General features: G+C 44.7%; 2 protein-coding genes across 2 annotated transcripts in view; one reads left to right on the top strand and one right to left on the bottom strand.

Annotated features, from left to right (window-relative positions):
• The window catches only part of slc25a18 (solute carrier family 25 member 18), a 19,105-nt gene extending 16,861 nt beyond the window's left edge, over positions 1-2,244 (bottom strand). Inside the window, exon 1 of the mRNA XM_017721037.2 lies at positions 2,076-2,244. The gene's annotated coding sequence lies outside the window, so the exon portion shown is untranslated. The remainder of the gene's footprint in view (positions 1-2,075) is intronic.
• Positions 2,245-16,295: 14,051 nt separating this feature from the next.
• Positions 16,296-71,667, top strand: LOC108441487 (cat eye syndrome critical region protein 2). Its single transcript, XM_017721038.2, has 19 exons — positions 16,296-16,959; positions 45,271-45,365; positions 49,249-49,432; positions 51,450-51,577; positions 51,674-51,754; positions 52,077-52,129; positions 53,448-53,608; positions 57,132-57,218; positions 57,886-58,036; positions 58,726-58,855; positions 60,879-60,916; positions 61,022-61,113; positions 62,241-62,367; positions 62,809-63,188; positions 63,862-63,993; positions 64,173-64,872; positions 65,103-66,930; positions 67,759-67,819; positions 68,124-71,667. Exons 1-18 carry the CDS (start codon positions 16,840-16,842, stop codon positions 67,814-67,816), a joined length of 4,545 nt encoding a protein of 1,514 aa, XP_017576527.2. The 5' UTR covers positions 16,296-16,839; the 3' UTR covers positions 67,817-67,819; positions 68,124-71,667.
• The last annotated feature ends 422 nt before the right edge of the window (positions 71,668-72,089 follow it).

Genomic DNA, 72,089 nt, shown 5'->3' with positions numbered 1-72,089 from the left:
AAAGACATAGAGAGGAACCAAGACTCAAAAGGTAAAACTTTTTATGAAAGCATGAGGAAGAACTACTGAGAAGAGCCAAGACTCACAAGTAAAGACTCCTGAAGAGTAAGAGGAAACAACAAAGAGAAGAACCAATCTAAGAGCCTGATTGAGAGAGAAATCTAAGAGCCTGACATAGAAACACTAAGAGGAGCATGAGCAACCTCTGAGAGGAAGCAAGACTCGCAAAGAGTACGAGGAAACAACATAGAGACGAAACAAAACTCTACAAGGACTTGAGGAAGAAACATCGAGAGGAACCAAGACTCGAAAGGGGAACCCATCCTCCTCTGGGCAGAGCACGTGAGTGCGGTTAGTATATGAATAGGACGAAGTTCACAAGCAAGATTAAACACTGGGAGCACACAGAGTAAAATCTGTGAGATAAACCAGTTGATGGTTAAGTTCAAAAAACTTTCAGAAAAAAATGAAGATTGACTGATTCATTTTTTCTTTTTTGACATATACATCCCAACCATGGTTGGTTAGTGTAGTGGGTAACACCTCTGCCTTCTACGCTGTAGACTGGGGTTCAATCCGGGGGCAGTCGTGGGCTGGAGGTTAGGGATCCAGCCTCATGACCGGAAGGTCGCCTTGATCCCCAGAGCCGACAGCACATGACTGAGGTGGCCTTGAGCAAGACACCTGACCCCCAACTGCTCCCCGGGCGCTGCGGATTGGGCTGCCCACCGCTCCGGGCAAGTGTGCTCACTGCCCCCTAGTGTGTGTTTCACTTCACGGACGGGTTAAATGCGGAGTTGAAATTTCCCCATTGTGGGACTAATAAGGGTCTCTTAATCTTAATCCCCCACCAGGGTAAACACCCTACACTACACCAATAAGAGTCCTTGGGCAAGACTCCTAACACCACATTCGACTACCTGTGTAAAATGACCAAACTGTAAGTCGCTCTGGATAAGAGAGTCAGCCCAATGCTGTAAATGTAAATGCAACCAAAGGAGCGATCTGACTTACAAACTTGTTGACATTAGTTACAACTGCACTTTACCCAAGTATGCATCTGCTGACTGGACTGAATGAAATGCAAGGCATTATTTGACAAAGTTCAGTGGTTTATCTCTGTGTGAGGATATTAGATATGGGAACAGAAAAAAGAGCATCCATATGCGGATTATAGGAAGTATGTATCTGTCTTGAAGACACTTACAAATAACACCAAACCAGTGGACATCGCCTGTGATGCACATTACAGTGCTGGAACATTCATAAAAGCAGTATAAATTTTACCCTTGGTGAGCCGATCAAAGATAGAGAACATCCTCGCCTTGAAAGTCTCTCTAATCTTCCTGCTAAAGGGGTTATGACCTCCTGAATTAGCAGGGAGGGGGCAGCTCCAGACGAGGGGCTTACAGCTCCTGATTCCAGAGCTTCCACATAAACCATCAACAAAGACAGATCACGGCAATTGGAAAACAACACAGTGTCCGCCCTCTGTAACTGGTGGTCCACATCATATAACAAGACGGCTCCACGAAACTGACTGCTCTCTAAGTCAACAGTGCTGCTCCACGGCTTGTCATGACTAACTGAGCACTGAACATTCAGTTTTGTGTTGTTGGTTTTCTCCAGTTTTCTCTGCCATTCTAAACCTCCCTAATTAATCTCACTCACTTAATCTCTCCACCTTCATTCCTGCTGTGGTCTATTTTTACCACTGTAAAGCTCCAGTACATCGGTCCTTCCTCTTTCTCCTGTAAATTAAACACAAATCACAGTGTCATCTTTGGGATATCACTCTCTCTCCTCTCCTGCCACAACCACATCCTCCTCTCTTCCACTCTGTCTGTCTTTGTGGAGCCTGGGTGCATTCTGAGCATGCCTTTCACTGTTCAACTTTCCTTTCAGCTTCACTCCTTTCACACTCATCTGGTGCCAAATCACACACAAAAAACCTCCCTCCTGCCACCACCATCCGCACCCAGACTTCCCACAACTAGCCCCACCACTGACTCACACTCAAATCAGGTCCTTTTGCCATTGCTACAAGTTTAAAGGCTGCTTCAGAAGACGCTTACCTCTCTCCATATGTCCCCCAGACTGGATCAAGCTGTCCGCTTTACTTTTCTGCTCTCCGACAATGTGTGCAGCAGCCGTAACCAAGTGGAAGAGAGGGAGCTGAGAGGGCCGGCCGCCACGCAGGGGCTGTTACACAAACACCAGCATTGTATCCCCGCACCAAGTCCCTCCCTCTTCTGGTGACTCCCAGTGACACAGGCAGGAACATGGAGCTTTGCACTAACGCGACACGACACCACATATACACAGAGCACCTCACTGACTCACTGACTCAAACAGGTCTCAAGCTATACAGCAACAAAGTTTCAGCAATGGAAGCTGAGCATATGTAAGACACATAAACACACAATAGAATTAAAGGGGAATTCCACTGATCCTTCATCAGTTCTGCATTATTACATCATTAATATGTAAGCTTGGTCAATCAGAGTGGGCTGAGGCAAAAATGTTCCATTGCAGAGAAACTCACCAAGTCAGAAGTGTGCACACTGGTGGTGATAGGAACCAGATGTCTGAAGTGTTTAGTGCATATAAAAGCCACCTTTACAGGAAATGGTTACAAATGTACTGCCTGAGATATTTTTTTTATGATTAGATTTTGGCCTAAATCCAGTCACTGCAGAGAGGTATGTGCAAGCGATAAGAGGCAAAATAGAAAAAAAAACTTTTTTCTTTAGATTTACTGCTATTATGCAATTGTCAAACTCATGACAATTGGAAACACATGTAGGTTCACTAGTGGGATGGTAAATAACACGACTATAATAGTGTTTTAGACATTGTGACCCCTGCTTCCTTTCACTACCACTATAAAGAAATACAGTTTGTAAGTTTCTCTCCAAAGAACCATTCCACATGAAACCACTCAAAATGACTCATAAATAAAGAAATTCTAATTTGGTAGAAATTCTGAAATTTTCAAAAATTCAACTTTAATGCAAATTTATCAATGGGCTTTATATATACAAACTGAACTGTGCAAAATAACCCCTAAAATAATTCATTAAATTAATGATCAAAATCAGAAGAATTTATTTGTGCACATGTTAAGGGAAAAAAAATTACAAATCAATTTTGAAAGCTGTTTGTTGAAATTTAAAACTATATCTTTGACAGATCCATTTATCTTTTTTGAGACTGTCTTATATGCCATATTTTGAGGAAACTACATCCTGTATACACGATATTTCCAAAAGTTTTCACTCACCCATCCAAATCATTGAGTTCAGGTGTTCCAGTCTCTTCCGTGGCCACAGGTGTATGAAGCCGAGCCCCTAGGCCTGCAGACTGCTTCTACAGACATTAGTGAAAGAATGGGTCGCTCTCAGGAGCTCAGAGAATTCCAGCGTGGTGCCGTGATCGGACGCCACCTGTGCAGCAAGTCCAGTCGTGAAATTTCCTCACTACTAAATATTCCACAGTCCACTGTCAGTGGGATTTGTGGATGTTTACATCTTTAGTAGAATACTTTTGAGCATTAATGTTTGTAGTAGCATACTTTAAGCATTAATATCAGAAGGCATTAACTCGCGCTTAGCATTAAAGAGTTATGACATTCGCATGGCAGGGCAGGCGACAACAGGCAGTATGTGACAAACATGCAGAGATGTACGCAACAGGAAACTGGCCAAGGCCACAAACTGAAGTAGGTCTGCGCTTCACCGTTAGAACATGAGGTTTTCACATCCATATATGGTAAACTATATGTCCATTGCACCCACTAAACAGGAACATGTACACATTTAGGTTCAGCCTATACGCACACACACATTCAGCTTCAGGGTATAAAAGGAGTCGGAACACATTGGGAGGTCAGAGCTGACCTGGGAGACGCATGATGCATGTTCTCTGTTTGTAACCTCTCCAGAATTCTGTAATAAAACTTTGTTTGTTTCACTTTCTCATTTTTTTTTTGCATCAACGAACACGCAAGACTGGTTTCGTCCACAGATTATAACTAAGTAGAAGCGATTGGGAACGACAGCAACTCAGCCACGAAGTGGTCTGTCACGTAAAATGACAGAGCGGTCAGCGGGTGCTGAGGGGCATAGTGCGCAGAGGTCACCGACTTTCTGCAGAGTCCATCACTACAGACCTCCAAACTTCATGTGGCCTTCAGATCAGCTCAAGAACAGCGTAGAGAGCTTCATGGAATGGGTTTCCATGGCCGAGCAGCTGCACCCAAGCCTTACATCACCAAGCGCAATGCAAAGCATGGAATGCAGTGGAGTAAAGCGCCGCCACTGGACTCTAGAGCAGTGGAGACGAGTTCTCTGGAGTGACCAATCACGCTTCTCCATCTGGGTTTGGTGGTTGCCAGGAGACGGTACTTGTCTGACTGCATTGTGTCGAGTGTAAAGTTTGGTGGAGGGGGGATCATGGTGTGGGGGTTGATTTTCAGGAGTTGGGCTCGGCCCCTTAGTTCCAGTGAAAGGAGCTCTTAAAGCTCCAGCACCAAGAGATTTTGGACAATTTCACACTCCCAACTTTGTGGGAACAGTTTGGGGACGGCCCCTTCCTGTTCCAACATGACTGACCACCAGTGAACAAAGCAGGGCCATAAAGACGTGGATGAGCCAGTTTGGTGTGGAAGAACTTGACTGGCCTGCACAGAGTCCTGACCTCAACCCCATAGAACCCCTTTGGGCTGAATTAGAGTGGAGACTGTGAGCCAGACCTTCTCGTCCAACATCAGTGTCTGACCTCACAAATGTGCTTCTGGAAGAACGGCCAGAAATTCCCATAAACACTCCTAACCCTTGTGGAAAGCCTTCCCAGAAGAGCTGAAGCTGTTATAGCTGCAAAGAGTGGGTCGACATCATATTAAACCCTATGGATTAAGAATGGGATCTCACTCAAGTTCATATGCGTGTGAAGCCAGACGACCTGATGCTTTATGGAAATACAGATGTGCAGCTGTTGTCACATATATTCATAGTGTACGTATGAGTATCTGTGCTATGTGCTGTTGAACTCAGAAATTCAGTAATTAGACTAATTAGTGATAGATAACACACACACACACACACACACACACACACACACACACACACACACACACACACACACACACACACTTTGTAAGCCGCTTCTCCCTCTGACAGGACACACCCCGGACAGGCCACCAGTCCATCGCAGGGCAGACAGACATACACAATCGCACCTAGGGGCAATTTAGCGTGTCCAACAGGCCTGACTGCATGTCTTTGGACTATGGGAGGAAACCGATGCAGACACAGGGAGAACAGGCAGATTCCACACAGAGAGAACTCTGGTCACCTGGCCGGGGAATCGAACCCAGGCCCTTCTTGCTGTGAGGCGACAGCGCCACCCACAGCAGCCCCTCAAAAGAAAACCTTTAAATATAAATTATAAACAGTTTTTCTACATAAGACTCAATGTCAAAAACAGCAATGTCCACGAGGCTTTTACATCCTCTAGCCCAGAGGACGCAGCCCAAATGTGAAGAAGAGCCATTTCATCCTTTCCACAAAAACAACCTTGGGAGCCACAAGATCTCATGTCCATTTTGCCATCTTGGCTGTAAATACTGCATGTCTCAGTTTGTGCTTCTAGTGTAGGCTAAAAACACGCTAGAAACAAACATGCAGACTTGCTTTGATCTGCTTTAGGCTTTAGCTCAGCTACAGCCACTTTTCCTGCGTCGCCAGGAAAAAATGTCTATCTATCTATCAGCCTGTCTGTCTGTCTGTCTGTCTGTCTATCTGTTTGTCTGTCTGTCTGTCTGTCTGTCTGTCTATAGATATCTATGCAGTATGTGCTGTAGATGATTCTATACAGAACCGTTTTGCACCTAAAGGGGCTCTTCTATTGTTACGATGTGAACTCTGTAACATCAATCAAAAGAACAATGCTGTCCCACCTTACTGTTGCTACAACCATCAAACGTTCCGCTTATGCCAGCTGTTAGCACCTGCACACACTTCTAAAACATGGTTCTTCAGGAGCGCTTTAAAAAAACCAATGGCTCTATTTAGACCTACGAGTTCATGAGTCATTTCATGCTTAAATGGTTCTTAGCGTGGTGAAATGGTTCTTTAGGTTGATGCTGTAAGGGTCTTCTATTGTTACAAGTCTGACATTGTGGCAATAGCAGAACCCTTTTTGGGTACATAGAACAATTTTCAAAAAGTTTCTGTATAGAACCACATGACTTTTTAGTGTTTGAGAGCCTCTCGTTAAAGATTAAACGCATCAGGAAACCAGCAGGACTGATTTTAAATACCCGTCCATTCGTCTCGACATGATCGATGTTTGTCTTAAATCTCTCTCTTTGCCATTTTGTTAACCGCTAGCTAGGTGAGATTGTTGTTGCTATGGTGACCAGCAGTCTATGCGTCTAAAGGGTGGATTCTTCAAGGGTGACCTAGCAGTTATACATTAACTCTATTACATTACATTAAGTCTATTCATTACATTAACCAGCATTTAAGACCGTTTACCACTAAAACTGTGTTAGAAGGACCAGCAGAGCTTTATTTTACTGCAAAGGAGGATTATTTTATTTTGACCTAAAAAATCTAATTCTGCCGTTGAGCCGCAACAGGGCAGTGAAAGAGCCGCGTGTTGCTGACCCCTGCTCTAGGCCCTCTGATTCATGACTATTGATTCAGCCATATTGACTTATGGGCATCATGGAACTACACATCTAATTGATCATTTGTGTCAGTCCAGCAAGCTGAGGCTGGTGCCCTTCCAAACAAAGCGTGCAAGAACCTGGTGATTCTCTGTGAGCACATGTCATTACTTAATATCATGATTAGCATTTATTAATAACTACATACACACTCATAGAAGACCAGTATACTTACATTATGCACTCAGAGAACCAGCACATCTGAAAAGGCTGCATCAAGCTGGTTTATTAGGAGTGGGGCTGATTTGCAAACTGAGCTGCGTGGAGAGATGAGAGAAACTGTCACACACTCAACATGTGGAGGGGACAGTGGACAGAGATGGGAACCAAAGTCCTTATACGCTCTTCAAAATGATGGTTCTTCAAGGGTTCTTTGCATCATTAAAGGGTTCTTCAGGAAGAAGACCTCTCTATGGCGGAAGCCTCTCTATGGTGCATTCGGACCAGAACCAGTCGGCTCAGGTCCAGCTTTTTTCCTTCCACCATCACACTGCAGAACTCCACACCACTGCTCTAAAACTCCTACTTTTACGTTGTGCTCGTATTTACTCGTATTTCCACAGAACAGACTGTTCACTGTGTATTTGAACCATTGGTCACTGTGTTTGCTCACTGTGGAATCAGACCTCCGCATTCAGCCCATCCGTGCAGTGAAACACCCACAGACATGCGCAATAGTGAGCACACACACTAGGGGGCAGTGAGCACACTTGCCTGGAGTGCTATAGAATACAACTCACAACTGCTTACTGTAACAGTACATAACACACCTTATATATTGTATTTATAGTATTATGTGCATATATACATGTATATATTAGTCATAGATGCATTTATAATTGTGTATATATTGTTCACATAGTTATATATTTCATATTTCATAGACACGTCATATTTATGCCTGTTACTACATATTTGCGCTGTCTGTTCTGCACTTCTGGTAGATGTTATCTATCTATCTGTCTGACTGTCTGTCTGTCTGTCTGTCTGTCTATCTATCTATCTATCTATCTATCTATCTATCTATCTGTCTGTCTGTCTGTCTGTCTGTCTGTCTATCTGTTTGTCTGTCTGTCTGTCTGTCTGTCTGTCTGTCTGTCTATAGATATCTATGCAGTATGTGCTGTAGATGATTCTATACAGAACCGTTTTGCACCTAAAGGGGCTCTTCTATTGTTACGATGTGAACTCTGTAACATCAATCAAAAGAACAATGCTGTCCCACCTTACTGTTGCTACAACCATCAAACGTTCAGCTTATGCCAGCTGTTAGCACCTGCACACACTTCTAAAACATGGTTCTTCAGGAGCGCTTTAAAAAAACCAATGGCTCTATTTAGACCTACGAGTTCATGAGTCATTTCATGCTTAAATGGTTCTTAGCGTGGTGAAATGGTTCTTTAGGTTGATGCTGTAAGGGTCTTCTATTGTTACAAGTCTGACATTGTGGCAATAGCAGAACCCTTTTTGGGTACATAGAACAATCTTCAAAAAGTTTCTGTATAGAACCACATGACTTTTTAGTGTTTGAGAGCCTCTCGTTAAAGATTAAACGCATCAGGAAACCAGCAGGACTGATTTTAAATACCCGTCCATTCGTTTCTTAACCTGCCGCTCTGTAATGGTACTGAACGCAGTCCAGCAGCGATGTTGACCTCCCCAAAATGACGGCGCTGTTGACGTGCCAGGCTGGACCCAGTGCGGCATCTGGATATGTACGTCTATACTAGTGAGCTAACCCTAGAGCTATGCTAAAACTCCTCTGATAAGGGGACGAGATGTAAACACAGTCATTCAGAGTCACTATTTTCATCTTTAGTATTATATACATCGTCTATAAAGCAACAGGGGGCAGTCGTGGGCTGGAGGTCAGGGCCCTGTGACCGGAAGGTTGCCGGTTCGATCCCCAGAGCCGTTGCTGCTGCTGGAGCGCTGTGAATTTCCCCTGTTGTGGGACTAAAGGACGATCCTATGTTATTAGAGACCTACGGAGCCCCGCTGGTGACATCCTATAGAAATAAAAATAATGCCTTATTAAGGCGTGGGGATGAGATGATTAAGTCGTGGCCATGACTTAGTAAGGTGTGGGAAAGAGACTGCGGCTTACTAAGTCGTGGCATTAGGTTCTCATTCCCACACTTTACTGAGTCGTGGCCATGCATTGTTTTTATTTCTACAGGATGTCACCAGTGGGGCTCCGTAGAAACCAAAACCATCAGATTTGAAGGCTTCAGACTAATTGGCTCCAGCGTGGTTCTGAGAAGCTTCCCGCGTCGCCTGGCAGAGAGAGCCCTGCTCAGAGAGACTTGATAAGCAGTGTTTGGTTTGTGAGGCTCATTGTTCTGGTGAGTTTACTTTAATACATGACTGTTGGTTCTAAATCAGCACTGCTGCTAAAAACAGAGTAACATTACCCGTAAAACATTACACATGCAGCTGGACAGCACTGTACACCACACTGCGGCACCACGCACTGCTTTCACTGGACCTGGCTCTGAGCGCCCCCTGCTGGCCATAACAAGCACTTCCAGCAGAAGAACAGTTAAAGGGACAACGCTAGAACGTTTTTATGACATTGTGTAATATTTTCTTGCTCAACATTGCACCCCTCTACGGATCCCCGCTGGTGACATCCTGTATAGATAATAATAATGCGTGCCCATGGCTTAGTAAAACGTGGGAATGAGATGATTAAGTTGAGGCCACAACTTAGTAAAGCATGAGAATGAGATCCTAATGCGTGGCCACGACTTAGTAAGCCATGATCTTGCTACGCCTTACTAAATCATGGTCATGACGTAATCATCTCATTCCCACGCCTTACCAATCCACTCATTGTTTTTATTTATACAGGATGTCACCAGTGGGGTTCCGTACCCCTCAGCCTCATCGCTTGAAGGATTCATGGTTTGTGTGTTTTCATCCATCTCCTGTCTTCTGGGACAGCAACAGCGGCCTGTGCAGGCAGGCCTGGCCGCAGGCTGAACGGACCCCAAACTACAGTTTCTCACACACTCAGCTCATCAGATGTAGCGATTTTAGGCTTAAAACAGTCCATCTTAAAAAGGATCCATAATTTGGCTGTAATCTTCAAAGGAGGGGGGAAATGGTCAGTGATGTTTGGTGAGGCTCTGGTTAGGCTCTCACTCCATGAATCCTCTCTGACATCTTGCATCATCAGTAATCCTCCCACGGCGATGAAGAGATCCAGTGATAAAGAGGTTTGCTGTTCAGCTTCCTACGGGAAAGAATTCAAACAGCCTGCCCTCATCCCTGCTAGAAAAGGACCTTTAGCAACCATTAGGATTAAAACCTTTCTAATGGGAATTGGCTTAATGGTTTTCAGTAAGGACCAGTAGAGTCCTGTAGAGCACCTTTGGACACTGCTAGAAAACTATCCATCCTGCGTGGACAAAGCCACAGTGGAGAAAAACATCAGAGTATACCCAAACCAAAAGCCCTGGATGACGAAGGAGGTGACAGAGCCCTCTACAGTGCGGCTAGAACCAACCTAAAGAGAGGCATCAAGGAGGCTAAGACCACCTTCAAGAGGAAAATTGAGGATCACTTCAACAACAACAACCCACGGCAGGTGTGGAAGGGCATCCAGCACCTCACCAATCACAAGACCAGAAGCTGCACAACAGTTAAAGGCGACGCCTCACTGGCAGAGGAACTTAACTGTTTCTTTGCTCGCTATGAGGCCAAAGCAGCGGAGACATACACAAGACCTCCACCAGTCTCCCACAACCAGATCCTCACTGTGCAGGAACATGAGGTGAGACGTCTGCTCAGGGCAGTGAACCCCAGAAAAGCTGCTGGTCCTGATGGAGTGACAGGAAAGGTGCTAAAGGTATGTGCAGACCAGCTCTCTGGGGTCTTCACAAAAATCTTAAACCTGTCCAAGTCCATCATCCCACCCTGTCTGAAGTCTGCCACCATCATCCCACTACCAAAAAAGACCACCATCAGCGACCTCAACGACTACCGTCCGGTCGCACTCACACCTGTCATAATGAAGTGTTTTGAGAGACTGGTTCTGCATCACATCAGAACCATCCTCCCACCCACCTTTGATCCACACCAGTTTGCCTACAAAGCAAACACATCCACAGAAGACGCCATCACCACTGCTCTCCACACAGCACTCACACACCTGGAGCACCAGGGGAGCTATGTGAGGATGCTCTTCATAGACTTCAGCTCAGCTGTTAACACAGTCATCCCCCACAGTCTGGTGACCAAACTCACAGACTTGGGACTTTCACAACCCACCTGCCTCTGGATCAGAGACTTTCTGACCGACCGCACCCAGTCAGTAATACTGGGTCTCCATCATTCCTCCACCCTCAGACTCAGCACCGGAGCACCACAGGGGTGCGTGCTTAGCCCGCTTCTCTATGCTCTGTACAGCTATGACTGTGTTCCCACCTACACCTCCAACACCATAGTAGGGTTTGCAGATGACACGACAGTGGCTGGACTTATCTCCGGAGGAGATGAGACCACTTACAGGGATGAAGTCCAGAGACTGGCTGAGTGGTGTTCAGGAAATAACCTCACCCTGAACTCAAAAACAAAAGAACTCATTATAGACTTCCGGCGGAAAGGAGCGGTCCCCCACCACTGTACATCAATGGGGACTGTGTTGAAAGAGTCCCTTCCTTCAGATTCCTGGGCACACACATTTCTGAAGATCTTTCCTGGACCACCAACACCATGGCAGTGGTCAAGAAGGCACAGCAGAGACTCTACTTCCTGAGAATTCTCAGGAAAACCAACCTTCAGGAGGAGCTGCTGGTGTCCTACTACCGCTCCACCATTGAGAGTGTGCTGACATATTGCATCTCAACGTGGTCCAGCAGCTGCTCAGTGGCAGAGAGGGGAGCACTGCAGGGGGTCATAAACACGGGCCAGAAGATCATCAGCTGCCCACTGCCCTGCATGGAGGACCTGTTCAGCTCCCGCTGCCTCAGCATGGCAGCCAACATCCTGAAGAACACGTTTCACCTGGGACCTCATCTGTTCGACCTGCTGCCCTCTGGTAAACGCTTTAGGTCCATCCCATCCTGGACAAACAGGCTTAAAAACAGCTTTTACCCCAGAGCTGTGCGGGGGCTGGAGCCTATGCCAGCTGTCATCAGGCAGAAGGCAGGATACACTCTGGACAGGTCGCCAGTCCATCGCAGGGCAGACAGACCCAGACAGTGGTCACTCACACCCAAGGGCAATGTAGCATGTCCAGTCAGCCTGACTGCATGTCTTTGGACTGTGGGAGGAAACCCACGCAGACACGGGGAGAACATGCTCCACGTAGAGAGGACCCCGGCCGGGGAATCGAACCCAGGCCCTCCTCGCTGTGAGGCGACAGCGCTACCCACTGCGCCACCATGCCACCATGTCACCTGCTAGAAAACCATCAAATGCATTTAGAATCAGTCATTGTTACACCATTAGGATCCTTTAGATTGTGACATCAACCCATTAAAAAAACCAAAACACATTACAAATCCATCAGGAATCAACAGACTCACGTAATGGTTCCTATGTCTGTTTTTCAGCAGGTATGTGTCCTCCCAGAGCCCCCCAGAGTTTTCCTCCCACCTGCTAGATGTCTCAGCAGAAAGGAGGTCTTTAACTTGGAAAAATCATTACAGTGAGACTGCGGTGACGCCGCCGCAGGGGGCGAGTTGGCACGTTCACAATGGATTTTAAAAAACAATGTTTTTTAAAAATTGGCATGACTTTATTCAAAAACAGCTAGTGATGCATAAAAATAATGAACCTGAATAGCCACCAATTAGCATTATGAAAACTGATCCATGTTAATGGGTGCCGACTAGCTTCCATTCTGTGTTAGCCATGTTAGCATCGAGCTATTCCATCGAGTCAGGGGTTCATTCAGATGCCGCTGTCATTGAAACTCCTTATTTTGCTCCCCTCTTATACACAAAACTCAGAATTTAAATACTAGTTTACTATATATTATATTATTGATGTACGACACACCTTAGATTTCCATTCACCTTCACACACACTAAGCCACCTCTCCTTCTGGGATGCAGGGGGAGCTGGAGCCTATCCCAGTGGTCATTGGGCAGAAGGCAGGATACACCCTGGATGGGTCTCCAGTCCATCACAGGACAGACAGACAGACACATTCACACAAACCAAGGAGCAATTCAGCACATTCAATCAGCCTGACTGCATGTCTTTGGGAGGAAACCCACACAGACACGGGAGAACATGTAAACTCCACACAGAGAGGACCCTGGTCGCCTGGCCGGGGACTCGAACCCAGGCCCTCCTTACTGTGAGGCGACCGCGCCACCCACCGCACCACCCAGAGTAACGTAAATCAGAAACATAAATAAGACAATGGATTTAAAAGAGAAAATCTTTAAAGGAAAAATCTAATTAGGTGTTAAATTAGAACCGTTAAAAAGACCAAGTTAAATATTAAAAGTCAGATTAAGATAAAAAGTGCCGATGGGTGATCGATCTGATGTCAAGTATTACTGCGTCTAATGTCCCGACACCAATACCAAAACTTCTTTTGCACTTAAAAGTGGGAATTCTTTGTGATTTCCGCAGTAAAAACCAGCAGGTGCAGACATCAAAACTTACATGTGAAATCTTTTGCACTAGTTTTGGATAAAGTGCCCCTGCTGGATGTGGACATCGAATGGCCTGCTCTGTTGGGAAAGACCACCAGGGATGCAGTAAATCCCCCACCCCCGCAGCTGGCTGGGTCTTTTGTGCACCTTCTCGTAACATTGACAAGAGACATGTTACCACGGTTTCCGGTCTCCTAGCAACATTGCAGCAGAGACAAGAGTCGGACCCCCGGGGACCAGAGCTCAACAAGGAGCCGCACTCACTCAGACAAACGCTCGCAACAGATCACGCAGAAGAAACGCTGAACACATCGGACCTGAGACTGTATTCACTATTAACGCCTATAAATGACCATAACAATAATAATGAGACCCTAATTGAGTGACTCTCTCATCTGTTGCTCTGGTAGTTAATAATAATTAACTCTTAATCTGTGATTGTTTTAGTTCTACATGAAAGAAGGTGATTATGTGTCTTTTAGATTTGTTTGCAAAGCTTCTGACTCATAAAAATAGATTTTTTTTTTAATTGATTATAAATCCATCCTAACCATCTCTAATTCACCTTACAGTTTGCCTGGGTTTTACTTGATTACAGTTGTCTTGCTTCCACAGAGTAAAATCCCAGTTCAGCTTCCTTTGCGTTTCAGCTTTTCCACTCTTATTCCACTGATGAGCCACGTATGAAATGACCTGACCGTGAACGTCAGAATGGCCGTATCATATCGCTGCTGTCGGAGCAAAACCTCCATTTTTGTCATTTTTCTGTTTCTGTCATGATTTGAAAATGCCTACTGTCTTTTATAATGTGTGTAAATTTCATGATGAACGGACCAACAGAAATGGTTGGTTAGTGTAGTGGGTAACACCTCTGCCTTCTACACTGTAGACTGGGGTTCAATCCCCCACCAGGGCAAACACCCTACACTATACCAATAAGGGTCCTTGGGCAAGACTCCTAACACCACCTTGGACCCCCCCCTGTGTAAAATGATCAAATTGTAAGTCGCTCTGGATAAGAGGGTCAGCCAAATGCGGTAAATGTAAATGACCCAGAACTACTTGGGAAAGAGTCTGGTTCCATTGACTTACATTGAAAACAAAGGTTTTCACCTTCTCCTGTAAAGTTACCATTTCAGCGATATATGAGCCCAGCAGGCACATGACAAAGATATTTGACCTTATTTCATAAAAACCGAACCATAAATACAAATACTGGAACTGAAATATCATCAGTACAACACATTTCTGCTTGGAATCTTTTATTTGAAATACATCACTCTTGTAAAAGAAATCAGCCTCATAAATAACTATTTCAGTTGGGAATAAAAGCCGTTATAACTCCATAATTCAGTAGGTAGAGAATGTGCAATCAAAAAGAAATGGACACTACCAGAGGTGTGAACTGCTGAATAAAGAAGTACTTAACCTGTGAACCCCGTTGCCAACTTGGGTGATAAGTGTGCTGTCAAATAAGCGAACAATGGCCAAAGCTTCAGCCTACAATATAATCCACACTGCTTAGTCTGACAGCAAAAAAACATTAAGCTGGAGTCGCCTTACTACAATCATTCAGGGGGTTCGATGGAAAAGTAGAGAGATTTACAGACCCGAGTTCTGTCCAGTGGTGGTGATAGGAACCCGGCGTCACAGGGTCCACGTTTTATTTACTATCCCAAATCACCAGTGATTCTACACAAGTCTTCTGTAATGTTGATAATGGTAAAACAGTCCTATGTCTGAGAAAATCGATTTCTTTAGGGGCTATTTAGCCTTACCACACCCTGCAGGCATCCCTCCACCAAAATGCTTTAAAATTAATGGATTCAAACACGTTTTAATCCAAAACTTTATCACAGAACCATCACAAAACAGCGTCAGAGACATCAGGCAGCGTATTCACAGCCATTCCATGTGATCGCTTTCCGTCAGGCAGCCTTTAGAGGAGGACGTCTGGTTCCTATCACCGCCACTGTGTGTGAATGACTTTGTTCACATCTCACTCATTTAACTATGAAGAGGTTTTTGAAAAATCAGAGGAACTCCCCTTTAATGTGCTGCTGTTTGCCGCGAGGGGGCGCTACATCATATTGTTAGACCTCTGCGCTCCCACACGCGCTCTCTCTCACCGAGCGGGCTTCTCGCTCTCATTTTATCTCGTTTATTTTCCAGGTTTCGGCGGAGAGCCGCTGGTGACACCCCGTAGAAATAAAAAAAATAATGCGTGGCCACGACTTATTAACGCGTGGGAATGAGATCCTAATGCGTGGCCACGACTTAGTAAGCCGTGATCTCGTTCTCACGCCTTACTAGGTCGTGGCCAAGCCTTAGGATCTCGTTCCCACGCGTTAATAAGTCGTGGCCGCGCATTATTTTTATTTCCATAGGGTGTCACCAGCGGGGCTCCGTAGGTTTCGGGCTGTTTGGAAACCACTGGAAGCTTCAGTAGTAAATGATAAGATAACGGTAATAACTTTTACAGTATTATGCCGAACGACTAGTCCGGTCCAATTAAGGCGACTGGACTTATAGTTCTACACATTTTATAGCCCACCAGACGTCCAGGCACCTTTATCTACACTCTTAAAAATGCGGTTCCTCCAGCGTTCTTCAGTAAAGACAATGGGAACCATGAACACTCAAAGAACCATCTGCATGCACTGCATGGTGAGAAGGTTCTTCATGCCGGAGAACCTCTTTGAGAACGGTTCTACTTGGCACCAGGGAGGTCGTCAAACTGGTAACAACAGAAGAACCCCTTTTGGCGCTATACAGAACCATATAAAAGACCTTCTTCAGAACCGCTGAATCCGCAGAACCACTTCACCATGTAAACCCACTTAAGCGCGCATGGCTCCACGGAGCGCGCGTGGTTCTGAACAGAACCGTCGCCTGTGCTACAGAACCAAGGCTTTTAAGCGCGTAGCACCAGAACAGCACCAGAGACGGGTTAAACCCACCGGTAACCCCCCGGGCTGAAGCGGGTAAAGACAAACCTCACGGTCCGGTTCCACCGCAGGCGCCGCTTCTCAGCGAGAATTCAAACGTGCGTGTCGTGCAATTCCCTTTAAATGGGGACAGTTCACTCCTAGCGGAGGTGACGCGGGCGACAACAAAGACTCCAACAAAGGCGCGTTATTCCATCGTTTGATGCAAGTTCAGTCCGGACCGAGCTGAAACGCTTCTACAAGAGCCGTGAAGCGGATTTTGCGCTTTAAATTGTCGGCGGTTTAACTCGACGTAGTTTGTTTTGGTTGCAGCGCGCCCCTCTCCTCGCCTGGAGATGGAACCGCCCGCCCCATCTGTTCTCCTCTTGTGAGATTGGAGCAGGTCGTAGTGGCGCAATGGCAACTACAGCGGGCGGACGGCGGGCTCTGCGCTTCAGCTGAAGTCGTGTGTGGGAGAAGAAACGTGGATAGCGGCGTCGAAATACTGTCTGATGTGAGGAAACGAAGGGAGCGTAAAAACTTCCCTCCTTTTTTTTTGAAGATGTCCCAGGGATGTAGAGTTTCTGTGGAGGAGGTCCAGTCTTGGTGGGAAGTCCCCGCCATCGCGCACTTCTGCTCGCTCTTCAGGGCGGCGTTCAACTTACCGGACTTTGAGATCGAGGTAACTAATGTTGAGGAATCGCTGTGTTTTCCACCTTTTTACCACTTTCTATTCATTGAAGACAGCCCCCTATCGGGCAGCGGGCAGCCTCTGCTTCGCGTTTCCCCGGTCCACCTTAAATGGGCGCCAGAATGTAACTGCTGCACCGTTTAAGGTGGAACGGCAGAGTTCGAAAAAAGAAGCTGCCTTTCAGCCTGGCCGGTGTCCGGGAGTTATGAGAGTGAACCTAAAGAGATATAAAGAGAAAGCAGCTCGCAGGAAGCGGATCAGCCCGTAGATTAAACCGAAAAGTCCCGAAGTCGGAACTTCGGCGACTCTTAGCAACAACAACAACAACCGCCGCGCTCGGCTAGCCCGGTCGCCGTTAGCGCAGCTAGCTGATTATTGTTTATTTGTAAATTTATGCATTTCTCTAGCGCTTTATCTCCCCCGTCCTCGTCGAATTTAGTTAGTAACGTGGCTGGAGACTTTCATTTGTGACGGTGAGGTCTCTGTGGCTGATATTCCGACAACAAACACGACTAATACAGCCACCTGGGTAAGCTAACCCGGGTTAGTTAACCTAGCCAGGTTAGCGTTACCCGCTTCACACAGTCCCGGTTCGGAAACGGGAGGTTCTGCTCAAAAAGTTCGCTTTATTTCACTTTTTAACTCCACTTTAAATGTGAGGACCACGCTGTTCAGTGGATCCTCGAGGCGAACGGGAGCGTGGGAGCTGTAGCGTGTGTGTGTTTGGCGAAGTCGGTCCAGCTGAAGTCCAGCTGAGCTCGTCGAAGTTCTGTCTGGGTCCACTCACGCGGTGTTGTGTCCGTGTACCTGCTCCACGCCAGCCCCGCACTCTGGGCTGCAGAGATGAGGGTCAGTTAGGCGACCCATTCGTGTAGTTTAAACCCTGGTAATTCGCTGAAATGGACGTGTTCTTCGTGTCCGGTCAGGATCTCGAACCGCTGTCCGTCCTTTGTGTTGGGAAGATTGAAGCCAAGTTCACGACGAGGTTTATTGTCGGGTGGCCCGCAGGCTGGACCTCGGCTTGGGGCATTGTTCACGCTCTCGCCCCTCGTCTTCCATGCGCCTGGTCAGCAAAGGCTGGTCAGTTCAGGGTGTGATTTTAGAAGTGGCTGTGAAATGGTCAGTTGCTGCTGGCTTTGTTGTTGTGATTGCCCAAGGTGAAGTACAGTTGGTCAGCGCAGCCCCCACTAGTGACTATATTCCCCCCCACCAGTGACTTTATTCCCCCCCCCCCCACCAGTGACTTTATTCCCCCCCCCACCAGTGACTTTATTCCCCCCACCAGTGGTTTAGATGTGTGTGCACTGTGTTCAGAAGTTTGTGGCCAGCGTCTCGTTCAGTGTTTCTTCTGAAATCGAGGGCAGCCTAGAGCTGGGCGATACGGCAGAGTGTAATATCACAATATTTATTTTTATCAGACATGTGATCAGTTGGATCTGCCAGAAAAGAAGAACTAGGTGTGCCAACAGGAACTGACTTTCATTCAGCAGTTGACGTAGTGTGTGGCACTAGATCCAGTTAAACGGGGCTAATTTTGCCCACTTTATCGTCTCATGTTTGTTTAAATATGCACAGTATGTAAAGTAAAGCATATTGTCACATTGTCATATTGCCCAGCCATAGATTTCACGAGGCACGATATGTGTGTATATGTATGATCATATATATCTTGTCTGGCGTTTGATGTGTTGGGACCGAGTAGATACACCTTCAAAAGTGCCATCAGCAAAACTGTAAATACAGTGAATTTTAATCCGCGTTTGATGTACTGGGGTGCACTAAATCCAGTTAAACATAATTAATTTTGCTCTCTATAATAAAACAGGTCATGGTAATATTTGTCATATCACCCAGCCTTGTTTTTCATGACGATCTGCAGCTTGTCTGGCACTTGCTGAGTTTAAAGGCACGTTCAAAACTAAGATCAAAACCTAGGAATACAGCAATTTATACCCAACATTTCACATACTCTGCTTCACAAAGTCCAGGTAAACACGAATTCTGCTCTTTTTTCACCAAACATGGTGAAACACTTGGGAAATGTTTTTAGTACTGGCGATATTAACGATGAGCTTCATGATCTGGAGCAGAGGGCAAGTTTCCTCAGAAATGCATATTCTCACATTATTTAAATGTTATTGTAGTAAATTGTGTCTTTTCCCAGCTTTAGGACAGCCTGTACTGTTCTGGGAAGGATTTATGCTAGATGTTGGAACATTTTGTTGTGAGAATTTGATTGCTTTCAGCCACAGGAGCATTGGTGAGGTCAGGTACTAATTAGTTCTGGATCATAAACTCCACTCCAGCTCCTCCCAGAGCTGTTGTAAGGAGCTCCATCAAGCAGCTCCGTTGCTCCACAGCTCAAAGCTGGCGGACTTTATACCCCTCTGGCCGACACTTGGCATTGGACATGGTGGTCCTGAGTCTGTGTGCAGCTGCTCCATGCCGCCTCCTTTAGGCAGCGCTTTTCTAATGAGATCTTACAAACTGGGTGAGCGCTTGTGTCAGTTTTGCACGTGTTGTGTGTGTCTCGCTAAACGACGTCCCAGGTCAGGTCTCTTTAATTTGGGATTCTTGAAATGAGGAAGGAAAAATGACCAACAGCAGACGAACCAACAAGGTTTAAATTTTGACCCCCCCACTTTTCTCAGAGGTGCTAAACGCACTTGGCAGCACTTTGTTAATGCGACCACCACTTTACGCTGAGACGCGCAGCCAAGTTTGCCAAAGGGAGTGAATCGAGTGTCAACAAGGTGAATTTAAGGCACTTTCATATGCGGCGTGCCAGGGCCACAGCGGTGTGGGCGCAAGGGCCTCGTTTGCTTATCTAGTGCAATCTGCACTGTTTAGGGCCACCTGGTCTGATTTTCTCGGATTGTTTTGCCTTCAAAAGCCCTCGGTGACCCTCGATGATGAAGAAGGTAACGTCCCCGTGGCAGCTTGCCGAGCGCCGGAGCCGAGCGCCGGTTTCTGCCCTGACTGCGTGTGTGAGGTTTGCCTGCCATACGATCAGCTCGTGCTGTGAGAAATCCATTGACGGTCTCTTGACCAAGACGTCAAGTTCAGGTCATTAGTCATCATGGAGGGCTCTTGATGTCACTGGACATGATGGTTCGGCCTCCATAAAGCTTTTTATCCACGGCTTCTGCCATTGCTAGTAATTGTAATCGCTGATCAGCTCAGCGAGTGTCAAAGTGTGGATGTGTCATCTGTTGCTGCACAGATTGAAATCAAATCGGATTAAGCCGGAATAAATGGCCCTGATCAGAGTGTAGATTGCAGGTGAAGGGGAGAAAGATGTTACTGAAGCCATCGCTTCAGAAGAAACGGCGGCTTATTCTATATGTGTCCATTGCATTTTACCCAGGTTTGATCAGATGTTCTTATCTGTGATGTTAAATTTCCCAAATGGTCTCTGAACGTTTTCAATCTGTGGCTGTTTTCATGGAACTTATTATGGTAAATTTAGTCTTTTGCTCACAAGGGACTACTGACTTTTGGGGAACAGAACAGTAGGAAATCCACATTTGTGTGTATTAAAGACAGAAAATGACACAATCAAGGAAGTGTGAGATGTTCGTCTAAGGGATGTTAAGATTTTTCAGCATTCAGGAGCGTTCAGAATAAATTCGCACTCCATTTAGTTGTTCAGGATGGATCAAGTGGTGACGTATGAAACTTTGCTAGAAAGTTTGATCAGCCTTGTCTGCGTGTGTTGAGATGAAGCCCAGAGAGCAAGTAGTGCTCTTGATTAATGCACTAAGAGCTGCTCAGCTAGATGATCACAGTCGCCTTGAAGAGGAGCGGTCGAGCACGTGTTCTACTCTTGAAATGCCTCTGGACTATCTGCATCAGGCAGAGCTTTGCTTCCAGCGTAGACCGATAAACAGACTAACTGCCCTAACAGAAAAATGTGGAATTCAAGATATGAAGGCTTCGGTCTTCTCTCTGAGATTAGCCCTCCTCGCCAGTGCGTTTTTTACTGTGCTTCCTCCGTAGCCTGACCGATCTGCTTGTGTGGTATGGTCTGTTGAGGTGTCACTGTGGTCAAGTTGTTTCTATTGTTGTGGTTACTTTGATTATTCTTTGTTTTATTTACTTCTAAAGCTCAGTGTTAGATCACTTTCAGACTTGTTTAAGTATGTGTAAATGGGCAGATGCCAGTGTACAATTTATCTCACGTAAATATGGATCTCTTGATGGTTCGACATTTATAAAAATGGCATTTATCAAATACAGGAGATTGATTAGCTTCTTGGAGTCGTATGTTGTTTCTTTCTATAAGGCTACAAGTGCAATAAAATGAATAAAATCCAGGCAATTTAGCTCCGCAGTCCAGCATTGCCCAGACGTTCTGCTCTTCCTGAGTACAATAAACCCGTCCGCCAATTCGGGTTTTGAAACATGGGTCAAATTGAAATGCCCATCCAAATAAAGCAAATTTGCACCAATACCAAGGTCATTGTGCATCTCTACCCTGCAGCCTGAACCATCGTCTTCAAGTACTTTCCTTTGGCCAGAAGGACCCCGTCAAAGGGGATCTCTTCTTTTGTGGGGTTGGGGTTGCACTTGTTATGTTTGTGTGGTTTAGGTGGAGTATCGCGTGCGGTTTTGTCGGACCGTCCTCTGGAGGGGACACGTCATACTGAAAAGCTTCGGGAAATGTTTTCATTTTGAGGTGTAATCAGACTCGAGTGTCTCGAAGACGCCTGATGACAGTACTGACGTGCCGGCTTAGTTAGGCTTCACAATCCTGTGTGTGTGTGTGTGTGTGTGTGTTTGTTTTTAGCCCTTGGGTGCCTCTTAAACGGCTGGGCTGAAAAAAGCAGGTGGCCAAGCTCACTAAATGGCACGCAAATCCGGTTGTAAGCGGATCCTGTGCCTTTGTCGTGGGAAGAATCCTAGCCTGGACGGTGATTGACTGATCAAGTCTCAATCAGTGGTCAAGTGATGATGTAGATGTCTTCGGTCAGAGTTTGAAGGGACCTTGATGAGAACTTCTGAGTGCTGAGAACGTTATTAATCATGGACAGAGCATGAGTGAAGCCGAGAGGCGTCTTCTTCACAGGGTCTTGTTATATTTTAGCGTTTGTCTCTTTTAGCTGTTCGGCCAAAATAGTTCACCCTTTTTAAAATGAAGAAAAGGCCGAGGCCAGTTTAGTTATGACCGCCTCGCGTTTAACGTTGAGCGCGGTCAGAAGTCCGAACTGGGTAATATGAGGTGTTCTCAGTGCTCTTCCCGTCAGGTTTCATGGAGCAGCATCAGCGAAGTATGCCAAGACCTTTAGAGCATGACATCACTCCAGGATTGCAGTGGGATGCTCAGGCCAGAACTCTTGGCTTCACACTGTTCTTGTGGGCAAGTCTGACGTTAGACTAAGTGCTGCTCTGCAAGAGCTGCTCCGGACAAGAAGAAGTGAAAGCTTGCTGGAAAAAAGGAGCGTGGTAGGAGGAGGTAAATCGATCCTCACACCCTCTGTGACCGTCTCTCTTCAGAGCTCTGCCTTTGTGCGCTGGGAGACCACGCTAGCTGGATATTACAAACCCACTGATCCAGGTTGAAGGTGCCTGTGCTGGCCGGCTCCTTTTCTTCTGAGGCTTGGTTCCGGCGGCCTGACAATAGAATTTTTTAATTTTTTTTTTTTTTTTTTTTTTTTTTTTTTGCTTGGCAGCCTTACAAAACGGTTCCTTGCACATTGTCTCCTGGTTACACTTCACTGTTGCTCTCTGCATCCCTGCCTGGAAGAGAGAGCGGCTCGGCAGGAAGAGGCCCAGCTCACCCTGGCTATCTCCTTGCTCTTTGTCTGAGCTGTGCACGCTTGATTTCCCGGCACTGTGGCTGTGAAACGAGCCCTGAAATCCCCCTACAGCCAGGCGCTAGGAGACCCCCAAATCCTCCAGGATACCCCCACCCACCCAGCCCTCACAAATACAGCCCGGGGGAGTTTAGCCTGTCTACAGAGCACAAGGGCTGATTTAGGTTTTGTTGCATGACCATTTCCATATGTCTTCATTATCTGTGTTATGCTGTGTGGAGAGTTGGTGGTCTTTTTGCTTGGAACTTCAGAATAAATCTCACCCTGAGATCAAGGTGATGAGCTGACTGACATGCTTCTAAACGAGACGTGTTTATTTAACAGGCTGCTGATCTACGATGGTTATATCTTTGATGAGCTGTCAGAGGTTCAGCTGGTTCAGAAACATCACGTCTACCTGGGGATGGGTGGAACTGGCACCACACTGACCGCAGATTTCAGGAGAGTTCTCCGTTTAGTTCCTGGAGAAATGGTGTTAATGCTTTAGACAGCAGTTGGCAGACGTTCGGCTAACGCTGTGAGATAGTAGGTATGTTTATGTCAGAGGAAAGTTTGCACATCAAAATCGATGTCCTTGATTTTGACTGCAGAGGAGTATTTTTAAGGCGCTCTGTGGATCCAGAATTTGCCAGTTCTTTGGTTAAATTTGGGCTCAGGTGTTTTACTCGAAACAGAGCTTCAGCCTCCAAGAGCTGGGTCAGTAGGTGTTACCGTGTTCTGCCTGTTCTACAAGAAAAGCTCACGGAGACCTCAGTAGGAATTATGTTGAGATCTTGAGCTGTGGTGGGGCACTTGGCACACTCACTTAGGGAGGGTAAATATTTGCGCTGTATGAACAGCAGGGAGTCCCTTCACACTATAAAGTGAGGAGAGCCACTGACGTCCGTTAGGATCACTGTCTCTTTTCGTTAAAGTCGGCCTGAAGTGAAGTTGCTTCCCTCCCCCAAAACCTTGTTAGTTCATGTTCCTGGTCATAGCACAAGTCATCACACCATACCAGGGGTTAATGGTCTTATCTGAAACGGGCCGGTCTGGCTACCTAATCAGTTGTTTGAAGACTGAGATGAAAAGATAAGCGCGGTCAGGTGAGCTTCTGCTCGAATGGAATGAAAACCTCCAACCATACTGGGCTTTTGTGTGTAAGTTTGGTGGCCCCTGTAGCTTCTGTTTAAAAGACTGCATTCTTCTTGTTTTGACAGGTTTGTTGAGGCTCACTGACTTAAAAACCTTCGTGGGTTTGATCACATCAAAGTGGGTGGAGACGTATGTCGTACGATAACGGTGTTTTACCAGCACCCCACTTCGCTCAGCTAGCTCAGAAATCCTCCCTAGTACAGCGTTTCACTCGGGAAGTTCATCCCGTTATGAAAGGAAAGTGCAGTATGATTTCCTATTTTCTCTGATTTTGGGTTCTGTTGGGTCGGTTTCAGTGGGTTTGCCCTCTGTTCACCTCTTCTTGACTAAACTGAGCCGCTGCAGTTCAGCTGTCCTTCTTCTTTAGCTGATTTCAGTGTGGCAAAGAAGCCAGGGCTGAATGATTTTGGGGGAAAATATCTAATCTCAATGTTTTTTGTGACTTCTTTGACAGTTTGAAAGACTTTATTTATTTTTTTTTTAAAAACCAAGAAAACCAGAATATCCACCTTTTCTGGCCCGAGGCGTGACCACTCAGTGTAGTATAGTAAATTATGGTTGTGATGTCGCAACAGATGGAGGTTTGGTCGCCTCTGGTCTCCCTGTGCAGGCAGTATACAACTCTGTTATAAGGTTAAATATTGCCACTCTAAACTTTTTTGAGAACATTTTTGATAATGTAGACTATAATTTTAACACACTGCAGTTCTTGTGATTTGCAAATTTAGCTTTTTCCTAAATTTGCTGTTTTGCTATGTTTATAAATTTGATATGAAAACAAAAGAAAACTAAAAAGGGGAAAAAAGCAATAATTTAAAAAAAAAATTGTGTAACGATTAGAAACTCACTTTAATAAATCTTACTTACCAGCCTATAAGTCATTTATTTATATATATATATATATATATATATATATATATATATATATATATATATATATATATATATATATATATATATATATATATATATATATATATATATATATATATATACACACACACACACACACACACACACACACACACACACACACACACACGTCTAAATGTTCCCATGTTGACCTACTGTTTTTGTAGTCTGTTATTATTATTATTATTATTATTATTATTATTATTATTGTTATTAGGAGGGAATTAGACTCAGGGGTTTTATTTATTTATTTATTTTTTCCTACTTTCTAAAGTTTTGTGTTCAGTGTGAAAGACATTCAGACGTCTGATAAGTTGCACCGGAGAAAAAGGAGTCGTGCCACATTTTTAAAAATACTTATCGAAAACTGTAAATACAGTATTTTTATTTTGGGAAAGGTTTTGCACTAAAGTTAAAGTCCAGTTAAACGGCGAGTTCTGCTCCTTTTATAATGAAGCGCGCAGCTCGTCTGTCTTCAGGTGCTGCTGCTGTGTAAAGCCCACTGTACGGTGTTGTGATGTAATTTATCACTAACGATGTTGATTATTTAGCAGTTGATGTTTTTGAAGATCCTTCTTGTGTTAATGAGTTGTAACTGCACTCAACTTGTTTTGTGATTTATTTATTTTATTTATTTTTTTGGTTACGAAAACAAACTGCTCAGATCAATCGATGCATCGGTCACGCTATTTATAGATGGACTGATGATTAGTGATCCTCATCAGCCACCCTAAAACCATCAGTTACAGCCGGGCTGCTGCATTTGAAGGCCTGATTTATCCGATCAGGCCAGATCAGGTGAAGGCTAGTCCCTGCGTGCACCCCCTCGGTTCTCCACTCATTAAGCTGTAGCTCATCTATTCCTGTCAGAAAGGAATTGCGTACCTGGATCAGTGGATAATTAAAGCAGCGTGAATAGTCCTAATTAGCACTTGTCTATAAGTGATCACACAGGCTTTTGAGGGAGCACTAATTAAGGCCATTGGGTCATTCTGTGTCAAGTCACTGCTTATTACCACCTGTCACAGAGCCTGGAGCCGCTGCCCGGCACGGCACAAATGTGTGCGGGTTTCTGCCGATTAAATCCGGAACGTTTTCACTGTCGCCGTACGATGTTCTGTGAAACGCAGAGGAAAAACATCGTCCCTATAAACTGATTGGGTGTTTGAGACGCTGTGCTCACCTGTTCTCGTTTTGTCGGTAGACTTGTAAAGTAAGACTTCATCACATTCACCACGTAAACAAATTGGAGAGAAAACTAGTCCAGCAGGATTTTGGACGTAGAAGTGAAAGTAGGGAAGTCGCAGTACGACCGTGTCTTATGTTCTAATAAACTGCGCCACATCGTCGTATCAGCACATCTAAATAACGTTGACTACATTTAATTACAAAAAATAGTAATTAGTCATGTTTAACTGACTTTACTGTCTTATGTAAAATATTGGACGGTTTTGCAGTATGGTGAGTAATTTTACAACTTTTCTTCCTAATGATATATTACTAATATACTATTGCCACGTTCCTCACATCTAATGCAAAGGCACAAAGCCAAAGACCAGAAAAGCGGAATTTCAGCAGGATGGCAAGTTTCACTTTGGGTTGAAATAAATGAATGAATGTGAAATGAATTTCCCCAATAATGTAACGTATTATCTGTAAATGCACCTGTCAGTAGTTATTATATTTATATTTCTGGTTTTATGGGGCAGTCGTGGGCTGGAGGTCAGGGAACCAGCTTCGTGACCGGAAGGTCGCCGGTTCGATCTCCAGAGCCGACAGCACATGACTGAGGTGGCCTTGAGCAAGACGCCTAACCCCTAACTGCTCCCAGGGCGCTGCGGATTGGGCTGCCCACCGCTCCGGGCAAGTGTGCTCACTGCCCCCGTGTGTGTGTGTGTGTGTGTGTGTGTGTGTGTGTGTGTGTGTGTGTGTGTGTGTGTGCGCTCACTAGAGTGTATGTGGTGTTTCACTTCACGGATGGGTTGAACGCGGAGGTGGAATTATAAGGGTCTAATAAGGGTCTCTTAATCTTGATGTACATCAGTAATTGCACACATGACACCAAAAGATATTTCTATACGTTTTTAATATTTCAAGGAGTTACTATGTACTGAATTTGTGTTTTCTGAACTGAAAGCTTTCAAGTTTACCACTTTTCAAATTCATACTCGGGTCTTATGTTGAGCAGCTTCCGCAGTCTGTTAGTCGTCTACAGCTCCGTTCATCGTTTGGAAGCATCTAATTGTCTGTAGTCTGTCAGATGGTTCAGGAATAGCAGACTGAATTCCGTTTGATACACTGATCAGAATCCAGGTTGGTTTTCTGTTGTTAACGACTTTGATTAACACAGTTTTAATGAAAAGTGAACAAATTGAAAGCTGCCCCCGGCTCTGATGCACGTGAGACTTTCCGTCACACGTTTTTCTCCATCATATGTGCCATGCAGTTTTCTAAGTGTCTTGCTCTTGGAGGGAGACTCGTACGTCTCCACCTGTGGCGCATTACTCGGTTCTACTAAGCAGCGCGCTGTGAAGGATCTTCAGGATCTGTTCTCTCTCTCGTAACTCTGATCAACATCTCACCCCTTTCTCTCGTTCATCTCCTTAGCTCCCTTTGCTGTGAGTGGCCCTTGTGCCCTGTTCTCCGGCTCAGCAACGGCTGGGCTTTGGTGGTGGTGGTGGTGGTGGTCTGTGTGTGCCCTCTGCTGAATTGACCCTCATTGATGATGCTCCTCTCACACACTCAACCGCTGCTACTGCTGCTGCAGCTCTCTCGCTGCTGGCATCACCATGACTAAATCACAGATGGTGGCTCTTTCTTTCTCTGCCTTTTTTCCCCCTGTGAGGGTGGAGGTGCTCCTGACTGGGTGCTCCAGTTCAACTGGGCCTGCTTTTCTTCCTCGCTCTGTGGCCTCATCCTCAGTCTGGAGAGACCGGCAGAATGGTGGCGGAGGACAAGCTGTTGTGAGTTTGAACCATATTAAGAAAGACGGACTGAGCTGAAAACAGAATCCACGTTTGAAGTTTCTGTAGTTCTTGGGTTTCTCATGAACTGCAGACCCTGGTCTGGGTCTCTGACCCTGGTCCTGGATGTTTAGATGTTTCTTTGCTTTAATTCATGAAAGCTTTCCTAATCAAAATCTTACAAAGGATCTTTCCACAAACATGATTAATAATAATAATGATATAAGTTACCCTTTTTAATTCCACAACAGGGAAATTCGCCTCCGCATCTCCAGGACAGCAGCCTGGAGGTAAGACCGTCAAACCATGCAGTCGAGCTAGTCAAGCAAAGTAGAATTAGAGTTAACAGTGAAGCAAATGGACCAACAGTTTAAAAAAAAAGTGTTTTTATTCTATTTTTATCTTAGAAAATTAGAGGCTTATCGTGTCGACTCTAATAGTAAAGACAAATGTGACTTTTTCCAATAATGTCACTTGTTCTTCGAATTGCTCTTAAGAGAGAAGTTAAGAATGGAAAAGGTTTTTTTAGAGAATCTAAAGTACAAAGAACAATATCTTTGACAATTTTTAAATCTGGCCCCAGATCCAAATACTTAACAAGACCTTAGTTGGGAGGTGTTTTAGAGCTTGAAAAGTTAATTAATTTTTCAATCACTAAAATCCAGCCCAACTAGGGTCTTGTTAATTAGTTAATTAATTAATTGGCCCTTATTGGTCTCACAATGAGAATTTCATCTTCGTGTTTTAACCCATCCATACAGTGGAACACCAAAAAAAGACTCACTCAGTCAGTCACTCAGTCAGTCACTCAGTCAGTCACTCAGTCAGTCACTCAGTCAGTCACTCAGTCAGTCACTCAGTCAGTCACTCAGTCAGTCACTCAGTCAGTCACTCAGTCACTCAGCCCTATCCGCAGTGCCCAGGGAGCAGTTGGGGGAGTCACGTACTGTCAGCTCTGGGGCTCTGCCAACCTTCCTGTCACGAGGCTGGTGACCTAACAGGGGAACTCCAGTGTTTCAGATCTTCTGCTACAGATTATTGATAACTTGGTGCAGTGGCTCCCGTGGTTGTTATGAGGAAGTGAGCCTGAGCTTTGGGATTTTACGTTTTAAAGAGATGCTGCAAAGCTGAATTCATGCGCAAGTGTGTAAACCTGTGTGACTAACATCAGCTACCACTGAGGAGAGATAAACGATGCTTAAGAGTATCTTGTAAACCCTGGTCATCAGCCTCAGGCCTAGAACACACCGAGCTGACACTGAAGGTCTAGCAGCAGCCACGTCCGGCTGACGGTCACCATCCGTCAGCTCGGTGCCGCCCCTCGCCTCCTGTGCCGAAGGGAAGGACTCTCTGTAACAGGAGTTGGCATTGGCCTCAAACTAATGTACAAAGGAAGGAACATGTTGAACATGTAATATGCTTCCAATGTCTGTGACGTCACAGCTGTTGTGTGGGCAGCTCTGCGCCGGTGGTGTGGATTACAGATGCTAAATACGGGTGGGTGTGGAGAGGAACTATAGACCAAAGCAGGCGGGTGTGGGCGGGCGTGATGTGTGGTTAAAGCTGGCGCTTGCGGTTTACTGAAATGATGAGATTCAGTTTGTGGACGTTAGATGCAGTAATGACTCTAGAAATATATCAAATCACAGTAGCGGGGCAATAAATAAATGAATCATAAATAACCTGAATTTGAAATACATTGTAGAGTTCATTGTCTGAAACCATAATGAGCTCCACTGTTAATAAGTGGGTGGTGCTGAAACGTGGAGCTGTACAGCAGTGGGTCTCAAACCAGACGTCATGGCCCTCCAGACCTTTCCCATCCTGCTCTGTTCCTGTGTGTTGGGAGTTAGGATCAAGAAAAATGTGGGCTGTATGCGGAAGATCTGTGGGCTGATTTCAGAACCACTGCTTTACAGTATTGCTTCTTATGTGTGTGAACATTACAGCAAAAATACATGACGAGGTGGCCGATGCAGCAAAATTCAGTCCGAATATTTAAACACACTTTCATGACGTATCACAATATTCTGACTCACAAAGCAGGAGTAGGGCCACGTTTTAAAAACGGCCTGGAAATTAAGGCCAATGTTTTATTCAACGTAGACCACTGAGCTACACTGAATCTAATTAAACAGGATTATTGTTTAATTATCCTCCGATATCCACAGAACGTTTAGAAAAGCAAGCAAAGTTTATTTATACGGCGCTTTTTACAGCAGGTGTCGTCACAAAGCAGCTTTACAGAAAAATCAGCATTACAGTAAGATAATCCGGGTCCGAGCCCCATGAGCGTCGCCAGTGGCAACAGTGGCAAGAAAAACTCCCGGAAGAAGAAGCTTGAGAGGAACCAAGACTCAGAAGGGGGACCCGTCCTCCTACGGTCCACACCGGACTGCAAACATTGTTAGTATGAGGTTTTATAGTACAAAGTGGGAGAAACAGGTGGGCACTGGTTAATTAGATTAGTTTATGATTAACAGCAGCAGCAGCATCTGTGGGTGAGGACTGCACAACGCTGTATAGCGTGAAGCTCAGTGCTGGTCAAGCCGGTCCAGAAGGCTGGCGAGCAGTGGCGCCTGATCAAGGCAGAAGAGGCAGCAGCATCAGACGTGCAAGATGGGCAGCTGATCAGCTCGGTTCAGCTCAGTTCTGTAAAGAGTGGCTGACCACAGATTACAGTATAACAGAGCAGCAGAGACTCCAGCAGGTCCAGATCTGACAGGGAGACTAATCACCAAAGGCTCCACTGTACAAGTGAGTTTTTAGCCTAGACTTAAAGTCTGAGGCTGAGTCTGAGTCCCGAACATTAACAGGGAGATTATTCCAGAGCTGGGGGGCTCTGTATGAGAAGCTCCGCCCCCTGATGGAGCTTTATTAGTTCTAGGTACCAGTAGTGAGCAGCACCTTGTGATGTGATCTAAGTAGGCGTGATGGTTCATAGTGGGAGAGAAGGTCACTCAGGTACTGAGGGGCGAGTCCGTTTAGAGCTTTATAGGTCAGTAATAGAATTTTATAATCAGTGTGAAATTTAACTGGTAACCAGTGCAGGGCTGATAAAACTGGACTAATATGGTCAAACTTTCTGGTTCTTCTGAGACTCTGGCTGCAGCGTTCTGGACTGAAGCTTGTTGAGGCTTTTACTGGGACGTCCAGACAGCAGGTCATTACAGTGATTACTTTAGGAAAGAAAATAATAATATGGCAACATTTTCACCCCACGGTTCAGGATAGTTTGTTATTAAGAGGTTATATTAAAGGTTTTCAGTGTAGACCACCGGACATGCACTCACCGGCCACTTTATTAGGTACACCTGTTCAGTTGCTCGTTAACACTAATAGCTAATCAGCCAATCACACGGCCGCAGCTCACTGCATTGAGGCGTGTAGAGGTGGTCAAGACGACCTGCTGAAGTGCAGACCGAGCATCAGAACGGGGAAGAAAGGGGATTTAAGGGGCTTTGAACGTGGCGTGGTTGTTGGTGCCAGACGGGCTGGTCTGAGTATTTCAGAAACTGCTGATCTGCTGGGATTTTCACGCTCAACCATCTCTAGGGTTCACAGAAAAAGAGGAAATATCCAGGGAGCGGTCAGTTGTGTGGACGAAAATGCCTTGTTGATGTGAGAGGTCAGAGGAGGACGGGCAGACTGGTTCCATTGACTTGTGTTAAAAGTAAGGCAGGTTTTTTTCTTCTTGTTTTTGGATCATTTTGGAGATACGAGGTTTTCTTCCGACAGCAGCGAGTTGCTTGTGAGATGAGGAACGATGGCTAATGAGGCCGTAACAGATCATAGGTAGAAGTCCTGAATTGGACGAAAGCAGGCAACGCTGGCGTCACCCCACATGTCTCTGTTGTGTAAAATCAAATGCGCGATGGGTCAGCAGGCCGTGCTTCCAACATCAGACGCTGTGTTCGAAAGTGACCGGTCTTGGTCGCGTATCTTTACCTTTTAACCTGTGCCTGCGGCGGCATGGCCGACGCCTGGAGAGCAGAAAGGACTCCCACACATCCTCAACAATGCCCTTTTCAGCGCTCAAGTTTGTTTTATCCTCTTGTTATTCATCAGCTGCCAGGTTCCTCCTTTGTGCCTGGCATTAACACCACACACCCCCGCAGACTCCACTGCGTTTTCTCGTTTCTCTTCAGAAAACACGCCTCAGATTAGCCGCAAATAAGTCGAAATGGATCTCATAACAGGAGTCGACGCCACTCGCCCACTCCTCCAGCTCGCATGGTCTTCGAACCTCGTTAACAACCGTATCCAGCTACATTGTAGTGCTGCTCTCCCCTCCCCCAGGCGTGATTGACGGGTTGGAGCAGCAGTACATGCATCAGATGGTTTCACACGAGGAGTTGGTTGTGGGGGTGCGTGTGGGGCACGTTCTTCTCGGCGTTTGTTTCAGCCGCCTCTATTGTTGCTTCTCCCTATGGCTCCCCGTCTCTGTCTCCAGCATGGGGCAGCCTCCGAGCGCGCTGCGCTCTCTCAGGGGCTCTGCTGCCGAGTTCGGGGGTGTCTGGAGAGAAACTGGAGATGCAGTGCCGGCTGTGACGGCAGTTTCTCTGGGGTTGGCGTGGTTGGCAAGAACGTTCTGGTGTCCAGATTAAGGCTGTAACTATTATAAATGTGATTATGTTGGACTAGTAATCTGCTGCTTGTGTTGATGATTACTCCAGTAATCTGAGCCTTTTTTTTTTTTTTTTTTTTAATGGCCAATTAGTGACGATTCAATGTGGAGTTTTTCAAATGCTTTCATTCAAGAATGGAACTGGGAGTCATTGAATTGAATCGCACCCATCTTTAGAAATTTCTACATCATTCAGTCGTTTACTCACTGATGCATATTCTTTTTTTTTTTTGCCAGACATTTTTTTTTTTTTTTTTTTTTTTTTTTTTTTAGAGAAATTCCGACGCAATTTGTGCATAATTAAATTAAGATGTAAACAAAGTCGTTCAGAGTGATTTGAAGGCAAATCATTTACTGGGGAGAAACTTACTAACAGGGTCAGTGGTGGAACTCAAGGGTCGCAACCCCCACAACTCAAATATATTCATAATATTTCATGTCTTTTTTTTTTTTATTGGACTTTTTTGTTTTGCCATTTAACTGGGGTGGGGTTGGGTGGGGTTGGGCGGGGGGGGCGGGTAAAAATGCTAAACTAGTGTTACAGTGTCTCTGATATCAGGCGACATGTGGTTCCTGTCACCACCACTGTGAGCAATTCTGGCTGTCTAGGACGGTGCGTCACACGTCAGCTCTGAACGCCTCTGTTTATCTTTCATGATAATAATCTAATGATAATGATTTTATATTTCATGATGCAGACAGTTTGACACACAGGTGGAATTTCCCTTCTGAACAAAGACACTATCTGGCACAAATGGTGTGTATCAGAGCGTTTCTTACTGTAAGAGAGGCCAATAGAAGAATTTATCATCATCATCATCATAATCATCAGTGTTCATCGTTAGGGAATAAATTGTGGCCTGATGCTGGTATCCGATAGTTGTCTTGTGTATATCTGCCAATACTGGTAATTAAATACATGTACATTTATAAAATGCAGGGAAAATGACTTGATTATCATTAGAGAGATGTTCCTGTAGGCTTCCTAATGCAGATAAATAAAAATAAAACGCAGGTATTGTAGCCTAGTTGTACAGTAAATACTGCAGCACAGTAAACGCATCAAAAATCAGTTTGAAACCTCCGGCTGATCTCCACGTCTTTCTGACTTTCTGATATCCTCATGCGTCCCTGTTCATGGTGATGGTGCCAGCCAGTCAGTTCAGAAGGTAAATTCGAATGGATTTTAATTGAGCTTAATCGAGTAATCGTGGCTGCCCTCGCCGAGCCGGAGCGGAGCGGAGAGGTGTGGCGTGTCATCGTGGGTTGCAGCTTTCGTTCTCCTTCACACAGCTGAGTGCTGCGAGGGTGGGGAAGGAGGGGGTTGTAATCAGCGAGAGTGTTGCCCCACGGCCCCTTAAGAGCTTGGGTGTTGGGTGTTTTGAGGGGGGAGGTAGAGGCTCAGTGCAGTGTGTGCCAGAGGCACGCACACACACACACACACACACACACACACACACACACACACATGCATACGTGCGCTGGGAGACGTAAGGGAGCCTGAGCCCGAGGAGGAGGAGGAGGAGGAGGAGGAGGTGCGAATGTGTGCGTGTTGGGCAGGCCGGCTGTATTGATGTGCTTGGTTGGTGCCTGTGTGCTTTGAGAGGCTAACAGAGTATTCTGGAACAAAGGCCCAGCTAGACACACTCATCTGCTCTCAGGAACAGTTGTTTGTGTAGAGCCACAGGCTGCCTGTCTGTGGTGCCTCTGATAATGCTGTCTAAGCTGGTTTAATGCGTTCCTCCCTTCATCACCGGTTTTTCCTTCTTTTTGTAAGGGCTTTTTTTATTTAAATAAACTTTTGCTCTGCCGAAGTTGGACGTATGGCTGTAGGACAAAAAAACTACCGTTTAATTGATATAAAGCATTCGCATTTTTATATAGAGGTTCTTTAAATTCCAGTTTTCTGTAAATCCCTGTTACACAATGCGCTGCCAGGTGACTTAAACATTGTCTTATGAAAGTTTTGAGCCTTAGACCCCATGGCTGGGCCACCTGGAGGGAGATGCCCGACAAAAAAGATCCATCCATCCATCCATCCATCCATCCATCCATCCATCCATCCATCCATCCATCCATCCATCCATCCATCCATCCATCCATCCATCCATCCATCCATCCATCCATCCATCCATCCATCCATCCATCCATCACGTTTCTATGTAGGTGAAATTTATGTCGTCACTTTGGATAGTAAATAAAATTGATAGGTTTATGTTGACATCACATCACAGCTTCTGGTTTCTGTCTCCACCCGTATAAGAAATCGGAGTTGGGAAGTTTCTCTACGATGAATAATTTCAGCTCAAGCCACTTTGATTGGCTTTCCCACAGTTTAATGTAGAGGATTTGGTGGAATGTCCTGTGTACAGGTTCTTCAGACTCGCACATCCCATTTACAAACATCTTCATTAACGCATCATCCGTTCAGAGATGACTTGAGGGACCAGAAGTGGTTCCAAACCGTGGAATCGCTGCACACAGCCCTTTTGGCACCTAAGCGCTCGGCGTAGGTCTTCCTATTTCTTTGATTGTACAGTACTGAGTCTTGTTTTTCGCTTTGAGGAAGCTGATTCAGTCTTTCATAATCAGAGACCAATCAGCCACTTCTGTTGGTCTTTCGCAGAATCTTGTTCTTTCTTACAAAGCAGATGTTCCCAACTTCTCTAATAAAGAACTCGGCAGCAACCTGATTTCAACCCGTTCTCTTGCAAAACCGATTCTTTACTTAATGGCAAGTTTTTACAAAGTTTTGCAGTTCTAAATCAAAGTTCTTCACACATCACTCGCACCTTGGGACACTGGGCCACAATGCAGATAACTACACATGACTCATTGGTTCAGAAAGGAAGTAGGTGTGTTTAATGTGCTCATTGTTTTTTCCTGTAGAGTGGGCTAAGGGTCTTCATCTCCTGGACTTAATGATCCTCACTGAATTGCCTGAGCAGTAATCTCAACCCCAGGAAGTGTGTGACCACCCACCCTTGGCCAGCTGCTCCACCTGTCCCTGACTTTGAGACGGGCTGAGCTCCTGTTCAGTCCCAAGGCTTAGTTTGGCCTACATGAACTTCTTCAGATTGCTCCTTTCCTTTCATTATGCTACGCTCCAAACTGTTTGTCTGAAATGTCCAGATCCTCCTAATTCAAGAGTGGTCTCAACTCTAGAGTAAAAGGTGAAGTGTGGAACAGTTGTCAGGTACAATGTCTAGAAGACTGTATGTGTGGATCTCGTTAGCTTCACACCTTGTGGAGCAGCAACTTCAGTTCGAGGTGGTCTTCACCTGTCTCCAGGTAGATAAAGAACTGGACCTTCTTAAGTGGAGCCACGAGAGTGCTTGCAAAGTCATAGGTTTCGCTGACGTCTGTTTGTCCTAGAAGTTAGAAATGTTGAATAAAATGCTTGTCTGGATTTTCACGTCAGCTTTGTGGAAGCCAACCTGAGCATGATGGAAAGAGCTATGGTTTTGCCATGCTGTGTTTGCCGAGATGTGCCTGCGGGGGTTGTTTGTGAGAAGAAGGGGCGGTTTTGCTGAGGGAGATGAGTCCTCACACAGGACTCGTCCCCGTCCCCTCCCCCATCTTCCTATTGCTCCCCTTAAGTAGCAACGGCTGTTAACTGCTCTCCCACCATCTGTGGTGAGCCTCTGGTGTGCATCAGGGACAGATACTAGGAACGTCTTGATTCCGGCTGGCTTAGAGGTTGAAGAAAGAAGCATTGTCAGCTTTTTCTGAGGCAGTTGGAGATGATGTTCCTTCAGTTAATCATGAGGCTGTAGGCCTAGATAGCGTTTAATGTTGTTGTGGGTAGATTTTTGAGGAACTGAGTCAGCAGATTTGGTGTGCAGGCGTTAACCTGCTTTCTGTAAACTTGGGTCTCTCTTCTCCGATGCTACAGCTTTAAGAAAAATGGCCAATGGTTAATTATGGTGATCTGTTTATACAGTGGTCCCCAAACAGTATTTGGACACTTGTTCCATACTTCAAACCCAGTGATTGTTTAGAAGGAATATGAGTAAAATATATCAATCAAATATAAAATTTATTTGTAGCTCTTTTTAAAACTGTTGTCACAAAGTCGCTTCACAGAATTCTGGAAAAGACAAAGTTTTAACATGAATGTAAAACCCCCAGGTGAGCAAGCCGGGGGCAACAGTGGCAAGGAGAACCTCCCTCAGAGCTGAGGAAGAAACCTTGGGAGGAACCAGGCTCACCAGGGGGGACCCGTCCTCCTCTGGTCAGACTACCTATAGAGTTATTATACTACTAATATTAATAGCAGTAGTATTAGTAGTAGGAATAGCTGGGAGTCCATGAGAACTTCACTGTAGGGTGGGCAGCTAGTCCAAGGCAGGTGGTGGCAGCTGGGGCGTGGGCATCTGGTCTGAAGTGGGCAGCAGGAGGGTGGGCACGTCCTTCGGTGTCCGGTCGGACATGTGGGCAGTCTAATACTCTGAAAAAAGGCAGGGAGAGGGAATTAGTTTTATTCTGTCTGTTTTTGTACGTAAAACCGGGAATGTTAACATTTCCAGAGTGTGGCTAACGACTCCGGCAGATCTGACTATGACAGCTTAACTAACAGGAGAGAACCAGAAGGACACACAGACATGGCAGCACTCTGAGACAGTCTGGCGTCCCTCCGCTCCACCGTCCACAAACCTGAGTGACCGCGTGCGAGCAGCGGGACGACGGCACCAGCGTCTCAGTTTACTATAATTCCCTGTGTCCATGGACCCCTGGATCTGCTGCCTTTATCTAGGGGGAACATTAGCTACCAAAAGCTAAACTGAACAAGTGAGTTTTCAGCCTAGTCTTAAAGATTGAGACTGTGTCTGAGTCCCGAACAGTTTCTGGGAGATCATTCCAGAGTTTGGGGGCTTTATAAGAAAATGCTCTTCCCCCAGCTGCAGCCTTAGGAATTCTGGGAACTATTAATAAGCCAGCGCTCTGGGATCTGAGTGGTCCTGATGGCTCATAATGAGAAATAAGGTCTTGCAGGTACTCAGGAGCGAGACCATGTAGGGCTTTATAAGTCAATAAAAGGATTTCATAATTAATACGGAATTTAACAGGCAGCCAATGAAGTGATGATAGTGCTGGACTGATATGATCAGATGTTCTAGTTTTAGTGAGGACCCTGGCTGCGGCGTTTTGGACTAGTTGGAGTTTGTTTAAATTCCTGCTCGTACATCCTGACAGTAGTGCGTTACAGTAGTCTACCCTGGAAGTAATAAAGGCGTGTACTAGTGTTTCTGCATCACGCAGGGACAGGGCATTTCTGATCTTGGCGATGTTGTGAAGATGTAGAAAAGCTGTCCTAGTGATGCCGCCTGTGTGTTGATCGAATGATAAATCTGAATCTATTATAACGCCGAGATTTTTCACTGCTGAGTCAGTTGTGGCTGGAAAGTCGGCGAGATCACTGTCACTGTGCAAATGTGGCAAAATGAATTATACATCCCAGCAATACCTGCAGCATCACAATTGCAGAGTGCGCCTTGTTGGCCTTGTTGGTACTAATGAGCTTTTTCTTTTCCCAGCTTATTTAAAATCTGTTGTTTTAATGATCTAATACATTTCCCCAGTGTGAAGAGGACCTGATGACAAAACTACCCGTTTCTCTAGTTGTTGATTGTCTCAAAGATCGAAGGAAGAAACTTTACTAACTTTAAATGCCAAGTTATTTTATTCAGAGATACGTTGGATCGTTTCTCGTAGTCCGTTCATGGTGAAACTCTTGCAGCAGGTATTTTCTGATAATGCCAAGAAATTAACTGGGGGTAAAAAATGGAGATCCAAGGTTTTAATCTGACGGCAAATCTTTGCTCTATGTATTCAACCTTTTTGTTATCGTACCGAGGAAATGCGTCAGATTAAAGCTCTGAGTTTAACACGCGCAGTGATGTTAACAGGTTAAAGGTTTATATTGTAGCGTTTTTCATGTTATTTAAACCATTTTATGAACTGAGCATTTTGTCCCAGTCATATTTCAGCCTTTTTTCATTCCATCCAACCCAACTTCCTATCAGTATAGAAACCATTACATGTAAGCTTGCGCGGCTTGTGTGGCACCATGGCTGTGTGGTGTAGGCGAGTGATGCTACAGGAAGTTGTTTGTGTCTCTGGGTGAGGCCTGTTTCCTGTCAGCTAGAGTGCCGTCATGCCACATGTCATATAAAGCCACAGGTGTTTGAGACGAGTGTCTGGATTTGGCCCAGAATGCGTCCGATTGCTGTTTGGATAAATTGATGCCACCAGGCCAAACGTGAGGGTAATAACGTTTGACGACGGGGAGGTTAAACTCTTCCAGAACTGTTGCTGACCGTTGGTGTTGACTAATAGGTGTGGAGATGACCTGCCATCAACCTTCTTTAGAGCTTTCGTGGTGGAAACGTTAAGTCGGCTCTCTCTGACAAATGTTCCTGAAAGTGAGTCGCCGATGTGTTTAGACCTCATAAGAGAACCAGTACACAGTTTGGTGTGTGTGTGTGTGTGTGTGTGTGGCTGTGTGTGTGACAGGTAACGATGCACAATTTTGCGTCCGCATGTCTGATATCTCGAGTTTATAGCATGAAATCTTGATTGTTTGTATCGTCCTCCAGTCCCTGTGTCGAGGAAAAGATCAATACCAGCGAGCGAATCGTCGCCCCGCAGATGTGCAGGCATGACGGGCAAAGCCTGTTACTGGCTGTTCATGGTTTCTTTGCCAAGTTTGTGAAGCTCTTGAAACTGCTTGTCGGACGGAGAAGCTCACTGCGCTGATGGACGTTAAACTGCTCCTCTTTGGCTGTGCCTCGTGCTCTTCATCTTCTACTAATTAGTTACATTTTAACCTCATTAAGGTTTTACATCTGAAGCCCCTAATGGACCTGGATACTCGTTTGGTCACTCGTGTTTAGAAGGCTGAGTTGGTAGGGGTGGGGGGGCGGGGGGGTGCTATTACCGTCAAGGCATCATCAACATGTATTTGCGTTTTTTGGATGTTCTTCACACCAGCAGCATTTGTGAAAAATATCTCCATCCTTATCGTAACATGTAATGCAAAAACTCACATGAGCACTGCAGTCCATAAAATCTGACAACAGATGGCTTTTGTGAGCATGTGCACAGAAATATAGAGCTCAAAGCTGGTGTTGAAAAATTTCACAGATTGGAAGTCCAAATTTCTGGAACTGTTTTCGAAAATGTTTATGTAATATGCCCAGGTGCATGTGGATTGGCCTATAGTTGCTTTATCTTGAAAGCAAGATCACTGAGCCAGAGCATTTACTGTGGCACGCTCCATATTGCAATGATCTTACAAGTGCCCTCATTTGGTCTTGTGCTATAAACCCCTTTCCTTTACAGTGGTGTTCTCTTGCCCCTCCCTAAAAGCCCAGTTTATTTTGCTTTGGTGTGAAGCTCCACCACTGGACTCTGGAGCAGTGAAAACCAGTTTATTTTGCTTTGGTGTGAAGCTCCACCACTGGACTCTGGAGCAGTGAAAACGTATTCTGTGGAGTGACGAATCGCACTTCTGTCTCTGGGACTCTGGGTTTGGCGAACACCAGGAGAACGTTACCTGCCTGACCAAGTTTGGTGGAGGAGGGATGATGCTACGGGGTTGTTTTTCAGGGGCTGGTCTAGGACCCTTAGTTTCAGTGAAGGGAAATCTTAATGCTTCAGCAGACCAAAACAGTTTGGACAGTTATGCTTCCAACTTTTGTGGGAACAGTTTGGGGAAGAACCTTTTCCTGTTCCAGCATGACTGAGCCCCGATGCTCAAAGCAGCTCTATAAAGGCCTGGCTGGGTGACTGTGGTGTGGAAGAACTTGACTGGCCCTCACAGAGTCCTGACCTCAATACCATCGAACACCTTTGGGATGAACTAGGATGGAGATTTTGAGCCAGACCCTCTCGTTCAGCATCAGTGTCCTGAACTGACCTCACAAATGCTCTTCAGGATTAATGGGCACGAATTCCCACAGACACGCTCCACAATCTTGTAGAAAGCTTCCCAGAAGAGTGGAAGCTGTTACAGCTGCAGGGGGGGGGGGCAACTCCATACTAATGCCTATGGATTTAGAATGGGATGCCAAAAAAGCCCCTGTAGGTTTAAAGTGTAGGTGTCCCAATACTTTTGTCCATATAGAATGTTTTGTAGTTTTCAGCAGGCTGTTAAAGTGCACTACAATTAATTTGGGTCTTGTTTATTTTATTTATTTATTTATTTTTTCATAATTTAAAGGTAATATATGTATATATTGTCTTTTGATTTCTATTTCAAGGAAATCCACTGTTAAAAAGACGAGTTTTTTTTTTAAAGTGCAGTAAACGCACGATGCTCCCATTGTAATTGTGTTAAATATCACAATCTTAATATTGATCAAAATAATTGTGATTTATGATTTGTGCCGTAATCGAGCAGCCGCGTGTTGCCGGTCGTGTGGAGCGTTGGAGGTGGAGTGTTGGATCGGCCAGTTTAAGTGTCCAGCAGCGGGTCACAGGAGAGAAGGGCTGTGTGGAAGAAAAGGGCATGTACACTACATTAATTCCTCTCCTTTGCCATCTGAGCCACTGAATGGCACTTCAAAGGTGGAGTGCAGCGGTGCTAATCCTCCGCAGCCGGACTCAGGTTTGAAGTGTGATCAAAGTCCAGCCTGCACTGATAGATGGGCGCTCTCCAGCCCACTGGCTGTCAAGGGACCAGGAAGTTGTGTGAGCGTGACACAGGATCTGAGGAGACTCTCAGAAAGGGCAGAGTGGCCCATCACTCTAGACCTGGGCAGGACAACCCCACCGGGCCAAACGTTCTCCTGTGGAGCCCGTGATTTAAGAGTTTTCCGTTCTATTCAGGATCACTTTACAGTATAAATTCCCTTTGAGGTGGATTAAAGTTGCAATAGGAATCAAACACATGTTGATCTTAGGATCTTAAATGTTAGGTTTAGCTTGCTTGACTCACTTTAAAACGTATTAAATGATTTAGAGCTGCACAAAATCTCTCAATCGCTGTTGTAGTTTACGCAATAAATCGAATTGATGTGATCGAAATGTAAATGACTTTAATTAAAGTGATGCAGACGGATCTTTCCCAGCTTTACATCATGTCCTCTAAAGTGTTTGAGTATCCAAGTCATTCGGTTTACTAATTATTAATTATAATTCTTCTCTTGAGATTGTCTTACAGCATTTGTATGGATACATACATTAACATCAGTTGTAATTCATTATTTGTCACCATCCCGCCTCTTTTTATCGCTTAGAATTAAGCAGCCTGTTTGTTACTGTGCCTTTAAGACTCCCTGTATCGCTGCTGTCGGAAGAAAACCTCGTGTCTCCGTTTTTGTCATTTTTCCCGTTTTTGGTATAATTTGAAAATACTTGTTGCTCTTCATACTGTGTGTAAATTTCCTGAAGAATGGACCAAAAGAAGCGGCTCAAAAAGACTTGGAAAGACGTCCGGTTCCATTGACTTGCATTAAAAGTGCTGTATGTTTTTTCCTTCCCCTGTAAAGTTACCGTTCTGGAGATACGAGGTTTTCTTCTAACAACAGTGGTATGTAAATGACCTTTGTTCTGATTGGCTTGCCTCATTCACAGAGCAGTTTGGGCTGAAGCACTCTTTATCTTCAGCATGAACAGACGGGGCTAAAATGCTTGGGACTGAATAGTTGGGTGTGTGTAGATGTGTTGGCTTTGGCGACGTCTCGGAACGATGAATTCAGAACGAGCTGTTTTTGCAGATTAGTCTCCATACATGGACTGTGAGCTGGAGAATGAACACTGTTTGTGGATTTATGAACAGTATATTTGTATTTTATCAGATTTTACTTTTTTATAGTTTCAAAAACCGAGAAAAGTTTGTTTTTCTGGATTAACTGCGTCTCGAGTCCACAGAATGCAGTAGAATATTCAAGATAGAGGGTATTTTTTCCATATTATCCCGTCCCAGAGTGAACTGCTTGCTGGAATTAGACCGAACACTGTTCTCAGAAGATATAACGTAATATCTTCTGACATGGGATAAAATGTTTTTAATCTGGTTTGATAGAAAGTGCCTCTGATGTAGTCCAGGACCATGACCCTCTCTGCTACAGCCAACCTAATTCACAGCCAGGCCTGTCATCTCCCAAACTTAATTCCACACCAACTGCCTCACTCAATAAAGGCTTTGACAGTTCCATTCTACCTTCCGCTGAGCACCTGAGGGGGCTGATCAATAGCTTTTAAATTACTCATTAAAATCCTCCCAGGAAGTGTAATGGACTCAGCGTTTTAACCGTTGGATGGTCAACGTTTTCTTTGGCGGGGCTCGAAATGAGGAGTAAGTGGGTGTTTTTTTCCCCCCTAAGCACTAACATGTGTCTCATCCTGTTGTTCAGACTCTTTCTATGTCTTTTTTTTTTTCTTCTCTCCATCCTGCTGACGCTGGGCTCCTGGTTTCCGCGCCTCTCTTCAGCCGGGAGGTGTGCGAGGCGACCCCTGGTGACCTCTGCTCTTTTCCACCGTCTCTCAGGAGAGAGGTAGCAATCTGCAGCTCGAGTGAATCTCACAAAGAGTCCAGGGCTGCCTTCTCTCGCCCCTTGAGTTAATTTAGGAGTGTCAGTCTGCACTGACGGGGGAAAGGGGGAGGATGTTTTCGAGCGGAGTTGAAAGTACTCGCCGTTGCTAGAGGGGCCGAGCAGCTAGCTGAGTCCTTGGAACAACGGAGAGGAAAAAAATCCTCCTAAAGCTCCGAGCAGTCGCAGTGCTTCTCGAGAAGGGGTGGCTAAATGAAATGGACAAGTGGCAGGTCGGCCTCACATCCGCATGTCTGCCCTCTCGGCTCCTCTCACCCTCGTTCTCACACCCGCAGTGCGTGCTGTGCGAGGTGGTGCTGGTTCAGCAGAGTAAGGCTGTGGTTTGCTGGCCGTGGCCTCGGGGGCAGCTGCTGATGCCTGGAGTCGCCACTCCACGTTCTTTCAGCGCGCTGCAGTTTACTCTCCTGCTTACTGCCGCTTCATAGACCCTGAAAAGCCAGCGCACAATGCCTGGATGGAGAGAGGTCATGGTTGAACTTGAACCTCAGCTGCTCGTGAACCTTGAAGCATTTCTTCCTAAACCTTTGAGTTGAGTAGGCTTTTCCTCTAGGCTTGGGCGAGTGTGAGTAAAGTTAGTAGGTACGCCTGTAACGTTGGATTTATACTCGAGAAACTGGTTAAAAGTTGCCGTCATGCCAAGTAAAGTTGTGTTTAGGGTGGACTTCATGGTGGACTTCATGGTGGACCGATTGATGGATGTGAATTGCTGATTCATCTGCCGCGATCGTCAATCGAAGTTGGATGATTTGAATGTCGTAAAAGCCACCGACAGCGCGTTTCAGGATGTACGAAAGTAGCAATGCACGTCTCGTCGTCTTTTACTTGACATGTTTTCTTAGGTTTGTTGTCTTTTAATGTCCAGTCCGTGGTTTTATTAGCTTAGACGTGGTGTTTTCTGGCAGCGTCACGCAGCACAGACAGCCGTCTCTCATGAAACGTGTCCGAGGTCTTAGACGTTAAGGTTACATCAAAGTTAAAAACAGAGGCCTGCTTTTATCATTTACAGTCTAATAACAATAATCAAAGGCTATGATAACAGCGAAGTGAAGCCACAGTAACAGTAGCCTACAGGCTGATCTTTATCATTTATTATAACCCGTTTTATTATTTTCACAGAAAGTGATTTTATAGGCCGTTAAGCTGCGATTAGGCTGTGATTTTATTAAACCTATAGCAAGAACAACCAAACCACACACAGAAGCTAAGCTACTGTACAAGTTTCTGAGAAGCACCAGCAGTTTTTCTGTTTTAAGCAGGCTTTGCTCTGGTGTTGCCTCATTACCTGCCATGCTGAAAGGAGCTGGAGGAGAGCGGAGCTTTAGATATTGATGGAGTGGGTCCTTCTGTCGGCCTCGTTTCTCTGAAAAGAAAAGATTCTTTAATGGACATCTGCACATTGTATGTTGGCTTTCTTATGCAGATCACTCAACTAAAATGATAAGAATGAAATAGTTATATGGAACGGCTGTTGGAGGAAAACCTCGTATCTCCATTTTTGACATAATTTCAAAGGACCTGTTGTCCTTTACATCGTGTGTAAATTTCATGATGAACGGAGCAAAAGAAACGGCCCAAAATGACTTGGAAAGACGTCTGGTTCCACTGACTTGCATTAAAACTACAGTATGTTTTTTCTTTCTCCTGTAAAGTTCCAATTTTGGAGATACGAGGTTTTCTTCCGACAACAGCTTTATACTTTATACCCTTCCTGATTCTGGCTATGGGGCCCGGTTGGATGATGGTACACTGCACGCAGTCTCACAAGCCTACCTCCAGCAGCGGATAATGAGCTGCACTTAATTTTAGGATTTTCTAGAGGACACGGGTAAAAGTGGCTTGTTGGTTATCAGATACAGTTGAATCGACTATTAACAGATTTCATTTGTTTTGTTTTGAGTGGAATAATTTCTGTTTGGCCAACTGTGTGGAAATGGTGACCGCTTCCCCACACACTTAAAACATCCAGTTCATTTCTATTTCAAGACTTCATTTCAGTAGCTTTGCCAATAGCCTCCATGCTCTCACTGTAGGCTGTACTTCTAGCTTTAACAGCCCATTGCCTGTTAGAAGACGTTGACCGTGTCCAGTTGGAACACAGAATCTGTTACAGTCAGGCAAACCCAAGATCCTGTAGCTCTGGTCAAGCCTGCACAGCTGTTATGTATTGGTCCTATAAAAAGGGTCGACCTTGGCCGTTAAATCTGCTATTTTCTCATAAAGTTGGCGAAAGCAGGTGCTTGTAAATTTCAACACCGACTGACCTCTTCTCTCTGCGGTTTTCTGTACGCTAGGAGCTGGAACAAGCACTGCTGAAACAGGACCGAGACTTCCTCTCCGACCTCGTTTGCTGTCTTCTCCAGGGATGTTACCAGAGGCGCGACATCACGTAAGTTGTTTTTCTTGAACCACACCTGACTGCGCCAACTGCTAACTCCATCTGTGCTCCCTGTTTGCACATCTCAGGATTCAGGGGTTGACGGCGCTCGGGTTGTTTCACAACTTTGACCGTTGCTCTTGAACGTGTCATAGCTTGCACAGCAGGTTGGCCTAACCCACCATCTACTCATGACTCAGTCAGGGCACTTTTAAGGATGTTCTGACCGCTGGTCGTGATGGCTTGCCTGCGGAAGCAGTAGGTCCAGGGGCATGCCCCCACTTTCGGGAATGGGCGTGTACGCGTTAGCGGCTGAGTCAGGCCTGTGATAAATGGCTGGGGCCCCTGAGGGAGCCTCTTCCATTTGAGTGCTTCAGCAGTAACGGCAGCCTTAGTCATCCTTGTGACTGTACCGCAGGTAAGAATGGGCCCACTTGCACACTCAGTGAAGCAGTTAAAGGAATGGTTTGCACAAAGATGTTAACGTGACTAACGGTGAAAACTCCCAGGAAAGCTTTGTTCAACATGGATTAGGCTTCCAGTAATGTTCTTTTGTAAGAGATTTGACTGGGATAAAAGATCTGCTGTTCTTCAAATTACTCAAGATAGCACCGATTGGAACACAGCCTGGGCGTTCACGTCCGTTTTAAGGTTAAAATTATACTGTCCAAAATGATAACGTCCAAACAAACAACAGTTGCTGACCTCCGGGTAATGCCAGATGCCTAGTAAAGTGGGCTTATTCAGCTTAACATGTGCCGCCCAACAGAACTGGCACTGCATTGCTTTGCGAGAAGAACCATCAAGATGCTTACTTTCTTCTTTTAATGAGATCTTCTACGTGTTCTGTGTTACAGTAGAAGTGGGTTGAATTTGAGTTAAGCCCCATTCGAGTGCTGAACTCCGTCTTCCGGGCCTCAAAGGCGCTGTTGTCTGATACCAGGTTTTGTTATTGTATTAATATGTGGTGGGTTTGACTGGTGCTGCTGTAGCTTTGATGTTCTGTGAATTCTAGAAGGTGTCATTAGTTATCAGACGTGTAAAAACTATGGACAGGTTTGTACTGAATAGAAGTCCCAGATCTAATCTGTAATCGCTCGGTTTACAGCACCTCCCCAGGTGAAATCATCCAGCTTTAAGGGCTTTAGATGCTTCGGTTTCGTTTTTTCTAATGGTCAAATTTTTCTGTCGTGAAAGTTTAAAACAGCAAGTATGTTTAACGTTTATACAGTGTGGACCAAAAGTCTGAGAGAACTGGTTTTGCATTTTTATTTTATTTTATTTTTTCTAATTCCACATTTTTATTACAAATTGTGTTGTTAATTATAATCAGAAAGAAAAGTAAAATCTTTGAAAAATTTTCTTGAATTTCATAATTTCAGAGTTTGTCCTCCTCGTGCTTTAAAGACAGCGCATCGTCACGCCCCCCCCTGCCCCCCCCCACCCCCGGCCTGCTTAATGAGGGCTGAACTTGCTGTTTTACTTCATAATGACCCACCAAACTGATGGGACGAGGTGCCAAAGACACGGTTCTCTCTACACCCACGTCTATTTGAAAAATCTGTTCCCGTCGCCGTTTTTCCACATTACTGCTTTGTGTAAACAAACTTTCCACTTCGTCTTAAAGATGTTAGATGTGAAATTTCGAACCTGCTCATTTAAAGCCACGTCACTTACTCTGGGTTTGTGGTTTGGGTTTAATGGTTATGTGGTGCGAGTGTCTAGTTTCACAGCAGAATTAGATTCATAGGTAAACATAAAATAATCCTCCCTTTTAGTGAAATCACTGCTGATTGTTCAAACGTGATGCTGGAGTTGAATGAGTCTGAATGCTAATTCACCATTTAACCCCGAAGACTGGCGCGCAGACTGCTGGCCACCACAGCAATGGACACCCGTCTCGCTTGGCTAGTAGCTAATGAAAAAGTAAAGCTGGAGATTTAACACAAATGTTTATGTGATGGTCTAGTTTCTATTTAATTACTCCAGCTGGTTTCCAAATGCGTTTCATCTGGAACCAGAAACTGTCAAACACTAAGTTTTTGCGGAGTTTAAGATTTTCATTCGTCAGCTTCTTGTTCGAATTCTCCCGTTCCACCTTAAATAGTGCAGCAGTTACATTCTGCACATTCATTTAAGGAGAAAGGGGAAAATTCAAGTGAGAAGCTGGAGAATGAGACGCGGAGTTTCAGCCGCGTAATAAGCCGAACGTGGAGAGACGTTTTCCCAGAAACTCTTCTGCTTTTGAGGAGAAGCTTCCTGCACGAGATGCGAGGAAAGCGGCTATAGCTGAGCTAAAGCTTAAAGCAGAGCTGCGTGTTTGTTTATTTCACATTATTAGTCTATCCTAGTTCATTTACACACACTGACACACATTTACAGGCAAAGTATCGGAGCTCCCCAGGTGGCTTGATTTCTGTTGAAAGGATAAAAGGGCTCCTCTTAACGTTTCCGCGGCCGACTCCCCTTGTTCTTCCTTCAAGCTGTGCAGGCAGGTCATTACAAGGTTGCTTGTAACATGGTTATCAGTTGACAAGCGTCCCAGTTAAGTATACAATCATCTCCAAGCTGTTCATTAAAAAGTTCGACCACACTGCAGGAACGAAAAAAAAGCCTTTTGACTAATTTGGCATCAACAGTTGCTCACTCGATGACTTTAAAGACCACTGGAAGCTTTGTGCAGAGTCTGGAGTAACGCCAGTAACATCACCTGCTGTTTTTAAATCGGAATGAAAGTCCGGGTTAATTAAGAAAACACTGATTTGCAAGTTACTCAGTCGAAGGTGCCAGTAAGCGCAAGCTCAGTACTACGGCGAAGAAACGTGCTCAGTGGAAACCCCTGGTAATCACCGATTGCTTGCAGTGCTGCCGTGTTTGGGTAAGTGTTCCTTTAACAGGATGATGGGTTTTATTGGATTGGACAGCCGCAGGCATCCCGGGGGCTGCTGCCGGGCCCTGGCCTTTCAGAGAGCTGCCCTTTTCATCCACACGCGCTGAATGCCCCAGCGGAGCAGGGGAGGGGCTGGGCGGGCGAGTGAGGGAGCGAGACGGAGACAGACGGAGAGAGAAAGAGTGATGGGTTAGTGGGGGGCCTGCAGCTGTGTGTGAGTGAGTGCATTCTGCTTTCCTCAGATAAGCCCATTCTTTTCCTCTTTGCTCCTCTCTTTCTTTTGCGTGTTGCGGCAGGGTTCAGCTCCTGGCCTGGCCTCTTGTTTCTGTGCATCCTAGCAGGACTTGAGCTCTTCCCACTTTCAGATTAATCCAATTGGTGTGACCCAGAACTAATGTTTGTTTGCCCAGTCAAAACTAATGTCATAATAGAGACAAAGACACGGCTGTAGTCTCCTTCTCGGAGCTTCAGCCTCGTGCATATATTGCTGTTCGTTTGCCATAATGAAGTGCTTTATTAAGTCAGAAAGCAATTAATGCTGAATAGTTGTCCAGTCTTATGGGCCTTCCTGCTTGTTGGGGTCATTTGGTAACTTTCTAAAAAAAAAAAAAAAAAAAAAAGACTTTAATTTAAGTTTAATTAATAATTAACTTTAGAATGAAAGACCCCCCCCCCCCCCCCCTTTTTTTTTTAAACGATGAATAATTTCTGAATTACCCGGCTGATTTATCAATATGTGGTGACCTGTATATAATGTTTTAACTACCTACCTGTTTGCACTTGTTCTTGTTTTGCTGTTTTGTTCGCTTTTAATGTCCAAAAGATTGTCTGTTTGTACAGACGGCCAGTTTGAATAAGCTTCTCTGAAACCACAAACCTTCAGAAAAATAGATTCAGGCCATTCTGGTTTGACCTTTGACTCAAATGATTCAGCTTTATGAACAAACTGTGATTTAACTGCTTGTGCAGACGCGCCAAGAAATCCTTTGTCCTTTCTTCCGTCAGGCCTCAGGCTTTCCGCAGCTACCTGGAGGACATCATCAACTACCGCTGGGAGCTGGAGGAGGGGAAGCCCAACCCTCTGAAAGAGTGCTCTTTTGAGGACCTTCCAGTCCGCACGCAGGTGGAGCTCCTCCACAGGCTCTGTGATTACCGCCTGGACGCTGCTGACGTCTTCGACCTGCTTAAGGTAAGAGGGCGCACTTTTAAGGTGCGCTTGGGTCAGCACCGGGCAACACACAAACAAAGGGATATCACTTAATGCCGTTACGTGAAGGGTGTGTTCTGCAGTGATGAGCAGTGTAAACTACTGGTTGTCCTTAACATGTGAACTACACTGCCATTTGTGATGTGACCATTTCTGTGGCCACAGGAACAAATAAAGTGTGAACTCAAGGGAGTGTGAGTAACATCCGATGACAGGGCCAAATCTAATCACAGCACAATTAATGAATGGCTTTGGTGTAATTAATCCCGGAATTCCTTGTCTGGATCACTGCATTCCTGGGATTTGTTGTCTTGGAAAATGTTTAGGGTGAATTGATTAACGTCTTTTGTCACTGGGTGATAGTGACGCGTTTCAGTTATGTTTCCCCAAAAATAGTTAAAAGTACAGGATTATGGCAAGATTGAGAGAGAGGAGTGCATTTTGATTTGATATCTTGTTTCTTTGAAGTGATATTGTAAATGTACACCTGAGCTTCACCACAGGAGAATTTTTATATATATATATATATATATATATATATATATATATATATATATATATATATATATATATATATATATATATATATATCTCACCTATCAATGTTACCAGAAATGTCTTTAAGTAAATTTTTCGTTATAAAGACACAGAGTTGTTTATTTCTGTGAGTTCATTTACGTGCAGGTAATAATCCAGTAAGTGCAGAAAATCAGATTTTCTCAGTAAACACGCTGACATGCGGAAGCTTGTACATGAGTCAAGCAGTAATCAGATTTCTGCTCAGCAACCAGCCAATAAACTCACAGAAGACAAAGTGATAAAGATGAAATGCAAAACTCAAACTTCATGATGCTTTTTTACCTGAAATATGAACCTACATCATCTAGAAGATGAAGAACATTCAAATCCTTCCTTTCATTAAGCATTGGGGCATTAGGGAACCAGCCCTGTGACTGGAAGGTTGCTGGTTCAATCCCCTCGGCTGACTGAAGTGCCCTTGCTCAAGACGCCTAAACCCCAATTGCTCCCCGGGCGCCGTGGGTAGGGCTGCCCGCTGCTCCAGGCAAGTGTGCTCACTGCCCACTAGTGTGTGTGCTCACTAGTGTGTATGTGGGTGTTTCACTGCACGGATGGGTTAAATGCAGAGGTCTAATTTCAGTGTGCGCAAACGGTGACAAATGGTTTTTTAAAAAAAAGTGTTTGGTTTCAGCGCCGCTCCAGATGCGTTTTGCTGTCTCACAGCACTGCTCGCTTATTTCTGGTACCGCAGTCTGTTTTCACACATGCGCAGACTGACCAGTCCGAAAGAAATCAGAGTTTACCTGCACTGAGAAATCTGATTACTGAGCCAAGCTCCAGCCTCTTTACCAGACTTCTTACTCAGATTTCTAGACCTTACTCTGATCTAAGAATTCAGGCTGTTTACAGGACCATTTGATTAATCGGATAACAGCAGAAATCCAATTGATTGATTGATTGCGTTTAAAGGCAGTCAGTGACTAGTTAGTGTTGGCGTTACATTCTAGCTATTGCTGCCTGACATCACGCAGTTGATCATTTTGCTGGACATGAGCTAAATCCGCAGATTGTCTTGCCATCTGTACCACTGCAATTGCTTTGTTTGTGAACTTCTTACCCCCTTTTTATGTTTTGGTTTTTGAACATTTATTTACCTGTGCTTCCTTTTACAGTTGTGTGTAAAGGTCTGAACATCCCGTGCTCAAATTAGATGGAATAATAAGTGAACTCCTCCTCAGTATTTAAATAAGTGCGCAGTTTTGTCATTTATTGGGGAAATCAATGGCTACATTATATTATTACCCCCCCCCATCATGTTAAACTCAGAAAATAAACAATTGTGTGTTAAATTGTGCAGAAGTGACTTCTCCTGTATTTTCAGTACTGGGTTGCCTCCCCGTTTGACCACTGCCAAGCCAGTAATGTGTGAATGTAGTGCAGTGCACTGTGACCCCAGCCTCTAAACTGACCTTCTCCTCAGGGACTGGATGCAGACAGCTTACGTGTCGAGCCTCTGGGTCAAGATGGAACTGGTGCCCTTTATTGGTACTTCTATGGTACTCGGATGTACAAGGAGGAGCCTGTGAGAAGGACGTCCTCTGAGCGCGGGTAGGGACGGGTGGACATGCTCATATAAATGTCTTATTAAGCAAAATATCAAAATATTAAAATGCTGCTGTTCTTCCATGACTTGTTCTATTTCAGTGGAACCCCTGAATCAAAAATACCCGAGAAGAAAAGGAGGGGCAGACCACCGAAGAAGAAGCCGGGAGAGATGTCACCAACGTAAGGCTTCGTAATGCCGTGCAGATTAAATCCGCTTTGATCTCGTTATCATTTTAACGTTAAGCTGTGACTTCACGTTATTGCAGGAGATTCATTAGTTTAGTGTAGTTGAAAGTGATGCCGGCGCGTCTGGTTTATCTACCGGTCTCTGTCATTGTGTGTATTGTGTTAAATCAGAGGGTGGAGAAATCTCCTGCTAAATGCCGTTAGTGCTTCAACGTCCTGGCTTAGCGTTTCAAAGCCTACCCTCACTGATCTGAAGAAAAGTGAAAGTATGAGATTATATTATATGGGTTTGTGTAATGAGCTTGATGTTTTCTAGGGAAATGTATACAGCGGAAGAAAATGGTGTTGAGGCGCCGCAGTTGGTTAAAGGTGAGTAACTTTTCTGTCCTGGACTTTCGTTTGTAGGCCATGAACCCTTAAATTACTGTTCTGAATAATGATTCTTTTATGCCTAATTAGCATTCCAATTTATATGTAAATAAAGTATTTCATATGCGTCAACCTCGAGAAACAGAATATTCACAGCCTCCAAACTGAAAAAATTAACCGATGCCCATAAAGTAGATTTCTACCCATAAAATCATAACTTTAAAAATCTGTAATTTAACCCGTTTTATTTTCTTTACTGTAACGCTTTCCTCTGGCAACTATACAAATCGGCCTGCTCAGCATCAGACGTATTTATGATGTATTTATTTATGAAGTTAAGCAGCTGAGCCGTCTCTCTCAGTGAAATGGGCGGAGAGTGGAGAGGCGGGGGCGGAGCCAGGCTGCGTTCTGCCTCTGATGCTGTAGCGCGAGGCTGAGGGGCAAATGTGTCGTTGCTAATGCATGTTTAAGGAAGTTAATCTGGATGCATCTTTAACATTTTGTTCCACAGTTAGACTAAACGCCGATATGAGCATTACAGCACAGCACTCGTGAAAAGTGGTTAGTGGTGCTCGGATGTTTTGGCTCGTTTCTCACGTGAGACGATATTTATTTTGTCTGAGTAAATCATGTGCAACAAAAGAATTTCGCATTAATCAGTATACTTATGCTCATAATCCACCACCTGCAACCAGTCTGAGAACGACAGAATGGTGTATTAGACTAGGCTTCCCATGATGCAGCTTTATATGGCCATGCATCTCAAAAATGCTAGCTAAGCCATATTTTGTATGGATAAATCATGTGGGTTGACACCTGTTATTTGCTCTTCAGTGGGCTAAACTGGCATTTTAAACGTGTAAATAAATAAATAAATAAAAATCTGTTGAAATAACAAAGGTACTGTATTGGTAGAAAGAGGCTACTGGCTGTTTAATTGAATGAGTGGTGTATAATTGCGCTACAGCTGTTTAGTAAAGGTGTAGCAGCTGCATTCAAATACAGCCAAGTGCCCTCAGAGCTGCAGCACATCAGCCAAAATAAGAATAACAGTTGGCAGATTACTGATCCTGTAAATGTGCATCCCTGCCGAATAACCTTATACAACAGCGATCATCGTTGATCAGTGTTTTGATTATGATGTTCTTTAAAACATGCATCACCTCCTGGGCTGTTATCCCTGATGTCTATGATGATGGACACCTGTCAAATACCTTCTTGCACCCTGTTTTAAAGTGTCACTGAATTTTAAATGAATGTAAAATTGTAAAGGCCAAGTTAACCTCACTGTGACATGCTTCTGACTGTGGTCCAACAGAGCGAGAGCGCGGAGCTTGGTCACTGATATGTGACACCGAAGAGCAGTGGACCAGGCTGGCGGACAGTATCAAGGACAAAAGTTCTCCTCAGGACCGTCACCTGTACCGCATCATCACGCAGAACTTCCTGCCTGAGATCAGCAGTATGGTTGAGCACAGGGTCAGACTTCACTCCTCATTACTCAACACGCTTATATGGGATAAAAGAAGGTCCTGATGTTTCTGTTTAACCCCTTAAGTAAAGTTTTATTACACACTTCTGTAGCCTCAGAGAAGCTCAGACAGTTTGCGTTGTAGTTACTGAGTGATAAGCCTGAGATGTTAAGGTGTTAAGCAGGACTTCATCAGTAGATAAGGCTAAAATTTAAACATACAAGCCGTTGTAAAATAAAATGTGCAGCTTGAATTATGACTCAAGGTCATTACTCTGCTAGTTTAGATAATTAATTTGCTGGAAAGAAGCAGTTTAACCACAAAGTAACCTGGTACCTCTTTTGGCTGCTCTTTCAGTCATTTGCATGTGCGGCGTGTAACTGGCCTACACTCGCCCAGCTTGCTTTCTGTAGGAAGGCCTGAGGGTGTATTTGTCTCATCTGCAGGGTTGGGACAGAGCAGCTGCTCAGAGAGGAGCTCAGTGCTGTTCAGGCCAAATCTGCTACACGTCTAAATAGTAGCCCAAAAAATCAAATCTAAACTTACTCCATTTAAAAGAATGATTTGCTGAAAAAATCTAATTTACACAATTTTCCACTTCGCCAATCGGCCAAGACATGATTAGTGTCCAAATTTAGCTTTTTTTTTTTTAACTTGGCGCTGGAGGAAAGAGGCTAATGTTGCTACACATGAAATCAAGAGTTACGTAAATGTTTTCATTAAGTACGTCCCCAAAACTCTCAACCTCCTTAAATCACATCCAGGTTCGCATTAAAAACAGTGTTCTGGACTCGGGGGTGGACGCCAGCAGCTCCTGTGTTTGATTTGCTGGTTTTTGTGTCAGAATTTGCCACATCACCTGTTGTCTGAAGTGACTGCCCAGTGTGTTTAGCTACACATTAAAGCTTTGTTCGTCACACTCATCACATCGACACGTCCGCACGATCTTAAAGAAGACCTGCATGCGGTTTGAGCAGCTTCAGACGTTGTGGTAATCAATGTAAGGAAAGGATTTGGGTGACTGTTGACTTCTTGTGTGAGCAGTGTTGGCCTCGTAGCTCCGGCACCGAAATAAACAAGCAGAAATTGGGCAGCAAAGATGTCTTGGCTGATTGACCACATCTGTGGTGACTGAAAAATTGTCATGTAAAAAATTTCCTTTTAAAGTGCTGATTTACTGCTATTTTGTTTACTCCAGATGTATTTGTTTGCTGGAGCTGCTCCACTTGCATTGCTTAACCCCATTTAACAAACACCTTTGCTGTGAAAGGGTTTGTTTTTGGTGACCAACATATGTCCCTCCTAAATGTTGCCTTTACCTGTGGGTGTGAATTATGTGTAGGGTGTTAAGATGGGCACTTACCTCAGATGGACCAAGTGGTCTGTCTTTTATGACCCTGACAGACAGACAGCCTGTCAGAGCTAATCCATCCAGCCTGTGACACGAGGCAGGCTCTCACCTTGAGGCAGGCTGGAGTGGAGCCTGATGATTGACTGCCCGAGGCATGGCAGGTTCGGTGACCTCTTAAGTGGTGGCACCTTTAGCGGCCCATCTCGCACTGCTGGATTAAGTGCTCTGTGGTAATCAACCCAGCGCTCATCCAGAGAGGACCGCAGCAGAACTGATGGAGACTGTGGCTCTTTGTGCATTTTCCCAACCTTTGTCACCATGAACTTGATGTGGCTGCTCAACACCACCAGGAGAAGCAGCGTTGGGGACACCAAAGAATTTCCATGATTTTTAACGATGGAATTTCACAAAATACATTAACTGTGTTTCTCTCAAAACTCACTGTGCTGGTTACAAACCTGCAGATCGCTACTGACCATGTAATTCAGATAGTAGCGGCCATCAGATGGTCTGTGCACATCTGTAGGCAGAGTGTTTTGAAGCTGAGGCTTTACAAGCTGCGCTTCACTAAAACGCCTAACTCTGAGTTTATGACCTCCGACTAGGGGGGGAAAAACCTGAGACGGTGCCCCTCAGCTGGGAGTTCCTGCTCAGTCCGGAGTTCAGCATATGACGTAGCAGCATGGCTGCTCAGCCATCAACACTAAAACAAAAGAATAAATACCAGTAACATGTTAGACGGGCAGGGTGAGGCTCCATAAGCCTTTCATAACATCTGACCTGAACCTTCATAAATACATTTTAACGACTTTTATGACAACTTTACTGTTTGTTTTGTCATTTCATCTCCAGGCGAGCCGTGACCGCTACTGTAATGTTAGTGGTCTAATGGGCGGTTCATTTGTCATCCAAGGCTTATAGAGGTGTTGTGCTGCCCTTTAGTGAGGTGTTATCAAAGTTACCACTTCTGCCTTCGTCATTGTCAAAAGGGGACAAAACCTTTTAAAAATATAACCTATAGAAAAATCTCACTATTTGGCTTTTCGAGGTCATTGTGCACTTTATATGGATCATTCTAGACTTGCTTTGAGTGATTTCTATACTGTAATTATAGAAAATAATAACACTAGAAACAATTTCAGCAAACTTTGAGCGGAACTCCACGCTAGCCAGGGCACGACTAGCCAACACAGCTTTGAACAGCTTTTGAAAAAAGGTTTATATATTTATTTTAAATTCAAAAAGTTCACTTTTAAAAGAATTTAAAAAATAAAATATTACTTTGACAAGTTGAAATTTAGAGGTAAGGGTTTGGGACAGACACCTCCCAATAGAAAGTAGCCTTTAAATGATTTTGTATACATTTCTATATATCTTATTTATATTTAGCTGGTTACTGTCTCAGTTAATGTCTTGGGTTAGACAGACAGAGTAGAAAATATATAAGGGTATAAAAACTTCCTGTACAAGGTAAAGAACTATCTGTAGATGGAGCAGTGCAGTAGATTTTGATTAACAGCCAATAAATAAATTCACAGAGCAAAGTGCAAACGACACTGGTTATGAAAGTGACTGATGTGCCATAGAATTATTAATATGTACATGTAAAAAAATATAGTTCTGTAAAGTGAATATATGAATGCCCCACCATGAGTAAATGAGTTTTAATAGGTCACAGCGCAATCCCTGTAAATATCTGAGGTCTGAATCCTTAACTCCTTAACTGAATCCTGTATTTAAGGTTTTTCCAGTTTGAACTTGTTCAGTAGAGCCATTGGTGCCATGAACAAATGAGACGAGACGGAATCTCTCCTCTTCTGCAGACGCTGTGCTAACCTCTCTCTGAACCTCTCTGATCTCGTTTTCTACTTTCCTACAAGCCTCAGGTTGATTTAGAAGAGCAGTGACATCATTGTTTCAGTGACGTGTAGGAGGTTCAGTTTGGAAATGGATTTATTTGGTAGTCTGTATTGACCCCCTGTGGGGGAAGAAGCCAGTCAGATAGAGGGGCTACTGGGGTTAAGTCATGCCCTAACACTGCTACCCTCTGGAAGTGCTCCCGAGTGTGAGTGTGAGTGTGAGTGTGAGTGTGAGTGTGAGTGTGAGTGTGAGTGTGAGTGTGAGTGTGAGTGTGAGTGTGAGTGTGAGTGTAAAAACTAACCTGAATGCTCCTCCTCAGGAACGAGAGCAGCAGCAGAAGCTGTTGAACCCTCCGGTGCGAAACTCGCAGCGGCTTTCCGAGAGATTTGTCAGCCGAGAGGATGATGTAAGTGTTTTGTAGATTCTGTTTTAAAGGATTTTAGTTTAGCAAAGAACTGAACTTGCACCTTTTTCCTTCTGAGCTCAAATGTAGTCGATAAGCCAAATCATTGTGCAAGAGTTTGTGAAAAACGCTTCTGGCCGTCATGAAGCCTAAATTTTGTTTGCACGGTTGTCAGTTCGTAACAGTAAATGTGTGCCATCAATAATTAAACATATTTCCAGCCAGCTGTTGGGTTTAATTCATGTGTATCGCTGAATGTGAATTACGCTGCGTTTGTCAGTTCTGTACACGAGAATAAAACTCACTTCAGAGAAATATGACATTGTTTGGCATATGCATTTTCATTTTCAGCATTTATTGGCAAAAAATATCCACCTCAAGCAAGAATATAAACTTTAATGCAAATGTTGCTGATTTAAAATCTCGTTTCTGTCAAGGTGTTTTTATTAAGTATGCTGAAATGGTTGAAAACCCATAACCACATAATAAAACACACAAACCGCAGTATGAGGCAAGTGTAGGGTGATTTAAATATGCCGTTTGCTTATTGCTGATTAGTGGAATAAAAGCTTTGTGTTAACCACATTAGTGTCTTATAAAAGCTTGCTATTGTATCCCTGTGCATTTTGCATGTTACAAGTCCTGCATATCATTGTTGTGTGTTAAATAGCAGCTGAACGTCGTCTCTGAAGCTGACGTTAAACAGAGAGAGGAGGATTTGGAAAGACAGATTCTTCTCGCAGAGCAGCGCCGGGAAGAGGAGCGACTCCTCCAAGAGGAGCGGGAGAGAGAGGAGTTGGAGAGAGCCAAAGCGGCTGAAGGTGCGTGTTGTTCACACTCAACTTTTTCCCATCCAGTTCAGTTCTGCCTCCGCACGCAGCCCCTGGGCTCAGAGTTTTCAGAAGCCACATCAAATGCACTCACGCGCACTCGTGTATCTACGCAGTGCCATTGAAGTGCCTGCTTTTAACCCAAGGCTGGTTTAATTGCACAAAGGGCAGAGTTGGGCAGGAAACTCAAAAACCTCGTTCATCACCCGTAACTCCCTCCGCTCCACTCTGATATGGTCTGTCAGAGGGTTAATTAACTCCTGATCGTGGCTGTGCCGACAGGCCGCTCTGCTCGTTAATGTATAATGGATGAAGATCAGGGCCCGTGGAGCCCTTCAATGGATCCTTCCCCAAACCTCTTTAATCCTCACAGCAGGGTTTGCCTGCTGCGGCTTTTCATATCGGCATAGAAAGCAACTTGGCCCTTTATCTCAGCTGTGCCTTTTGATCAAGTTTGCCTTCTAAAGCTGCGCAATGAATTACTTATTGGACTTCTCCCTTGTTAGCCTACTTCTTCGTCACTTGTGGAGAGTTGACCGAGTGAGTAACAGGTGCTGGGAAGGACAAAAAAGTCACTGTTTTTATTTTTTTGTTTGCGTGGGTTTGTGCATGTGTGATTGTGTTTGCATGTTTTGTCGTGCCTGTTTTGCATGGTTGTGGTTGTGGGTGCGTGCTTCCAGAGCGAGCACGGAGGAGGAAGCAGCGTGAGGAGAGGGCCTGGTTGCTGTCTCAGGGGAAGGAACTTCCTCCTGAGCTTCTTCATTTGGAGCCACACTCACCCGTTCGCCGCTCTCGCCGCACCAAGGAGCTGTAAGAGTTACAGTTATCCATCAGTTCTTTGACCTCTTTCTGCAGGCCCCCTTGTGGCCATTCTGAGTGGCTGTAAATCGACTGTTAAAATGTTGCCTTATCGGGTTTAGTGGGACGCTGTCGTCTCTCTGCGTGTGAAATGTTGTGAGACTCTGTTCAGCTGCTAGTGAGCAGAGAGTGAGAACCTCCTGCTGAGAAAAGTTTAAAAGTGAACCGCACACTTTCTTCAGGCCACAGCCAAAAAATAAAACCAGTAAAAACATTTCCATCGTAAAAAATACAATCCTTGAACACGATTGAAGAAGAAAAAAAAGTTTAACTAAGGGACCTCCAAATTTGTCAAATTGTATTTCATGGCTGCTGTAAAAAGGGGGTTAAACTAGTTTCCGTCCAGGTTTGGAAAACCTATTTTGTTGTACAGGCATTACTTGGCAACCAGTCTAAACATGGTGTTAAACTGGCAGTAGAGTAGCGAGGATAAAAGTTCTAAACCAAAGTCAACTTCCACTCAAAATGTACCTAAAACGCATGCTGTCGCTCAGCCCTGCACCGTGTGCAGTAGTTCAGTTAAGTTACCTGCACACAGGAGTTATGTTGATGTAATACATTTCATTTATGTGGTGCCACAGTATAAACAAGCAGATTTAAAGCAAACTTTCCTTTTTTTGTTTGTTTGTTTTTTGTTTTCTAGTGTAATGCATAGTAAAACATTCCAGCCAGTGCATCATTTGGGCCAAAAAAGCAGTATTTCTCTTTTGAAATGTCCATTTTACGTATGCTGTCGGCTACTGTAGCTGTTGGTGATTGGGACTTGTGACTTGTGATGTTTCTTATAAAATGAATATTCATTCTAAAGTTTGATCCGGGATCAAAGCCATTGCATACTCTATATATACACACGACCGCAACAGGTGCATTCGGTATTAATGGGCTGTCCACGGCGTAATTTTGCCTGTTTTGCTTGGCAACCTTTGCCTTCATCTAACGATCTATAATGTTGAATAACTGTTTATGGCAATTATTGTAAAAAACTAAATGTAGTCCATCAACATTTTGCCACCCACTTTTCATACCTTTTTAAATATAAAAGGTTTATTTATTTATTTTTTATTCACTTCACGTGGTGGCCTCTCTCTGCTTGTTACCGTTTACTCACTCGAGTTCTTTCGGCTGGTCAGTGGCTGGACACCACAGATGATGAAAGATGATGCTTCCCTGTAACTGTTATCAGGTTCATTCAGACGCTTGTCTGTCTGCGTCTGAAATGTGTTTGTCATTGTAAAGCAAGCTGGTTTTGCAGTTTGCCAAGTTGGTGATTGAGGACCGAGGTACCTAGCTCTGGTCCTGGAGGGTGGGAGTCCAGCACAGTGTGGCGATATTCCTTCTCAAAAACACTTGGACTTGAATTTTCCCCAGTGGACAGTTCAGTCCATACAAGGAATTTAGGCTGCAATAACAACCCGTTTTGAATGCACTGTGATCAAAAACCTACTCATTTACAAATGCCCACCCATTCAGTCCACAGCGGTTTAGCCCCACCCATTCTTATACACCAAGTGTTGCAGCCTCAACTACTTTTTGAATGCGTCACAGTAGAGTGGCCAATCAGAACAGAGCTCATTTACACAGATCAGTCTTAAAGGCAAAGTAACAGCAACGACCTGATTTAAATGAAGGGATAAAGAGAGGTTGGAGAAGTCGTCTGAAAATGAGCTATGACTGTGTTTGGTCCTCCGCCGTCCACAGGGAACAAATAACATGCAACAAATGCAGGATTTGGGCTTTTTAAATAGACTAGGTTGAGTTTTAAAGGAAAATGGCCAAACTATTTTGGACTGTGACCCTACAGGACTGGCGTTGGGCTAATGCCGTACGTACAGGCAGTCTTAGATTTTTCATGAACATGCCGTTTGTTTAAACTGTACTATGAGAACCCAGGACTGACCGTTATATTTTAGATAAACTCTTATTTCAGATTGCGTGGTTCTCCTGTGCTCACTTTCACTGTCTTCATTCCTTTCAGTTATGAGATCGATGATGATTACGCTGCTCTGTACAAAGGTGAGTAGCCTGTGGGTCAGTCTGTACTGGTGGTGAAGTGTAGCATGTTTCTCATCGTAAGCTGCGTCAGGTTTAGTGCTCTAATGCAGCGCTGTCTCCTCTCAGTGCTGGAGGCTCTAAAGGCTCACAAAGATGCTTGGCCCTTCATGGAACCTGTGGATGAGTCCTACGCCCCTAATTATCATGAGATCATTCAGGTAAGCGTACCACTTCCCAGCTGGTCTTGCTTAGCCAGCTACTCAAAATTATTCACTGTAGGTATTAAAATATAAAATGACCCTTTTGACCTCGTTAGTTCTTGTTGCTTTATGCGTTAAACATAATGCATCATATTGTTTAAGACGGTTGATTTTCTCGTAATCTTCTTTCAAAATATTTTCACATTGCCTCTGAATACGGAAGGAAAATGTATTATGAATTATGATAGCAATTCTAATTAATAATTAATGAATTCTAATTAATGCCTGTTTAAAGTAGTAGTTTGTTAATGACTGTTAATGATTATTTAATAGTTACACGCACAATAATAAATGGTATTCTTCACTTAAACACCTATGAATAATCAGTGGTTATTTTGAGCTTTAGGGGCTCATTTATCAAACTTTAATTTATAATAATGGTTATGTGATACTTAATTATGTAACTTGGAACAAGTTAAGCATTTAGAAATTTAATAATCACAAACGAGTTGTCCGTCTTGTTTTGGAATGATTTTTGCTTTAAACTTGTTTTCTTTATTGTCTAGTTAAGCATTATTAAGTAGTTAATAATTATTTGTTTATTTGTGGAAATATTAAATCAGTCATTCGTCACTGTTGTCGAAACAGAACCTCAAATCTCCAAAATGACTTAACAGGAGAAGACTGACACTTTTAATGTGAGGAACCAGAAGTTTTTCCAAGTAATTGTGGGCTGGTTCTTACTGTCCACTTACCATGACATTTACACACGATGTTAAGGGCAATAGACGTTTTCAAATTATGTCAAAAACTGAAAAATGGAGACATGAGGTTTTGTTCCAATAGCAGCAACATATTACTGCACATAAATGTTATGCCTTTATGAAAAGCCTTTATTTGATGCATTAATGATCTGTATGTTTGTATGTCAATAATAATAATTAATCCCTTCATTTGATTTTGTTAGCCAATTAATAATTTAAATGAGGGTGTTAATTTTTATGTAAGTAGTTATGTAAACATTTATGAAATTTGTGGCCTGGTGGATTTTTTTTTTTTTTTTTTTTTTTTTTTTTTTTAATGAATTTTCAAGACTTGGACTAAAATAAGAATATTACAAAAATAAAACCTCTCTGTTCTTCCAGACCCCAATGGATCTATCTACCATTGAGAGAAAGCTAAATGAAGGCGAGTACATTGTCAAGGATGAATTTGTAGCTGATGTGAAGCTCATGTTCGAGAACTGCTTGGAGTACAACGGCGAGGAGAGCGGTAAATATTTTAATATTTTTATAATAAAAAAAATCTTCCAGTGATCTTGATGATCTTGGCTGCTGAAAGCTTGTAGTTTAGCAGGGAGGAATTTGTGTGAGTGGTGGAGGGTGGGGCCCGTGTGTGTGTGTGTGTGTGTGTGGGCGCTGACAGTGATTAATGGAGAGCGATTGAGCTGTCCTCCAGTGTGCCGGGACCTGCAGTGCCACATAGACATTCCATCCCTGCAGCTCCCCTCTCTGGAGCCATCCATCTGTCAGAGCGCTCTCCCCCAACCAGGACGGACGGAGGGGTCAGAGGTCAACCGTGGCTCTGTGACCTGGTCAGCGGACCGGCTATAAGTGCAGAGTGAAGACCTCTTGTGTGTGCACGCATGTGTGTTTTGTCTCACATTGATGGGCTAAATGGATGAGCCTTGTCTCTGTGTTTGTGTTCCTTTAGAGTACACCATAATGGCTGAGTCACTGGAGCGCTGTTTCAACAGAGCCTTGCTGAAACACTTCCCCTCCGAGGACGGAGACACCGACGAGGAATTCCACGTAACCAAGGAGGAGCGTGACCGCAAGGAGAAGAAAAAGGGCAAGAGCAGCCGCCAGTCAGGGCCCGAAAGCCTGATCCGGGCTACAGAGCAGGTGCAGAAACGTAAAACCCCCGGCAGCGGTAAAGGAGGCAAGGTGCCTCAGGAGAGCAGCTCGGTGTTGGCTCCTCCACCCCCTGCTTTTCCCTACGCCAATGGGCCATCACATCCTCAAAACATCCACCCAGGACAGCCTCATCTTGGGAATGATCCACGGGCTGCGATGTACCATCCCGGCCAGCAGGCAAGGCTTCACTTCCTGTCTGTTCTGACACCATACAACACAATCTTCTCAAAGATGAACGTTTTAATAGATTAAAAGCTGTTTTTTAAGGCCACATGCTCCGCAAGCTGTCAAATTCAGTAGCTTCTTATTGGCTTTTCAGATGTTTTCTTGCTTTGATTTATTGGCATTTTGGGGGAATTCCTTCCTTATTCTGCAGACTTTCATATTGACGTGGAGTTGCTAGTGATCAATGGGGGGTGAAAGGAGGGCTGAGAATCCCCTGGAGTGAAAACAATTCACACCTCTCCAGAAACACGGCCGTGCCAAGATGGCCAACAAATGGGCAGCTTTCTTGATATAAAATAATCATGTACAACTGTCATTAAAAATAATAATAAAATAAAAACAGCTTCGTAAATTTTGGCTGAATGAAAATCTATTTAATTATACATATTACCATCAAAATATATTTTAAAATGTGGGACTCAGGAGCCACAAAAATGGGCATAAATGACGTTTTATGGCCACTCGGGTTAAGAATGTCTGGATCTGCTGCTGTGAAGTTGAATGATAAAATTCATAGTGTGAAATGACCAAAATATACATGATTACTTGAAGCATTTTGGCTGCTTACTTGTTAACTAATTAAACAAATTGAACATGGCTTAAGTTTTTTTCTTTTCTCCTGCAGCGGGCCCCAGGTCCTCCACCATCAGGCATGTATGGCCAGCATTTGATGCTGGACCCCCGATATTCGTATCCAGGACAGAGACCCTTCATGGCTGGAGGACCAGGAGAGCACATATCTCATTATAACATGCAGGTATGTCCTCTCAGCACTTGTGAATGAGTGCATTCGTCTTTTGGATGTTCTTAGACTGGCAAAAGTTCTTTGCAGCTGGGGATTTTGCTGTGTTAAATGTGGTATGTCAGTCATCCGGTGTTGATAGGTTTGTCATAGTAGTGTGGTGTTTCTTTAAGTATTGTTTATTTTTATTGTAGGGTCCACCTGTCAATGGTCCACACCTTGGTCCCAGATACCCAGTGGGATCTGAAGCTCGACCAGTTCAACCTCAGCATCAGCAGCACACCTACATTGGACCAACTCATGGCCCGTCGCTGGGGCCAAGACCAGTGGCCCTACAGCCTGGAGGCTTTTGCACCCCTCCGTCCGAAGGAAACATGTACCCATCTGCCCAACACCCTGACGGACAACCCATGCACACTGTGGGGAACAGCTACCCGAGACCTGGCGTTCCCATGCACAACTCTTACACCTCTTATGGCCCTCCGCCAGGTCCGTATGGTGCTTGGCCGAACCATCAAGGACAGCTACCTAGAGGGCCTATGATGCAGGAGCAGACTATGGGCAATCAGCACCCCTATGGTCATGGTATGATGCGTCCCCCACGCCCTGCAGGATATCCCCCCTCTAATGGCCCTTACAGAATGCCTGCAGTTAATTCCCCAGGACCCGTGGGCCACAGGCCCCCTCTGACCCCTCAAGACTCTAGGCCACACATGGGATCAATGATGGACAGTCCAGAGATGATAGCCCTTCAGCAGCTCTCAGCCTCATCCTCCCGCCGCAACATTAGCTATCAGCCCTCTCCTTTGACTGCGTCTGCTCCTGAAAGCCAGCACCCAAGTTCTATGGGAAAGAGCTCTGTGGATAACCGGACTGTAGATGGAGCAGCCAAAGGTAGGAGAGTCATCAGTCCCAATGCTTAACCTTGGGTAACACTTTACCCAGCAAAGTTATTTACACATAAAAATGAGAAATTAGTCATTGCTTGCTGTCATTCATTATTAGCACAATAGCAATTTTGGATGAAGTTGTATTTGTAGAAAAACAATGTAATGCTTTGTGTTTTTTTGTTAAATGCTATACCATAGCTTCCAACCAAGTTTGAACTCTGTTCACTTTTCAAGGTCCAGAGGTGGAATTGGCTGATAAACGGTTAAGCGAAGATTCCATTGGCCCACCTCACCCCGGACCAGCTGAAAGGCTTGAACAGCCCAGTGTTGGCCAGCAGAGCCCCACTGCCCCAGAATGGAGCAGATCTCCACAGAAAAAGACTTCTGCGGCGGTGTCTTCAGCATTGCTGTCACCACAGAAAAACAGCCTGGAACCGAAAGAAGAGAGCTATGGAGAAGCCAGTCCTCAGATACCCTCAAACAGTTCTCAGCCCTCCTTTCAAAATGGCCTGAATTCAGAATCCCAGTCACAAAGATCTCAGGATTTGTCTCCTTTGAAGATTCCTTTGAAAAGTCCGGAAAAATTGCCCCTCCATCCCTCTCAACAAATGCCCCTAGCTGCCCCTCCTCCATTCTCCCAAAATGGCCCTTCCCAGTTGCCCCAAAATATTTCTCACCAAGTATTGCACAGTCCCCCTCAACAGGTTCCTCAGGGTATGTCCCCTCAGTACCCTCACAATGGGCACGTGCCTAATGTCCCTCACCAGCAGATGCCCCAGGGTGGATCTGTCCGCGGCCCACAGTCAGGACCTGTTCATGGCATGCCACAGACAGTTCCTCAGGTGTCTCAGCTTGGGGCTCAGCAGCCTGCCTCCCTCACGCCTCTGCCCCCCAGCCACCCTGTGTCCCATCCGCTTGCCCAGCCCTCTCCTGCTGACCGTGGCGACCAGAGGCCCAGCGAACCGACCCGAGAGCCTGGGGGAGGCTCTGGGAATAGTAATCCAGATGCAAAGACAGCTCCTGCAAATACTAACAGCCACTACAAGCAGCAGCCTTTTAGCCCAGAGTCAAAGGCCCAGTTGAGTAGGCCAGAGTTGCCTCATAACCAAACACCAGCCAGCCACGCTATCGGTCCTGCAAGTAACACTGTGGCTCAATACACTGGTGGCATGGGTGGTCCAGCACCTTCACAGTATGGCCAGTACATGGGCAGGGCTGTGTCCCATTCTGTGCGATTACCCTACCCAAACCAGACACCGCCATCTCAGTCTATGAGCCCTCATCTTAATCCTGCCCAGTACCCACCGTATCATCAGCAAGGTTCTGCATATCAGTACCATATGGGACCCCAGCACCCTCAGGCCCACCCTCAGTACCAGCAGCAACATCAGTACTATCCTCAGCACCAGCAGAACAGCCGGCATGGTTTTCCAGCAACTGAGTGGCAGAGGCCCCAGTACCCGCCCCGTCACCCTATGATGCCCAACGCTTACCCGCCTATGGCAGGTACCAGTGTCAATGGCCGGCAGAGGGAGAATACCATGTCCCCTCTGGGTTCTGAAGGTTCTGGTGGAAGTCTGATGTCTCCTAGTTCTCTTCCAGACGGAGTCCACTGTGGCTCTGCTGAGAATCAGAGTTGCAGCAGTCCAGCGAAACATTCCCAGATGGAGGAGGGCTCTGACCAGCCTGAAAGCCCTAAAGAACTGCTGGATTTGGATAGCCACAATGCTGCGGCCCGGCGCCGCGCCTCCGCCCAGCCCCAGCACAACTTCCCCTATAATCCCCAAGTCATGCATCCTAACATGCAGCAAGGTGCAGCCCCTCCACCCCACGCAATGCCTGGCGGGCCATACCCCTCCAGGCCCCAGCGCCCTAGTGGACATTTCCCCGCTCAGCATCCTCACCCGCATCTGATGGAGGCCCTGCAGCGGCCCCAGCAGCTACCCTACTCCCCAGGCCAAAGCCGCATGCCCATGTACAGGCATCCCCATGGTGCTGGACACTTCCAGGGCATGATGATGCCTCAAAGAGACATGGGACCTGAACACTTATTTCATCCTGGGTAAGAGAGCGCGTTTCTTTATGAAAATGACGATTATGATTTTTGCTGATCAAATTGTGATTGAGATGTAAATGAGTAAGAAGGGCCTTGGTTTGATTCCCGGCCAGGTGATCTGGGTCCTTTCTGTGTGGAATTTGCGTGCAATCAGGCCAATTGGACACGCTAAATTGCACCTGTGTGTGTGTGTGTGTGTGTGTGTGTGTGTGTGTGTGTGTGTGTGTGTGTGTGTGTGTGAGAATATTTACATTTACATTTGAATATGTCTGTCTATCTGCCCTGTGATGGACTGGCGACCCATCCAGGGTGTATCCTGCCTTCCGCCAAATGACTGCTGGGATAGGCTCCAGCACCCCTATGACCCAGGAGGATAAGCGGTTAGTCAGTCCTGCTGAGATTTTCCAGCAAAGGGCACTGTGTGTATTGGGCATTTTTCAAAATCGTTCAGTTGACCACATGAACTCAACAGGTCTTGTGCTGGGCCCTAAAAAAAAGGAGCAGCTCGTTTAAAATTACCCCCAGGGAGTTGCCAGGTGCACATCAACAGATCATTTTTCATTTCACCATGTAGAACCAGAGCTCTGTGTTCAGCCTTCAGTGTTGAATGTCTTTTTACAGCTGCTAGTTATTGGTTTTTTTAATCAGAGGAATAATGAAATGTGGCTGATGTGACTTTTATTCCTATTCATGTGTTTTCATGTTCAAATTTGCTTTGTTAGATCATCCTTTAAATATTGAATAAAGGCACCAGCAGCATTCAGAATGGGAAAAGATAAAATGTCAGTGCTGTGATTTATTTCTCTTCACCATCATCTGTTTCCTGTGTGATAGGCAGAACATGATGAACGCAGCTGCTCCCAGCGGTCCTGGCAGTAAGCAGGGGGTATGAAAGGTGAGGTCACATGCTTTAGTTTCCATTTATCTGACCCACTCCGGCTGTATTCCAGCGTCAGTGCTGGGTTTAAATGGAAAGTGCGGTGGCTGTGAGGAAGGCCCACCACATGGTGTTAAATGCGCTTACTTTCAAACTCACTTCCTCTTACTCGACACCTGCTGGATTGTCTTTCAGTTTCTGCATGACTATAGAATCTATAGAATTCATTTGATGTTGCTTTGATGCTTGAAATTAAATTTTGAACATTTTTTTTTCTTGTAATTCTGAGAATTATTGATTCACAAATGTCTTTACTGTGTAGGTGATTGAATGAGTCAGATGGAGAGAGTTGAGCAAAGAGGAGCCTCATCTACTCAACTGGAAGATCACTTTCCAGCTCCTGAAATATGACTGTGAAAAGACACGTTGCTTTTGTGTTGGGGAGCAGTGTTGAAGTGCTGCTTCCACTGGATTGAACACCATCCTACAGCAAGGAGCTCTGTGGGCCTCAACGGTGATGAGTAAGGAGCTTGAGACCTTCCACTGCTTTTGGATCTCTGCAGCCTTTTCCCTGTGTACATCATTACCTGAAGGAGCCCTGCCAGAACACTGCACTTTGAGAGTGAGACCTCTTTCCCTGTGGAGCTGAAGCTTCCAGGCTTCATCGCATATGCAGCTGAAAGGAAAGGGACCAGCAACGAGAAGCTGCCTTTGAGAGGTCTGAGGAGTCAATTATTACCTTGGTGTTCCTTCCCAAAGTTAATCTCAGGTGTTTTTATAGAAGGTACTTGTGAACTTTAAAGTCGAGTCATCTCTGATCATCGTGGACACACTGGACACTCTGTTGCCTTTCTCATTCCTTTTGAATGTCCTGTACATGTGAGTTATTTTAGATATACTAACATAACAGCAGATGGGCCACTGAGTTGGGTCGTTACCACTAAGGAGATCGTCAGCGATGGTCCTGTTTAGGTGGCCATCTCAACCTCAACTGCAGCAGAATTTCCACTCGCGTCTGCATCCTTCAACGCTGCCTTTGCTCGAAGAATGTGTTTGACTTCATGGATTCCCAGAGACCTCAGCTGCTCCTGTTGTTTATGCACTAGTTTGATAGTCTTTAATACTGGAATTAGCGGCCTTGGACTTCGTAGACGTGTACTACTATGTATATATGACGGTAAAACGTGACCCTGAGATGTCTGAGATGACCCCCTCCGAGCTGTAATGCATGTGCTGTCAATCACTTAATTGATCTGTCCTGCTAGTTTATCTGTACGCCTCATGAGGAAGGAGTGAAAAGCCTCGTCCTTTTTGTCACGGGTGTCTTTCAGTCCTTAAGAGGGGAGGGTCTGATTTTAGCAACATATTTACGACTGTGAAAAGTAGCTTGTATATGTGAATAGGAAATATTTAGGGCTGTCATATAGAAGAATTTTTCTCTTTTTCTATTTTGGTGCTTCCTCTTTCACAATTCAGCGTGATGAACTTCACGTCCTCAGGGTGTCACGCTTAAAATACGGGTATAGATGAATTATTTAAAGGGGAAGTGATGCGTGAGATGACTGGATCTGTGATGATTAATTGACCTCGATTCACTTAGACGGTGATTTTTACTCCACGTGTTCACAGCTTGCAGCTTTTTTTAATGTTCTGATTTAAAGCCTTTTAAAATGGCAAAAATACAAATAACCCAGTTGTTCTTTGATCAAACTGAACTGGAACTCGTTTGTTTTTGATTGTCATCTTATTTTCAAGCTGGTTGAAAGCGGTGAGCGTTTCTCGCTCTTGTTGGACTCGTCACGGCTGCCCATTCAGAGCAGCCATGCACCGGTGTGGGAATTGTGGGCCGACGCATACAGTGTGGGAAAAGTTGGAACAGCCCCAGTCAAATTCCGTGCTTGTTCTCCCTCAGTGTAATTACCACATCCTCTACAGGGAACACACGCGGAGCAGGTTTTTGTAGCTTTTAGTGCACAATTTCTATTTATTTGCTGTGGGAAATATTTCGGGGAAAAGTAAAACGTGTGCCGTAAGTATTACAATTAAAATGTTTTGTTTTTTTTTTGTGTCCTGTAGGTTAAATTAAACAAATAAACAAACAGAATTGGGCTTTAGGTATGCAGAAGTGTGTTCTCTGTAGAGGGTGCGTGCTTATTTGTGTACCTAAACTTTTGCATGTGGCTGTGTCTGTTGTTGCTGAGACACAAACATATTTATTAAATTTGGGAATTGGGACTGGGCCCACCGGGATTTAACGTTTATTTCAGCACATTCTTAAATTAATGAAGGCTCTGCCGTGGGTTCTCTGAGCAGTGGTGCTGTTGAAGAGCCACTTCTTGTTCCCTAAAGAACCAGGTTTTACAGAGGAACCCTTTAGAAGGTTTTGCACAATATAAAGGTTCTTTACCAAGTTAAAGATCCCAGAAGCGTTCTTCACTCTAACACGCCTCGTTCTCTAAAGATCCAGCTTACTGAAAGGTTCTTTAGGGAACCAAATGTCGTTCTTCTAGGAACACTTTCTGGCCTGTGGCGCCTTCATTTTTAGGAGTGTGGAGTTACAAATACAGTAAAATGAATAGAAAAGCAGATGTTTTTGCGCAGTAGCTGCGTTGCCTGAACAGATCAATCTGTCCGATCCTGATATTCCGATATTATCGTGCAGGTTTATGGTGTTTACTTTTGGATTAGCATGTTCGCTCTTTACATTTATGTTTAATTACCCAACTTTTCTTTTTTTTAACTGGGCATTAAAATGTGACGGCCGACTTTGATCCAGTGGCTGCAGATGATTTCTATCTACCTCATGAAGAGTCTGGCGTTCCCGGCGTTCCCACACAAACGATCCTCCCAGTTTCTCACGGTCACTAACGCTGAGACGCGTCCGTGTTTGGCTGCTCAGCGTGTGGATGTATGAACTCTACAGAAGCCTTAATTCAAATTAGACGTCGGTGCCGAGTTGGAACGCGCCATCCTCGGCCTGCCGTCTGCATCGTTGTGCGTGTGGAATGTCGGCGTGTTTTCCCAGCCGTGTCTGAGAGAACGGGAATGTGAAGTAAAATCAGCTACGACTACAAAGTCATCACCGTCACTACGTGGTCTCCGTTCACTGAAACGAAGACTGGGCTGAGGTCGGGCCACTGAAGGGCTCAATGTCACTGTACTGACCTTCATCTTCGGCCTGGCTGACCGTGCCGCGTCACAGACGCAGAGCGTGTACGGCAGCGATCGTTTCATTCCTAAATGTTTTCAGGAGACACACGAAGAGTTTGTCCAGATGTTTTTACAGTAGAAATGATGAAGAGGAGCGCTGGAGGAAGGCCAGCAGCTGTGGGCCGTAGACGGGGCCCCGCGTTATTGAGCGGGCTGTTCTGTGCTTGGTAGAGATTTAGCCGTAGATGCTGAGCTGTACTCGACGCGTAACCTGCTCTCTCACGATGGGACAGGCTAGTTTCTGTGGACCGCGGTCACATTGGCTGTGTACAGGTTTGTACTCGCGTGTCGGCTGCATGACGGACTGAGCTGCACCCACGGGTTCTGTGTCCCCTCCGCTGTCCCTGCTGTCCGTCTCTGTCCACACTAGTGAAATTAGAGCTGGTTAAATATGAATCATATTTATTTGCTGTTTTACCTTTTGTACGTTATTTTGGGCTCTTTGTTTTTAATATAAATGTTTTCTTTCTCTGTTTTTTTTGTTTTTAAACAGTCGACTATACCTCAGTAGCACAGCGGCATCAAAAAGGACTGTATGTTTCATTTTAATGTGAAGTTTACAAGTTCTTATCTGACTGACATAGATTATTTTGGAAATGGACCGAAGTGTTTTCTATACTGTACATTTCTTAGAATAAATAACTTTTTTTCATGAATTTGTGTTCTCTTTATTAATTTATTAATTTATTAATTTTTAAAATGAATTAAGATGAGCGGGGCAAAGCTTTGCCTTCTCCCGACCAAACAAATACAAAAATGTAAAATTAAGAGATGTTACATTTAGTGGTTTTTTTTTTTTTTAAATTAATTAATTAATAAATTTTTTAAAAATATTATTAACTTCTGCATAATTAAGTGATTTAAGAAGCGAACAGTCAGGCCAGGTGGTTTGGTGTGAAATGCTGTTCGTGATTTGTTCACAGTGCTGGTGATGGGAACCAGACGTCTGACCAGTTTAATGCTTCTGAACTCTCCGTCACAGGAAGTTATTACATGAGCTGATTGTGAATGCGCTGCTTATTATTTTACAGTACAATTTTGGTCCAAATCTCATTTTTAAATATGCATCTGTATGTTT

This window comes from Pygocentrus nattereri, chromosome 8, assembly GCF_015220715.1.
Source record: "Pygocentrus nattereri isolate fPygNat1 chromosome 8, fPygNat1.pri, whole genome shotgun sequence".
Taxonomy (NCBI): domain Eukaryota; kingdom Metazoa; phylum Chordata; class Actinopteri; order Characiformes; family Serrasalmidae; genus Pygocentrus; species Pygocentrus nattereri.
Note: the sequence above shows the minus strand (reverse complement) of the source record. Positions and strands in the feature narration are given on the sequence as shown.

Excerpts from the sequence above, each read along its gene's own strand:
- LOC108441487 (XM_017721038.2), top strand. The coding sequence starts at position 16,840 with ATGTCCCAGGGATGTAGAGTTTCTGTGGAGGAGGTCCAGTCTTGGTGG. Across the intron at positions 51,755-52,076 it reads CCGGGAGAGATGTCACCAAC|GGAAATGTATACAGCGGAAG; the intron begins GTAAGGCTTCGT and ends GATGTTTTCTAG. Across the intron at positions 66,931-67,758 it reads GAACACTTATTTCATCCTGG|GCAGAACATGATGAACGCAG; the intron begins GTAAGAGAGCGC and ends CCTGTGTGATAG.